This window comes from Carassius auratus, chromosome 47, assembly GCF_003368295.1.
Source record: "Carassius auratus strain Wakin chromosome 47, ASM336829v1, whole genome shotgun sequence".
Taxonomy (NCBI): Eukaryota; Metazoa; Chordata; class Actinopteri; order Cypriniformes; family Cyprinidae; genus Carassius; species Carassius auratus.
In genome coordinates this window covers 8,856,174-8,923,326 of record NC_039289.1, presented here as the reverse complement: position 1 = coordinate 8,923,326, position 67,153 = coordinate 8,856,174, and the positions used below count along the sequence as shown (strand labels likewise).

At 38.1% G+C, this 67,153-nt stretch overlaps 3 protein-coding genes across 5 annotated transcripts; 1 reads left to right on the top strand and 2 right to left on the bottom strand.

The window, feature by feature from the left end:
* Positions 1-8,103: 8,103 nt before the first annotated feature.
* LOC113064554 (extensin-like) lies at positions 8,104-8,840 on the bottom strand (the record flags this gene model as incomplete). The annotated part of the gene is made up of 1 exon (XM_026235407.1): positions 8,104-8,840. A coding segment is annotated over one exon (594 nt), but the record flags the coding sequence as incomplete, so codon positions are not given.
* Positions 8,841-31,733: 22,893 nt separating this feature from the next.
* LOC113065023 (apoptosis-stimulating of p53 protein 2-like) lies at positions 31,734-58,099 on the top strand. 3 transcript variants are annotated; one of them, XM_026236129.1, is made up of 18 exons: positions 31,734-32,314; positions 40,228-40,375; positions 40,846-40,959; positions 46,125-46,198; positions 48,440-48,541; positions 49,044-49,224; positions 49,978-50,162; positions 50,422-50,586; positions 50,685-50,859; positions 50,944-51,072; positions 52,137-52,216; positions 52,326-52,719; positions 53,827-54,587; positions 56,325-56,462; positions 56,575-56,708; positions 56,797-56,963; positions 57,081-57,280; positions 57,387-58,099. In XM_026236129.1, exons 1-18 carry the CDS (start codon positions 32,306-32,308, stop codon positions 57,426-57,428), a joined length of 3,198 nt encoding a protein of 1,065 aa, XP_026091914.1. In that variant the 5' UTR covers positions 31,734-32,305; the 3' UTR covers positions 57,429-58,099. The 3 variants fall into 3 exon arrangements, with proteins under 3 accessions (XP_026091914.1, XP_026091916.1, XP_026091913.1); XM_026236131.1 differs by having other exon boundaries at positions 31,735-32,314; positions 50,682-50,859; positions 51,001-51,072; XM_026236128.1 differs by having other exon boundaries at positions 31,735-32,314; positions 50,682-50,859.
* Positions 58,085-66,911, bottom strand: LOC113065024 (GTP-binding protein 2-like). The gene is made up of 12 exons (XM_026236132.1): positions 66,543-66,911; positions 65,579-65,605; positions 65,311-65,495; positions 65,098-65,203; positions 64,202-64,399; positions 63,883-64,057; positions 63,410-63,629; positions 63,063-63,198; positions 62,231-62,289; positions 61,170-61,341; positions 60,905-61,069; positions 58,085-60,667 (listed from the first exon to the last, which is right to left on the bottom strand). Exons 1-12 carry the CDS (start codon positions 66,726-66,728, stop codon positions 60,479-60,481), a joined length of 1,818 nt encoding a protein of 605 aa, XP_026091917.1. The 5' UTR covers positions 66,729-66,911; the 3' UTR covers positions 58,085-60,478.
* Between the last annotated feature and the right edge of the window lie 242 nt (positions 66,912-67,153).

Sequence of the window (67,153 nt, the reverse complement as noted above, 5' to 3'; positions counted from 1 at the left end):
CCCCTTTAAGCTCAAACTTACTAAGTGCACCTTAATTACCTAATAAGATAGTGGTTCCTGTTGAAATTAGTGATGCATCGATCCGATACTCAGGATCAGTGTCGGCTCCAGTACTAGCATTTTCTGCAGACTGGGTATCAGTCAGACAAGAACGATCCAAATCTGATATTGTGTGTATACTATTCTGTGTTATTGTTGAGCCCCACGAAAGGCACAACAACATTAAGAACCAAAAGAAATTTTTTTACAGTAGATTTCGAAAAAAAGAATGCTGATCAAGTCAACACAGGAAAATATAGAAATTCCACATTGTTTAAAAAAAAACTGCGCTAGTATCAGATTGGATCGGTATCAGCAGATACTCAGAATTTTCGGTATCGGAATGGTTCTAATAAAATGCTATCCCTAGTTGAAATAGTTAGATGTAAAAAGGATAACTGCTGGCTCTTTAGTTATCCAAAACCAAGGGCATCGTGGGAGCTCACATCAAGTGCAACCACCAATGCAGCATCATCCAAAAGGACACAACCACAGCTAGTGTAATCAAGTTCTTAGTTTACATCTGATATTAGGGTGACTGAGACTGCAGGGTTTGCAGATGATGCTTATTGAGTGTTCATGATCCAATAGCCACTGAGGAACAATGTCTAATCCAAACTGCTTTGTGTATCTCTAAAAGGCCAAGTGTTTGAATGTTTAGTCTGATAGCGGGTTTTAGTGCCTGGTATGTTACAATACCTTTTTCTGGAATAGCTGATAATAGCAAATAATCTGTAACACAACAAAATGAACCTCATGTATTTTCAAGCAGAGGATCTGAAGAATGCAGGTCTTGGAGTTCCTCAGCTGGACCAGTGACACCCCGTCGACCTCTTTCTTCTCTGAACAGAGTGTGTACTTAGACGCTGTCCAAATGTTTAGTCTCATGTGCTTTATTCTACTGCCTTCCCTACAAATTGTTGCCAGTGCTCATTCGAGACTTCGTTCACCACTCCTGTTTCCCCCCTTCCTCCTGAAACCACTTTCTTCCTGAAAGCATTCCTCAAGGAGTGGTAAAACAAATGACTTCAGGCCTTTCCTGCTGCCTTACCTTAAGGCCTTATGCAAGCCAATGCACAATCATAGATGAACATGATTTACTTACAATTTAAATTGATAATTCACTCAATAAGGCAGTGTTGTCATCGTTTACTCACCCTCAGGTTGTTCCAATTCTGCATTATTTTCTTTTCTTTGGTAAAACCCGCAATGAGACGTTTGGAGAAATGTTTGTGCTGCTCATTTCCAACGAGAAAGCACAGTAAATATGATCCATTTAAGTTTTCTAAAGCTATATGATAGCTGAGGGTCAACAGAAAGAAAGAGTTGAAAGGATACAAAGGAGCGTAAATGCTGACAAAAAGTGTAATTATGGGTGTACTTTAAGTTATATCACTTAAAGTGTTTTATCATTTATTTTTGCAAATAAAGGAAATATGATTTGATCTGGTGAGGAACATATAAGCATTATTTCACCTGTTCTCTATGGAGTATGTCATAACAAATGTGTTAGCAAGAATGTTAGCTTCATTATAAGTGTTTTCTTAAGGCATTATTATGAATGAATAATGCATTATTAAAGAAAAAAAAAACTTATAACAGGTTGTATTACTTCAAATAATCCTAAAAACAGTTTTAATGTATTACAATGTTTACTTATTTGTGGTTACATGATTTATAAACCACAATAAACATATTTCATCCACTTAAGATACAATTAATTATATTTCCCATACTTATGATGCATTATAATAGTCATATCTTGCCATTGTTTAAGGTCTGCTAAATCACTTAATTTGTGTTGTAAAATGACAAATACATAGTTTTCATGAAAACATCAAAAAGGCTTTATTTGTGGTCTTATTATTTATGAGTGGTTTTTGTCTGCTGAAAATAACTTCACTTTACTTAAAGCAGACAAATACCACTTATAAATAATGATAATATTAATAATAACAATAATATTTTTTTATCAAATCAGATATCACATCAGATGAATGTGTACGTATTTGCTCACATTTTTTTTGTTCTTTTTTTTTTTTTTTTTTGTAATATCAGTATGGGTATTTTGATGGTAAACCTTTAGGGTAGCACTTTATTTCACAGTCCTGTTCCCCATGTACATACTATGTAATCATTATAGTAAATACAATAACTATGTAATAACTAGGTACTAACCCTGAACCTACCCCTAAACCTAACCCTACCCCATGTAGTTACCTTGTATTACCAGAACTTTCTTAGATAAATACACTGTAAGTACATTATAAGTACATGTAAGTGAACGTACTGTATAATAAAGTGCTACCCCCTTTAGACAACTGTTGATAAGTAACTTTCCAACTACATGTCAGCTTGCATTCATTGGAGTATTAATATGTCTGCTAAAAATCTGCGAACACTTTATTTCGATGGTTCCCCAAAATCCCCAACAGTCATTCTACTGGCTATAAGAAGCCAACTTATTCTACCAAACCCCAACCTTAACCTAAGTGTACTACTAACTCTAAATGAGAGTTAGTAGACATGTAGTTGCAAAGTTACTTATAGTCAATATAAGGTGACCATCGAAATAAAATGTGATCTAATATAATATGCATATATATAGTACTGTGCAAAACTCTTAGGCTACTACTATTTTCACCAACAAAAATGGTTTTAAGTATTTATTTTTCTATCTTTTGCTGTATTGTGTCAGTAGTAAATATCAGTTTACATTTCCAAACATTATTTTTACCATTAAATGTTATAATCCAGTGAGATTTGTTCATGAAAGTGGATGGGGACTTGCTCCAAAACAACAAAAAAGCAGCATAAAGTACCATAAAGTAGCCCAACGACTATATATTTAAGTCTGATGAAAATACTTTTATGTGAAAATACAAACAGTTGACAGTAGTCATTGTCTTAGTTTGGAAAAGTAGGAAAATTATGAAAATTTCATGAAAATTTAATTTTTAGGTGAACTATTGCTCTAAGATTGCCTGGTCTCATTACCCCATTGATCCAGTCACAGCTGGAAGGGAATTGGTGAATCAGAACTTAAATTTTGCTCTGTTTCTCACTCAAATCTATTATAGGACTTCAGAAGTCTTTGAATATAGTGCTAAAGTTGTATGCACCACTTTCATGATACAGATTTTTAGCAAATTCAGTCTTTATTTTGGGGGGTGGCATACTCCTTAAATGTTTTCTCAATGCAAATCCAGCAGTGTTTGGTTCACTAAAATGATCAGAAGTCCATTGAGACTTTAGAAGATCATCAAATTATGCTGTCAGACAGCCTCTCAAAACCAGGGCTTTCATTTTTGGGATTGTATCACGGCTGGCAGGACCATCTGCGTGGCTGGTTTTACACTTTGCTTACTCATAGAACCAGCTATGCATGCTTCACGCCGCCAGGCCAAACTTCACACGACTGCCGCTAATACACTTCCATGAGATATTTCTTGACTTCGAGAGATGACCATAGATTGTCTCCAAACCAAACCAACAAACATTACATGAAGAGACTGGCAGTCTTTTGCAGTGGTATGACTGGGATAAAGTGACTGCCTCTGCTAGGGCATTGCAGAACAACAGGGTAAATGCACATTTGACATCTGTAATGATGCCGCTGATTTAAACAAATCTTTCAAGTGAACAAATCAAGGATATGCTGTAGAGAAAAGTGAACAAGCAAACTCAAAATAGGAGAGGGAAATTATAAATCTGTTTTGTTTTCATGCTTATAATACTTAAACTCTCTTTCTGGAGTTTTATTAGTAGACTTGTACAACTTTTAGACTTGGTTCAATCAATTTTGTATGAACCAGATGAGAATGATTCAGTGAATCACTCATAACAGACAAAAACAGTCAATGTTGTCGCCCCCTGTTGGTGTAACAATGTACTCTCCAGAAAAAATCTGAACAAATCGTTTTAGTGGACAGATTCAAAAGATTTAAACTGGATGATTTAAAACACAATGAATGCTCACTTCTGATGTTTTTTGTAGGCCGAACCAGAATCACTCTGGCTCCCTCAACAAATATTTTTTTCACGTTAATTTTAATTATTGAAGAAAATAAGCTCTATGACCAACAAGTTTATGATTAGACATTTTGTTTATTAAGATATGAGCTTATTAGGAAGCATAAATACAATCAGCAGAAGTTAATTCCCCCAAAAAATGTACTTACCCAGAATACATTTTGCTACCTGGTACTAACAGAGCAATGCTAGCTAGCTAAATCTTGGCTGAATTATCAGAAGTTTACCCATGTGCCTTCTGGAGCCACACTGACCTCTAGTGGTGGTAATGGGAAATGCACTAATAGCGTTCCAGTGAGGTTTGGATAACGAACATAAGAATGTGAAATCCTTGAGAGCAATGACTACAATTAAAGGATCAGTGTGTGAAAGAGATCAAAGCTGGGGTTGTTCTAATACAAGCACCTTTCTGTCTTGCTAGCCAAAACAAAGGAACATGCTTTATTTGGGCTGGAAGGAAATCACAGTCCATGGCTTATTATCAAGGACCAACACTGAGCTAGTCGCCTCCGTAATAAAGGAGTTAGTTTTAATGGCGCAATGGATTTTAAATGAGACTGGGTGGTATCCATTGGACAGGATGACACCTGGCTTTCTGTGCTGGCCTTGTCTGAGGACTCACCACTAATGCTACGAAAACAGGAGCTAATCTCTTAAACCAATATATGTGGCTTCCAGCTCAATGCATTTATCATCATTATAATAGGTTTTCATGAGGTCCTAGCATGCTAACAGCGCACTGTACTAGCTTGGCCAAAATTAAGTACTACTGCAGACCAAAACAGACCATTAAAGATATGAGAGTACGTGGTTGTTCGCAATCGCACGATTCCTCCGTTTATTTATCTTTGTCATTGAACTAAATAGTTTCAGGTTTAACTGACAAGTGAGCTAAAATTACACAAGTCGAAAAGGTCCATCAGCTCACTAAGTCCAACAATGACCAAGTTTCAAGAACGTATTTGTTTGGTCAGATATTTATCAGGTTCGGTAGAATGTAAATTAATATCCCGATGGACAAGGAGTACATTTTCATATGGTTGATTTATGTGAGCTTTCGCCCCAGACTGACCCTCAAGACCTGTCATAAACCCCGGTATACACTTGACAGGTGCAAAGATGGGAATTCACCTTTTAGCCGGCTCTGTCTCCATTTTCCATTGATGAAATCAGAGAGTGAACAGCAGATGGCTGCGCTCGTGAAAGCAAAGAGAACGAAATGTATCCATCTCAACCATGAGGTCACTCGTGTCACATTAGAGTTTGCTTTTGATTGAGACATTGGCCAGAGAGATAGCTTGCAAAGACTACACCATGTTGGTTATAGTAGTGTGTGATTTAATGCCAGTGTGTTCTCACTGTCCTGTCTCTCTATTAGGCCTTTGATGAGTCTGGACACAGGAAACTGCTTGTTGGTACAGCTGGGAAGCTTTAGCAGGCATCATTCACTTAAATGTGTAAAAGTCTTTTCTTGGTCTACCTTGCAAAGACTGCCCCAATGTCTGTCTGTAAAAAGCAGACAAACTATACATTCACATTCTATCCTCTTAAAGGTACAGTACATGCAAATATATTAAATTCTCTCATTGTTTACTGACCCTTATGTTATTCCAAACCTCTATGACTTTGTCTTCTGTGGAAAACAAAAGGACATATTTAGCAGAAAGTTCATGCTGCTCTTTACCTTTTAAAAAAGTGAATGGTGACCTTGTGGCACCAAGCCAAAAATGACTAAAAGCACCATTAAAGGAACAGTTTACCAAAAAAAAAAACTAAATTTGCTGAAAATTTACTCATCATCAGGCCATCCAAAATGTAGATCAGAACAGATTATCTAAAATGTTGCATTACATCACTTGCTCAAAAATGGGTTTACTGCAGTGAATTGGTGCATCAGTTGATGTCTTGTGAAGTGAAAAGCTGCTTGTTTGTGAGAAACAAATCCATCATGAAGGCATATTACTGTTGAGCTGTTACTTCCAGCCAAAATACAAGTCCATAATAAAATTCAAATCAAAAACCTCTCACATCAAAATTCACTTACATATTTGTTCAGAACTGTTTGGACCGTTTTCGCTTGTAAATGGTGCTTAATCTTTGTATATTTCTCTCCTAATTCAGGCAAGATTACATTTTCAATAGAGCAAGCAATATTATGGATCGTGGAATCAACTATTTAAAGCTAAAAACGTCATGATGGACGATTCTTTATCACAAAAATGCAGCTTTTCAAATCAGAAGACGTAAATTGATGGACTGGAGTGGTGTCTAATACTTTTGGATCCTTGTGTTTTTATCAGTTGTTTGTACTCTCATTCTGAGGCACCCATTCACTGCAGAGGATTTACTGATGAGCAAGTGATCTAATGCTAAATTTCTCCAAATCATATCGAATGAAGAAATAAAATCAGCTACATCTTGGATGGCCCGAGGGCGAGTCATTTTTAAACAAATTTTCATTTTTGTGTGAAACATATCTCTAAAGTAAATATTACCAGTGAACAATATTCAAAATCTTCTTAAGCACTATGATAGGTTTATGTAAGGTAAAAAAGAGACAGATTCAAATGTTTGATCCATCGAAAGTGTTATGAAAGTGGTTTGCAAAGTTTTATTTAGATAGAAACTAATGTAATACTAACTTGAAATACTGAAATACAGTCTGGGATGAGTTAGAGTCTGAAAGGCATTAGCATTGAGAAATCTTAAACCAAATTTCCAAAATCTTCTGTTTTGAAAGTTTAGCTGGCTTCAACACAGATTTAAACTGATCCAGCATAAATCTGTTGATGTAAGCCCAGGGGAAGTTGTACCCTGCTGTTTGATATGTTAACCACATTTACACTCTCTCACAGTCTCTCATCCACCGTTTCAAAGCCAACAAAAATGGGTGACTCTGGTTGAGTCAGCAAAGCGTTAATGTGTTTCCTCTACAGAACTATGTTCCAACCATTCCTGGGAATGCATGTATATATTATATTTGTGTAGAGTTAAAAAAAAATCACCACAAAATAAATAGTATTAAATAATCTCCAACAACATTCATTTTAAACTAACTTAAGAAAAGTGACTCAGAAACTAGAAACCACTGGGGCTCAAACAGATGAAAGCAGTCTCATAGCATGCTAATAAACAGACTTACAAATTTTACCACCCAAAACAGCTACCAAATAGCAATGTGCTAATAACCACCAGAATACATTTTTTTAATTCCATAAGAATGTACTGAAAACCACCCAGAACAGCCTAGCAACAACTTAAAAACTAGCCATGGAACCAATAAGAAATACACTAGCATCCATCTAGCAAAGTCCAAGAAACCACACAGAATACAGCAACCAAATAGAAATTTGTTAACAACCACCCAAAGCGTGTGAGTGGCGACCAGCCAGAACACACTAGCAACACCCTCAAAGCAACCTAGAACACCCTATCAGCAAACAGAAACATGCTGTCAACCAACTAAAATATTTTAGCAATTGCATAGCAATGTCCTAACATTTCTTATTTGGGCTAAAAAGGTATTCTGTCTGAAGTCCATATAGCTAAACTAAGAGTGTGTAGATGAATGCAGGGTTTAAGCATCTGTGCCCCAAAAACCAGCATGAACCCTCTGAACTGGTGTGACCAGTTGTTTTATGCCAGCTTGGACCAGCTAGAAATCAGCATGTTCCAAAACACAGCCATTACCCTAAGCTGGATTTTCCAGTAGGACCTTATTTGGCAATTAGACACTGATGAACAGAAAGTAAATGTATCCGTGAGAGTTGTAATATGTCAACTCTCAGATGTTTTAAATAAGCCAATACAAACATTTTTTTTTTATTATCTCCAAAGAAAAAACACTAAAAACATCTGGAATAAAAAAAATAAAAAAAACTTAATGGTTTTGGAGCAGAGGCAGGTTTGGAGGGTTTGGGGGCAGGAGGAGAGGCAGTAAGTTTGGAGGGTTTGGGGGCAGGAGGAGAGGCAGTAAGTTTGGAGGGTTTGGGGGCAGGAGGAGAGGCAGTAGGTTTGGAGGGTTTTGGGGCAGGAAGAGAAGCAGGAGGTTTGGAGGGTTTGGGGGCAGGAGGAGAAGAGGGTTTGGGGGAAGATGAAAGGCAGGTTTGGAGGGTTTGGGAGCAGGAGCAGCAGTAGGTTCGGAGCGTTTTAAAGCAGGAGGAGCAGCAGTAGGTTTAGGGGGTTTTGGAGCAGGAGGAGCAGCAGGTTTGGAGGGTTTGGGGACAAGAGGCAGGAGGAGAGGCAGGTTTGGAAGGTTTGGGGGCAGGAGGAGAGGCAGGTTTCGAGGGTTTGGGGGCAGGAGGAGAGGCAGTAGGTTTGGAGGGTTTGGGGGCAGGAGGAGAGGCAGTAGGTTTGGAGGGTTTGGGAGCAGGAGCAGCAGTTGGTTTGGAGCGATTTAGAGCACGAGGAGTGGCAAGCGGTTTGGAGGGTTTTGGAGCAGGAAGAAAGGCAGGAGGTAAGGAGGGTTTGGGGGCAGGAGTAGAGGCAGGTTTGGAGTGTTTGGGGGCAGAAAGAGAGGCATGTTTGGAGGGTTTGGGGGCAGGAGGAGAGGCAGGTTTGGAGGGTTTGGGGGCAGGAGCAGCAGTAGGTTTGGAGCGTTTTAGAGCAGGAGGAGCAGCAGTAGGTTTAGGGGATTTTGGAGCAGGAGGAGCGGCAGGTTTGGAGGGTTTAGGGACAGGAGGCAGGAGGAGAGGCAGGTTTGGAAGGTTTGGGAGCAGGAGGAGAGGCAGGTTTGGAGGGTTTGGGGGCAGGAGGAGCGGCAGGTTTGGAGGGTTTAGGGACAAGAGGCAGGAGGAGAGGCAGGTTTAGACGGTTTGGGGCCAGGAGGAGAGGCAGGTTTGGAGGGTTTAGGGACAAGAGGCAGGAGGAGAGGCAGGTTTAGACGGTTTGGGGCCAGGAGGAGAGGCAGGTTTGGAGGGTTTAGGGACAAGAGGCAGGAGGAGAGGCAGGTTTAGACGGTTTGGGGCCAGGAGGAGAGGCAGGTTTGGAGGGTTTGGGGGCAGGAGGAGAGGCAGTTTTGAGGGTTTTGGAGAAGGAGGTTTGGATGGTTTTGATGCAGGAGGAGCGGCAGTAGGTTGGGAGGGTTTTGGAGCAGGAGGAGAAATGGGAGGTTTGGAGGATTTTGGGGCAGGGGGCGAGGAAGGAGCTTTGGAGGGTTTTGGAGCAAGAGGAGTGGAGGGAGGTTTGGAGGGTTTGGGGGCAGGAGGAGAGGAAGGAGGTTTGGAGGGTTTTGGAGCAAGAGGAGAGGAGGGAGGTTTGGAGGGTTTGGGGGCAGGAGGTGAGGAAGGAGGTTTGGAGGGTTTTGGAGAAGGAGGAGCAGCAGTAGGTTTGCTGTGGTTTAGCTGACTGTGGTGCCTCCTACTTGAGTGAAAAGCAAATTTCATTGACAAAAAATGTGTTGGGTATAGATTAAAGGCCTGATCACAACATGAACGATAACTATTTAACTATATTAGCTATTTAAAGTCAGGTGGATTTTGATTGGCTGTTGAAGTTTTATTGTTTATTAGCTGGATGATAACACTATATACGTGTTTCCAATTTCAGTATTCCTTTGTATTGTTATTGTTACAGCTATGTGGAAAATCTCTCTCAATTAGAATTATTAAAACTATACTTGCAATCCAGAACAGATATTTCTGCTTTCAGAGTATCTTTGTTTACCTTCCCACAAAAAAAAAAAAAAAAAAAAAATTCATCTTAAGTTAAAAAAAATGTCTGAGGATGTGCTCTTGCTAGAAGTCACCTTAATTTGGTTGATGTTCTCTCTACAGCTGTCAGTGTTCTTCATGAGTCACTCCTCCTTTTCTCTGAAAGCAAAATGAATGTAGATGTATCAAAAGTCTAAACACTGCTAGTCTGAAGCAACAACTTTATATTGTTGAGAAGAGATGTAGAACTGATATATTAGCGATTGAGCTGACGGTTTTCTTCTGCTGGACAATAAAACTGGCAAAAACATTCCATAGCTGTACATTGATGTAAGGACACAGACGACTTGGAGGGAACCACTCAGAACACCCTACTAGCAACCACATGGAAAGATTTTAGCATCATGCGAGTAAGTTCTGCATTGGTAAGTACCACTAGAAAAGCCTTTTTTTTTTTTTCATTGCGTGCAAGCTGTCTGGTTAATACCTCAATACTTATGCTTTTTCCATCTCTTGTCTTGAGTTTGGTGACCTCTGCCTTCTCCTCAGCAGTAGTGCAGTGCACAAGGAGAGTGTTAAGATCAAGTCCTAGCTGACTAGAGCTCAGACCTCAGAATAATTTCCATGGAAATTAGCTGTAAACATTCACATGACACCACCTCAAACACCAGAGCCACAAATAATAAGATCCGACAGGTGTTTCACTAGCATCACATTATGATAAATGCATTATGCATATGTCATACATCACCTTAGAAAGCTCTGTTTGTATTTTGTCAAGTGCAGCAAGGCCCATGTCCCGCATTTGTTTCATGCTCTTCACAGACTTCTGCAAGTCGCTTAACTCTTGCTGTAAATCAAATTGTCATGAAAATGTCCTCTTGGTTTAATTTAATTCTCAAGATGAACAGAATTTTTTTTTTTTTTGACTATGATCAGTTTAAGCATAAATGGTTAAATAAGGGGAGGATGTGACATTGTGTATGTATAGTGTGTGCAATATGCAACATTTCAGTGTGCACAGAATACCAGGTGACTTACGTACTATATTTGCAAAACTCTCAATATGCAAATTAATAAGTTATGTAATATTAACAGCAGTTTTAAACAAAATGTGAAAAAATATTGGAATAAACATATGGTAAATAATCAGATATGTTTCTGAGAAGACAAGTGAAAATTTTTAGTATTGCATAACATGTCGTAGTTTTTAAAATCGCATTCAGTGTTTAGTGTATAATATGCAGTACACTAATATTCCATCTAAAAATATGCATGTGTTGACCTGCACCTGTTGAACTTGCTTTTTCCATTTGGTTTGATAGACAAACTCCAGGTCTGTGTCTGTCCATTTGTATCCCATTCACTGGATTAAGATTTCAGGATCGGTATTCCCGGCGGCTGCTAGACAGTAATGAACGTGAATATTAAAGAAATAAAATTATACTGAACAAGAATAAGTAGGTGCATTTACATGGAGCATTGTAATCAGTTTAAAAGTCCAATCGGAATAAAAATGCCCAAACGAATGAAATTGTCATAGGTTTGAGAGGGGTGGGATAAACCTTTCTATAAACCGAACAAAGTTAAAATCCTGCCATGTAAACACGCTGGCAATGCAGTACATATTTTTTTTTTTTTTTTACTGGTAGGCTATTGGCAATTGTCACTTTAATCAGTTATGTGCATTTAGTTTCTGAAGAACACTGTATAATTTGATTATTACACTTTTCTCATTCTTAATTGTAGCCTAACTATTCAACAAGACACACAAAATTATAATTTTCAATAATGTTAATAGTTTTCACTTATAATATTATATACATTTATTAAATAATTTTATTATTAACATTAAATATAATTGTAATACCTTTTTTATATTATGTTTTTATTGTTTAGTGTCAGGGTCATTCCATTATGCCATAAAGCAGAAAAAAAGTAATAATTTGAAATGTGTTCAGATCAGATCACATGAGTGTGACAAAATGAATACAATCCATTTCCAGTATGATGGAAACACAGAGGTGAGGACAAGACAAAGCATTCTTATGATTAAAAAAAAAGTATGTCTAAAGAAATGTATAGCCATCACGAAGCGGCATCTTATATGCTATCCATTATTAATGGTACACATTAGTATTTGTTCGTGAGAAAGACGAATGACCAACTTATACTATCGCTGTTTGTTTGTTTGTTTACCTGGCTGCATGGCTCATCTTTGACCACTTGTTTTGATGTTGGAGCATCTGGTTCGCTGAGCCTGTGTGTTGATATTCTTTCATTTTTAGATGGAGGTGTCCTCGAATGTTGCCCGGCAAGTATAATATTTATAATAATCATCGATTATCGACTGCGACTTAATGAAGGTGCATCATCCGAATCCAAATTACGCACATTTTTGGTGTTTAACTCTCCCTTCCTTCGAGCTCATATGAGCTGGTGGTGTTTTTAAAACTTAAGATGTACAGCTGAGGATGTTTGAAGGACAAAGCTATTGACGCTCTCAAACTGCAAACAATTTTAAAAGGAACTTCAATCACAGTGAAGCGATGTTACTCAATGTGGTGATTCGTGGTAATAGCATTTGGCGACCACTAGGGGCGATAATAAACAGCAGCACATACAGTACTTGTAGCGCCTAGCCGCCTACTGTTATTTTTCAGCAGTTTCCCGCGTTAATATGAAATATCTTTTTCTCTGTGTTATATACAACAACCAGGTTTCACTATATAAAAATTATGAATTTAAATGTTTACTCAACAGGCTCTACAGCTCAGACTATTGCAGTGAATTAAGTTAACCGGCAGAGGGTATCATTTATCAGGAAAACTGTGGCAGTCCACATAATACTGAGGAACCTTTTAACATGTCTGAATGTCATCTCCTTGCGAATATCGAACCATATTGCATTTAGTTATTAAAGAGTGAAAATATATATATTTATAGATATTTTATCCTCTAATCCATTTACATTCAGACATGTGTGTCTTACTGTAGAATACTTTTTTGGGTCTATTGTGTGTATAAAAATAAGCACACTGGATGTCTTTTCAAGTATATCGGTTAAAGGTTGGTGTCATATGAAGAGCAGAGAGCAATTATATTCAGAAAAAAATAATGCATCGTTATAACTTTATTGAAAACTGTGGAAAAATTTGTTATGAAAAATGCGTTGCATGATGTTTAACCAGTGTTATACAAGTTAGAAAAATAAACACAGCAATAATTCAACATTACTACAATCTGGCCACTCAAACAAACAGAGTATGTAGGCTATAATAGTATAAATTATATATAATTTCTGTAACATGATACATAAATTCCAGTAACATTTCTCTTATAGTTTAATACCATGTACTAGATTGTATGAGTTAAAGACTCACAGCTGTCTCTTTCGATGCTGAAGGGAGTGCATCAAGAACTGATGGCTCCTAGATATCATCCAATCAGTTCCTGATGCAGTATCACCAACATCAGAAAGTTCTCACAGATCTGAAGTTCCCATAGATGATGGATGGACTATAGTGAACAAGTCTGTGAGTTAATGTTATGAATGAATAACAAACACTTTAAACATTTGAATCTCAGGCTTGCCACAGATTTGAGCGTAATTCTATAATTCTTTGACTTCTTTTCCACAGGTTGCTCTCTTTTATCTGATGGAGACCAGTGTTATTTTGTCATGGTGTGCAGGTGCTGTGTGTGACAGAACCCCAGCAGCGCCTGTGAGAGGGGTAACACACTACTCACAGTTGCCAGCTGAGATTATGCCAAAAATCAGCCTCACAATACTAGAGTCCTCCAGCAGGGTGTGTGTAGATGTTCGCGTCCCAGAGATGGTAACACACTACTTTAGCTCCTTGATCCATTATAAGATGTAGGCTACATTTGATCATCCTGGTGTAAACTGAAGCGGTTATTGCAAAACAACAGATTAGCAATTTAGCATTGAGATTAGCACTTTATACACTTAAGTAAAAGTCAGATTCAGGTGCAGCTGAGCTAGTTCTGTCTCAGGTTTTGGGTGTAAACAGACTACTCAACCCCTACAGGTCAATGTGAGACTGTATTCACATCACAGTTGCCTGCAGAGATTACCCAGTCGGTCCATTATATCTTTAGCTGTTAGCTGTATTGCTAGTAAATAGCAAAGAAGTTGGGTTTAAACTGAGCATCAGTGGTTCTCAAATGGTGGGTTACGACCCAAAAATTTTGCGGCACAGAAAAACAATGCTAAATACATGTGCTAGGGAGTAAAAAAAAAAAAAAAAATCTTACATACACACACACACACATATATTAAAGTCACACTGAAACAGAATTAGCAACAGATCTTCAATATTGTGTTGTACAGTACAGTCAAGTCGAGACAAGAAAAAGTAGGACTTGGATTGGAGGAAGATCTGAATGTGAGCTTGCAGAAGGTTGTAAGAAAAGGGCCGTGTTTAAGCAGAAGGGAATATTTGAGAAGACATACATCACCATGGTTACACTGTGACATTCTAATTACCAGATCAAATAAAAATGGGGTAAAAATCCAATTTAAGATCCATAGCTTGTACATAGATAGGGTAAAAAAAAATGTCATGCTGTCTTCAAAATCAAACTGAGCAGTATTTTTGGTAGATATGCTAACATGGACAGTTTGCATAACATGCCATCATCTTCGAGCACCATGAATGACATTTTTAAAGGTAAAATAAACACATTGTAGACTATATTAAATATAGTTTACAGGATGAACATGGTTTGCACTGGCAATGTGTTTCATTAGCGTGAATTATTATATGCCGAGAGTGTGAAACTATTACATTTATCAAACATGGTTAACAATTTTCTTGTTCATCCTATGGCATTTAGAACATTGTTTTGTCTTACATTAATAAACGTCAATGTTTGATTTTAAATTCAGCATGAAATGTGAGTCGCAAGCTTCTTTTCTTTCTTTTTGTTATGTACATCCCAAAGAAATTAATTCACGAATGAAAAAAAAGAATTAGGGCGGGACTTGTTTTTACCCATTGGATACTGATTATATCATTGTCTTTTCTAATCTCATAAATTACAGGTTGCTGGGGATGGAATTATTGTTTCAAAAGTTCTTTGTTGGCATTGATGCTTCCATGAAGAACCTTTAGCATCCATTCATTCTTAAAAATTAAAGTTCTTTATTGGAATCTATAGTTCCATGAAGAAACTTTAACGTCCGTGGAAACTATCCATTCCACAAACCGTTAGTTATAGCGGCAAAAGGATCTTTGGATTTTTTAAATGTTCTTTATACGAAGTAAAAAAAAAATGGTTCTTCGTAGAAAATGTTGCCGTTTGCAGTTTCTTTAGGGAACAAAATAGTTATTCTATGGCATTGCTGTGAAAACCCTGTTTATTAATCTGTACTAAAGAGTGCAAGGGGAAGTACTTATAAATAATTCATTTAATTTCTAATAAACACTCCAATGTTCCATTAAAACAAATTGTCAGTTTTGATTTGATGGTTACTTTAAGAAAATGTTTTTATTTCTGTACCTAGTACTTTGTTGCCACATAATGTCCAATGTAAAACCAATTAACTGATCTTTTTTATGTGTGTTTGTGACTGTATGATAGCCGAAGTGTGCCATAAACAAACTACATATAACTATAATCCGTTAAAGTCCAAAAACAATTGCGTGAGGGGCAGTTTAGCCTCTCCCAGCTGGTGAGCTGAAGGGCGTCTCCCCACGGCATCTGGCGTGTGTCCCCCAATAACCCCAAACCCCCTCAACTACACACACACCCTTCCTCTGCAAGACCGTGATCCCCGCTGCTGTCAGGGCCCACTGGTCGCCATGGCAAACTCACAGGAACCTGAGCCGGCATTGTCAGAGCGTCCGATGTGTATGTCCCACTCGCCGGCTCTTCTTTAGAGTCACAGCTCGGGTCCTTTGACACCCCTGAACACTGCAACAAATTGAGAAGGACTGAAGAAAGGAGTGAGGGAAAGGGAAACAGGGAGGGAGGGAGGGAGGGAGGGAGAGAGAGAGAGAGAGTAGCCGTTATGTGTTTGCTAGACTAAGTCGTGTAGGCCAGATCAAAGGCCAGTTCTTTCCAAAACTAGCAGACCTTTTACAAAGCAAGAGGGGCTTAGCTTTTTGGGGGGGAGTTGTATACTGACCATTTCAACTATTGCTGAAAAAGTGGTTTACTACTAAACACCTGATATCCACCAAAGAAATGTAGTGAACACGAGCACTTCAGAATGCTGCAGTTTACGGTTTCATTATTTAATTAAACACACTCCAAAATGAATACAACTTAGGGTTGTAAATTAAAGATCAGTATAGCATTTTATTGTAGTTTTTCAAAAACCCTCGATGGACATTCATTGCTTGATTTGTGCTGTTCACTAATTTAAGTTTCACAGCACAAATACTTAATTACCAAAAAAAAAAAAAAAAAAAAAAAAAAAAAACTATAAGAAAATAAAGAAATATTAAATAAATCTTTTCAAATATTTGCAAAGCTAACTTAATCAGAAATGTTCGATAGTCAAAACTAGGTCAATGTCAGACACAGCCCATTTCAGAAGTAAAAGGGTTGAAGGGTGGAACAGCATTTCCCCTTGGCTCTATAAATATGCTTGCAAAAAGAGAGATTTTTTTTGTTTGCCATTTTTATGTTTAACTGAACACCCGATGTCGAGTTACAAATACAGTCTTGTTCAAAATAATAGCAGTACAATGTGACTAACCAGAATAATCAAGGTTTTTAGTATATTTTTTATTGCTACGTGGCAAACAAGTTACCAGTAGGTTCAGTAGATTGTCAGAAAACAAACAAGACCCAGCATTCATGATATGCACGCTCTTAAGGCTGTGCAATTGGGCAATTAGTTGAATTAGTTGAAAGGTGTGTGTTCAAAAAAATAGCAGTGTGGCATTCAATCACTGAGGTCATCAATTTTGTGAAGAAACAGGTGTGAATCAGGTGGCCCCTATTTAAGGATGAAGCCAACACTTGTTGAACATGCATTTGAAAGCTGAGGAAAATGGGTCGTTCAAGACATTGTTCAGAAGAACAGCGTACTTTGATTAAAAAGTTGATTAGAGAGGGGAAAACCTATAAAGAGGTGCAAAAAATGATAGGCTGTTCAGCTAAAATGATCTCCAATGCCTTAAAATGGAGAGCAAAACCAGAGAGACGTGGAAGAAAACGGAAGACAACCATCAAAATGGATAGAAGAATAACCAGAATGGCAAAGGCTCAGCCAATGATCACCTCCAGGATGATCAAAGACAGTCTGGAGTTACCTGTAAGTACTGTGACAGTTAGAAGACGTCTGTGTGAAGCTAATCTATTTTCAAGAATCCCCCGCAAAGTCCCTCTGTTAAAAAAAAGGCATGTGCAGAAGAGGTTACAATTTGCCAAAGAACACATCAACTGGCCTAAAGAGAAATGGAGGAACATTTTGTGGACTGATGAGAGTAAAATTGTTCTTTTTGGGTCCAAGGGCCACAGGCAGTTTGTGAGACGACCCCCAAACTCTGAATTCAAGCCCCAGTACACAGTGAAGACAGTGAAGCATGGAGGTGCAAGCATCATGATATGGGCATGTTTCTCCTACTATGGTGTTGGGCCTATTTATCGCATACCAGGGATCATGGATCAGTTTGCATATGTTAAAATACTTGAAGAGGTCATGTTGCCCTATGCTGAAGAGGACATGCCCTTGAAATGGTTGTTTCAACAAGACAATGACCCAAAACACACTAGTAAACGGGCAAAGTCTTGGTTCCAAACCAACAAAATTAATGTTATGGAGTGGCCAGCCCAATCTCCAGACCTTAATCCAATTGAGAACTTGTGGGGTGATATCAAAAATGCTGTTTCTGAAGCAAAACCAAGAAATGTGAATGAATTGTGGAATGTTGTTAAAGAATCATGGAGTGGAATAACAGCTGAGAGGTGCCACAAGTTGGTTGACTCCATGCCACACAGATGTCAAGCAGTTTTAAAAAACTGTGGTCATACAACTAAATATTAGTTTAGTGATTCACAGGATTGCTAAATCCCAGAAAAAAAAAATGTTTGTTCAAAATAGTTTTGAGTTTGTACAGTCAAAGGTAGACACTGCTATTTTTTTGAACACACCCCTTTCAACTAATTGCCCAATTGCACAGCCTTAAGAGCGTGCATATCATGAATGCTGGGTCTTGTTTGTTTTCTGACAATCTACTGAACCTACTGGTAACTTGTTTGCCACGTAGCAATAAAAAATATACTAAAAACCTTGATTATTCTGGTTAGTCACATTGTACTGCTATTATTTTGAACAATACTGTATTACCTAATGTGTTTTGCTCCGTGCTTTGTGCTCCGTAAATATTTTCCAAAAGAAAGATTTCTCACAGGTGTGAACATGGCTCTTTTTTTAAATACTAAAACAACGCCAGAAAACATTAACAATTTTAGCCTACTCCATTTGCCTATATTATGTCAGATTTTAAAATTGGTAATTTCAAAACAATAAATGTGCCCCTCCCAATAACTCTCTAGTGGCGCAGGCTTTACAGATATTGCCATTTTCCAAATGTGCAGTTGTTTTAGTTAAAATAATGGAATTAAATAGTAATTTGCTTTTGTTCATTTTTCCACTATTCCAAATCTACACATTTCGTTTTCATTGTTACTTGTTTCTGAGTCACTTTTCTCCAGACACTTTCCTCCTCCCTCAAATTGAGATGAGATGTGTCAGTTGGTGGTCGTATTCAAAAGGCTTTTACTGTACAATGGTGTTTCTATGTGAATTTGTTTGAGCTCTGGGTTCGAAGGCACCCCCTGTGTGGTATAGTTAAGAAAATGCCAGCGGTGTTCCAGAATTTGGGCTTGACCAAAGGTGGTGTGTGAAGAGGATGGAGCCATTCCCTGCTTCTCCTCTCACTGTAAGGCAACATCTCAAGACCTCCGAGCACCAGTTTGCCCACAAACAATCACGGCAGACTTCAGCAGGGATGACATTTTTATTCGTCACAGACCTAAAGTCCTAAATACTTTCCCACCAGGGGCAGAGGGCGAGAAGGAAGAAAACAATGGAAAAAGTAGAACAGCTTCTTTGGCAGTGGATGTGGCCTGGGACCCCCTTCTGTTATCATATTGTCTGGTTAAAAAAAAAAAAAAAAAAAAAAAGACAATATGACCAGTTCTTGACAGAAGGATCCATGGTGTTCCACTCGTCTCATTAATGAGGACTGTTATAGTGTGTTCTCTGAAGTTTTGCTACTCTGTTACCCTGGACGTCTTGGACGTTTTTGTAATTAGAGTAATAGTCATCTTTAATTAGTGATAGCTTACAGACAAAAGAAGCCTTTTGTCATCGACCCCCTGCCAAAATTGAATCATACTATAATCAACTAACTGTTCCAACATTTACAGCGTAACCTATGCTGTATTTTGAAAAAAAAATGTATGCATATTTAAACATTTACACACCATGTCTCAGTTATGTTTTTAAAGCCAAATCTGTGACAATTTTCAACAAATGGTACACATTTACAATTGGTACACAAGTACGGAGGATGGAATCAATGAATTATGTTTTTTACTTTAATGTTTTAAAATAAAATATTTAGTAAAATAATATTAACAAACATTATTAGTAGTTGTAGCATTGTGTCATATCAGTTAGCCTTCGTCTCGTTGTGAAATGAGCAGATGTGCTTGTACAGTAGTGGCTTCAGTGATCAATCAATGAATGCATTACTGCAATCAACTAAATTACTGGCGGTGCCATATGGGCCAGGGGCCCATGGTGACAAAGCACTTTTTTTTTTCTTTTTTCCTTTTTTTTAATTAATTAATCAAATTAACAAATCTGCAAAACATACAATTTACACTGAAGTAATGCTGTACACAGCATGCACTAAATACTTTTTGCATAACACTTTCGAAATTCGAGACCATTCAAGCCCTGTTCAAACATAAATGTGCAACAGCTGGATAAATTCAGTTTATTATCGTAAAGGCATCTTACCTTACGTTTCCTCAAAAGTGACAGTCCCAAGACACCCAGGCTTTCTACTGCAAACACACACGCATCCACACACGTGCACTATACGTCTTTCAGCTCTCAGAGTGGTGAGAGCATGTGCTGCTAGCCTGTGAAATCCCACCCTATCTCTCTGACTGTAGAGCAGCACATGGCCCCCCTCATTGATCTATCTACAGCCTGCCTCACTTCTTCCTGTTTAACCATTGCTTTGTTTTCTTGAGAGAGCTGTGATCATGAGGAGAATTTATTGAGATAGAGATAAAGATGGAAAAATGGGAAAAAAGCACGTCCCTTTTCCCTCTTTCCCCTTGTTCTGTTCGGCAGGACAGGAGGAATGTAGTATGTTCGTGTTAAAGGGCACTGAGTGTATTTAGCCTGGTTAAAGGGGTGACACTGTATAGTAGGGTTATGTTTACAGGAGTATATTCCACATACATAGTCCATATTATAACACAGTTATTGCAAAGTTTCCCTCAATGAGACATAAGGAGTTTTGACAGCATGATGTACGCTAACATAACGCGTGTGCTTAAATCAATACTTTACGTAGTAGAACTCTTAGGTTTTATTTTGAATCCATATTTATTTATTTATTTATTTAATTTTTTTGTTGAATGTTATTTGATGTACATTCATCAGCATGCTTTTAACGCTATAAGATGATCAAAGGATTCTTGTGCATCTGCTTACTAATTCTGTCTGAAAGTGGTTAGTCTGTGTTTTGGTTAGTTTTTGTCCTTTATGTAAAGTCTAGTGTTGTAAATTTTGTCAACCTTGTGGCTACAGCGCAACAAGATCAAAGGATACGTGTGCCTCTGCTTACCAGTATGTAAATAAACAAATTAGGAAAACTTTCTAGTCATAAAGGAATCTGAAACGGTCAATTTGGCGAGTACAAATAATTCTGACTATATTTATGGCAATACGTAAAATATCAGTTCAACACGGTCATTTACACTGTGCTCTCTCATCTCGAATATTGTCTTATTTGGTGCGTAAATCCTTTAAAAAATAATAATAATAAGTAAGAAAAAATAAAAAGTTTTTCTGAATTTTGTTAGCGAATCACAATTGATTTCTCGATACGCAGAATTCAGGCAAAAATTGGTAGAACTAATTTGTGGGAAGGGTGCATTTACCAGTGTAATGTTGTCATTATATTTACATTAAAAAAAAAAACATGATTTTTCAATGAGATTTACAGTTGCATTTATGATCACATTGCATGCACATGCCTTTCGGGTTTTCATACATAGCGACCAGTGTATTCGTAGATTATTGAAGATTGAGAATTTTATTAAAACTTAGCAAAATTGAGTAAAAATCCTTGTACATTTTGTAAAAAAATAAAAAATACCAGTGTTACTGTTAGCATGTTTAGGCCGGATGACCAGAAGATGATTAGTACTGTAGTAAAATGGCTGACTCAGTGAAGATGGACGCTCTTATCGTATGCGGTGGCCCAGCCGGTGGCCTTCCCACACTACCATTTCTTTGTACTTGGTTCATGTTCAAACATTTCGCTGGTCTTTATCGCAAGGTATAGTGCACAAATACCTGCTGTTTTTCTCTCAGGAATTGTGATGTAAAGTAAAAATCCATAGCAAACTGCAGTGCTTTTATATACTTTTATCGCCGTGTCTTTTTCAGATAAAACATTTTAACAGTGATATTGGACTTTGTGAAAGTATTATCAGTTTAAGAACGAGATGTGCAGGTGCAGAAGCGCAGAGTGAATAATTTCCAGAAGGTTCACAAATCTGTCGGGTGGGTGTTGCCCTGCGCTGCCTCCAACAATTGGCTCGCTGCACCTAAGACGACACGAACATCTTTGAATGGCTTTAAAATTAAACAAGCCGCAGAACATTTGACTTAAAACAAGTGGCGTGATACCAAAAATAAAACATTTACAAGGTATTTCAATGAACATTTGTAACACCTATGGTTCTGCACATGGTGATATGAGATGCTTGCTCATCAGTTTTGAGGAATAAGGAAAGAGTCCTGCTCAGAATATGAGAAAAAGGATGGTGTGAGGGGAGTATTGATTATGTTTTTCATTTGGAGTCATGCTATGAGTGACCTTGGCCCTATCAGGGTTAAACTTATTACCCCCTGACTCTTTATGACCCCCTCGACCTCTGGTGTGAAAGCAAATAACGCTGGAAGATGACCATTGGTCAGGCCTCAATGGCCTTCTATTGACCAATCACACACATACAAATACAGCAAGGGGGCCAAAAAGGGCTTATGTCCAGAGAGGCACACTCCACAAATAATGCCATTAACCAATCAATACAAGGGAAAGAAGAGTGGGTGGACACATTGTGCAGCCTGTAAATGTGTTCTCCATTTGAGATGCCATGCCCAAGTGTGCCATGCTGCTATAAACAAATATCTGAATATCAAAACTAAACTTTATTTTGGCATTTGAGATGGTAAAATCCCTTAAAAGCTCATCTATTTTTCTCTGTTGAAAAATAAGTGCAGAAAATGCGATTGTGAATAAATATCTGCATAATGCGGTTCTGCTTTTTTCATGCATGTTTCTACAGCTTTCAGAAAAGGCAGATACATGTTTGTTTGCTTGTTTTTGAATGCATGACAGGCGTGCTGCAGTCAAATGTTAAACATTTATACACATTGAAATAGAAAATTAAAAGTTGTGCAATTGCATTCCATCAAGTTTACAATCAAGTGTGAAGAGAGGGAGTATTTTGCACCACAGCACCTGCTGTTCATGGTGGGGTCAATACATAAACGGTTGTTTACTACTTTACAACCCAGAAAGCAATGCAGTGCATAAAATATGCAGGGCAGAACTTAACCCATGAGAGCAATATTTAGGATAATCAGGTGCATTAAAAGTGCAATTTTTTTTCAATTAATCACATAGTCCTTTCCAACATTAACAGGTCTTGTTTCGTTTGGACAAACAGAGTAGGAACACTGACAGAAAAAGTTGTTTTGAACAGTCTACGATAGCAACAAGCCAAATAGAATGTACGTGAGAGAGAGCCAAAGGAAGAGAGAAAGGATATTAAAAAGAGAGGGAGAGAGTACCTCGTGGATGCACTGCAGTGGTCAGCCAGGGTGGAGGAGAGAGGCGTGACGCCCAGGAGATGGAGGAATAATACTCCATGCCTAGAGTGTTAGGAAACGAGAAGGCAGAAGAGGAGAGGAGAAGAGAGGACCACTAGCTTTAGCCCTGCTACTGTTTTTGCCCCGCTGCCACTGGCTGAGAGTGAAGAGAGCGTCTGATTGGAGGGTGGGGGTTGAGGCCCCTCCTATTCATCCTCCTCCTCTCTGCAGTCTGTGTTCCCGCCTGTCAGGGTGAGTTAGCCGAGGGAAAGAGAGATGCAGCGCCCCACTCTACTCTTCTTTCACCCCCTCCATCATGGACGGATGGCAGGTGGGACAAGAGCTGCTGGAATGACCACAGCCACAAATCTCATCCCGACGCCCTTCTTTTCTCTCTTCTTTTCCTTCCCAGACTCTTTTAACTTGTGTAGAAAGTAATAAATTGTAACTATACAATATGACATGTAAGGACGTGGAACAGAAATATGGATGTGAAATCAAGAAGGGACGACTGTGGGAGAGGCAAGAAGAATTTCAGGGAGTTGGTTGATGAGTGTCAGCAGGTTGTCAGGCAATAACAATGCAAACTGAGGAACACGTTACAGTTCACAAGAAAAGAAAAAAGGGAAAACAAAGGGAAGAGGAAGGAGAGAGTGGGGGCCCAACTCATTCCCTGTATTTTTTTTTGTTTCGTTCTACTCTATCTCTCTCTACATTGGCCAACTGATCTTGGTGTCTTCTGTTGCTGCATTTGTCATCCGTATACACCACTGGACACGCAAAGTATTGATTTTTTTCTTTCCACCTTCTATCTGACTCATTACTCTGTTTCCTACACTGTGAAGACCAAATCATGTAAAGTAGCCCGAAACTGAAGGGAAAGGGGGCAAAGGTGTAGCCAAATTTAAAAGTCGAACTGATCACTGAAAAACCCATATTCATGAACCACTATAGTATGGAGTCATATGAGTCCTACTCACTGTGGAAGGTGGTTATGGCTCTGGAGAGGGGCAACTGTAACCCGTAGCAAATCTCTCCTAAAATCTCCATGGGTAGTAGAATGCAAAACAGGCAAAGACTCACCTACTTGGCAAGAGGACGATCATAGATTTATTAAAGAAAGAAACTAGCTAAACTGAGGGTGAAACAGGATTGTGAGTTAGGTTAGTTGTTTAGGCTGGATTAAACTGATGGCGTGTGCCATTCGCTCCAAGGGTCATCACGGTTTTGATGACCATAAAGGACTTTTTTGACCGCAACTAATGCTATGGATGCAAAGCTTTTTTTTTTAGGTGTCCCCAGCCCGTGTCACTATAACCCTCTCCCAATTCACTTTCAGTGTCCACGGTGTCCAGCGACCTTTAACCCACACATGTCCCTGCCCCCACACCCCAGGGGTCTTGCCCCACAGAAAGGGCACGCGTGCCAAAAGTCCCAAGAGACTTGAACCCTGTTGTCATGGAGATAACCTCAGGGAAACAGAAGTCCCTTAGCAGTTACATAATACTCATGACCAAGCAGAATCTTTGCCCATATTTTCTGTATTTATAAAGTATTTAGCTACAAAAAGGAACAAACCTTGGCATAGAAACAACAGTGGTAAAAGCCTTAATAACACTGGTCAAAGCCTCATGCGAGTATAATTTTTCAATTTCTGAACTTGCTCAAGGTTTTTTCATCTCAACACTGTTGACCAAGCAGAATCTTTGCCTGCTGCACTACCTACATCAGGCACAGTATGTAGCTGTGGTGAAGACCTATCATTGAACCCTGGCAAAGGAACCAAACCAAAGGAGCTTCAATAGAAGCACTGGCAAGTGGATTTTGGTAACTTAAGAATTTGTGCAGCCATCTCATAATGCTCCTGTACCTCAAGTGGTAGAGCATTGCGTTAGCAAGCGTAAAATGGCTGACTCAGTGATTGGGGGTTTGAATCCCAGGGAACACATGTTAGGAGAAAATTGTTAGCCTGAATGCAATGTTAGTTACTTTGGATAAAAGTGTCTACTAAATGCATTAATTTAATCTCTATACTAAACAATTATGCAAACAAGTCAGTAGTTACTGAAAACATTCAGTACTGCAACAAACTGAAAAAGGCCGTTAGATTGTTCCTTTGATTCCCCCAATTGTTGGGGATCAGGAAAGTACTATGAACTCCAGTGGCCCTGATGCACAACCACTGGGATTAAAACGATTTTTTTGGGCGCTGACAACCCTGTTAGGGCACCTGATCACCGCGCCATGCATGAAGCCTGAACCCTGCTTACAATAGGGCCAGGGCGGGTGGAAGCAGTGGGGAGGGCCGTTGTTGTCGCAGCCCCCTAACATTGCACGCACAGGGGCACAAAAGCTGCTGAGGGTGGGGGTGGAATGGAGGTTCACAGGGAGGGTGAACTACGCCATCTGCCATAATGCTGGAGCGTGTGGGTAGGGGTCGACAAGGAGGGGCCGTGCTGGTAGGGGTGTGTTAGCCCTAGATGTGTTTGTGCAAGATATGGACTGGGTCTTCCCTCAAATTAGACATGACCCCCCAAAGTGCAAGCCGCAGGAGACGGCCAATTCCTGCCTGCTTGCCTCTGTTTGCTTAGCAGCTTGATAATTAGAGAAATTATGGACTGTCTGGAGATTAAACAGCACAAGAAGCACGCTCCAACAGTATTATTTTTCGCTTCCCTTGCTCTGTTCATCTCCTCTGCTGCCCTATCCATGTGGCAACAGACAAAACCTGCATCAGGAAACATATATGATGTCAAGCGTTCAAGTCATTCAGTCACATCATTGATTGGACATTTTTCATGTGCACATCCTAAACTATAATGAGTTTTAGGGATTTATAAAAAGACACTCCATCCCTCAAACACACCAAGCACAATGGGCAGTGGTTCACGCTATGTGGAAATTGGGGTGGCACTTTTCCTTTAGAAAGGATAAATCTGCTTTGTACCCTAATAATACATTTGTGGTTATAGAATAAATGATTTATGTCTACAGAGTTTGTTGAAATTATGACATGTGTTATGTGTAAATGATGAAGAAAATATTCATAGTGTTTTAAAGCATGTACTTACAAAAGTATTGTAGCAAATTCCACGGGCTTCACATACTCGAGAAATCACAAGCAGTCTCAAACTTAGTAAATACAAATTTGCGTGGAAGATAATGGCACATTACAGTTTGGGAGAAGCAGTGAGCTACTGCACATGGCATTCAACCATGATCACAGGTTCACTGCATCACGGAAAGTGTTGTCCCATTCCACTGTATTAAATGCTTCTTCGTAGCGCCATCTAGTGAAAAAACAACACATTACAGCGTCGTGATCTAAACAACCACAAAAGAACATTTACAACACCAATTAGATATAAACAGTAACTCTAACAAATGAAGACTCACCTCATAAACGCACTTTAAATGTAGTGGACTGTGATTTTGTAATTTCTTAGAGTAAGAGTTCTATTCACACCTAAGAAAATATTATTTTAGTATTTAGGTTGACAGTAATGTATATTATAAATTAAGCTGATGCTGAAAAAAAATATACAAATATAATATATAGAGAGAGAGAGTAAATCAAAACTTAACTTAAGAGTATTAAAGACGATGTTGCAGGACAATCACTATCTGCCTGACTAATCAACTCATAAAAAAATATATTATATATATAAATATATATAAATATATATATATATATATTACATTTATATATTAATATTTTGTTTTATCTATTTAGTAATTTCTTAAAACACATATTTTCATATTTACTAGCTGACCTTAGATGTAGATACAATTTGCATGTCTGAAAAACTGAAGCAGTTGATTATTAAAAGGTTTTGTTTGTTTGTTTGCTTTTTAAGATGAGGAAAAACAGTCAAGTACAATCAATCTAATTTCCTTTTGTAATTAAAGTATAAATGCATTCTGATCCTGTGAAAACTATGTAAAAAAAAATAAATAAAAATAAAATAATAATAATCTGTGATAAAAAAAAAAAAAAAAAACGTTTGCAAATGTTAGTTTGAGTAATGTTACTGGCAGTGAAATGTGCACTGAATATAAACAAATATATACACATTATTATATTATTCTTGTAAAATTACTTAGAGCCTTCAGAGGTTGTTTGTGTGTTTTTGGGACATTCAGGGACAAGTGTAATCTGGCAGTAGTCAAAAACATCCCTCCACCTGCCTCACCCCCAGACCAGACCATCCGTCACAACATCCACCGCCCTGTCTGAAACACGCACTAAATAAGGTCTGATGCCATGCCCCCTGGCGATTGTCAAACTAGAACTGCAGTTTCTGGCTCAGTTTTGTATTTTAAGGTGAAGTAACAAAGGAAAGATCCAACCTGATCCTAGATCAGCAATGTCCGTCAGAGACCACAGGACCTTACTTCGGGGAGTGGTTAGGCATCTTTCATAACTGCTCTTGTCCAGTAGAGGACAGAATGAACACACTCACAAAAATTAGCACCAGAAAAAAAAATGATAATAATAATAAAAAAAGTGTATTGAAAGGAAACAGATTCAACATGTCCCACATCCTGAACAACCTTTTGACAGCTTTTACTTTGGAAATTGCACTGAAATCTATGATGATCATTCAACAGAGGCTGTAAATCTGAACCAAACATCATTAATCTAGAATGTACGGAACCTGCCATAACATTGTCCCCAACCTATCAATCATGGATGGGTGCTCTGCAAAGTCAAGAAAAACACTGAGAGACAGAGAGAGAGAGATGGGAAAAGACAAAAGGAACAGGAAAGAAACTGATATGAAGGGGTCTCTGCAAGCACTAAAATAGGACCCTTATATATATATATATATATATATATATATATATATATATATATATATATACAACATGTAGCCTAAATGGTTGTAGATTTTTAATTAGGTTCTTCCAAAGAAAATGTGGTGCTTGTTCACCCAGAAGTTGTAATTGAAGTATAATTCATGTTTGTAGCACAAATGGTGCAAAATGAATTGTGTTGAAGTAGGGTTAGTGGTTTATTTGAATCCCTAAATGCTATGAAACCCACAATAATGGATCAATGCCTATTAAAGGTATATTTGATTATTGCTGTTTTTCTATGGCAACGATTATAGCAGCTTTTGCTCAAGGTGCTTCTTGTCTTTATGGCAATGGTTAGCACGATGTAACACCGCTCAACAGCATTCTCAGACCATGCTTTCGTGCAGACCACCACCTGGCTATCATCTAAACCGCAGTGCTGAAAGGACATTCCGCTTATAGTTAAGAGAACAGATCTGTCAGAGGTATTTACATCATACTTGAGTTATCCCCAGTTTTGCCATTAAAGACTAGCCACTGATGTACAACGGCAGCCCTAACCCAAGTAGGTCAGGTCAGGAAGGTCTGGTCAACACAGTATATACTTGTCAAAAGTCTGACATCCCTGCTGAAAAGAAATATACAAAAAAACAGCTAAAACGGTCCGTGTATCTTTTGGTCATTCGATTTTCTATTTAAAAATAAATAAAGATAAATGAGAAACGGTTTGATTTTCGTTTTTTCGTTTTGTTTAAGAAACGGAAAACGAACATTTAGCTGGATTTTTCGTATTTTTGTTTGTGGGTAAAAAATGAGATTATGCTTTAATATTTGTTTGAATGTGTGGGCGGCGCTGAAACGCCCCTTTCATCCCTTCTGTACTGCACCGACAAGCGGCAACCACGAGCTCAGTTCATTTTCACCAGGAGAGAAGCGGCAGACAGCAGAGTTTATTAATCCTGCCAATTCTTTGCTAGTGGTGCTTGCAGGCTTTATATATATATATATATATATATATATATATATATATATATATATATATATATATATATATATATATATATATATATATATATATATATATATATATATATGATTTTTTTTTTTTTTGACCAAACAGAAATTAATTTATTCAATGACATTTGAATTTTACTGTAAGATCTACAATGACAAGAAATGTGCAGATTTTTGCCTACTAATTTTATTCTATGCCTATTTAAGAAAAACCTCACAGCCTAGTATGTGTTCATTTGCTATACAAACAACAGAAACTGAAGCTTTATCTTGTAGAGTGTAGTCTGCTGCACTTCTCCGATCGGCGGATCCCGATCCACAGCTTCCATCCCGATAACAAGAGGAAAGAGCTTATGCTCCGTCAGTTTGGGTCGTAAGACACCCTGAATAACATGAAAACTCAACAGGATTTGCTTTCTGCCATCTCGGTCTACATTAACTTCTTTCTGAAACGTCAGAAATGAACCAGGCTCATGCATCAGACAAACCATGTCTAGCTGGACATGTCTACTTTTAAAATAAGCCATTTAAATAGTATAATAATAACAATAATTTTATATTTAGGCCTATGTAATTCAAATGAAACCAACCAGAGGTGCAGTGTTTCCCGTCTGAACTCATTATCTGTAATGATGTCACACCATCACTATATTCATACAGTCATCTACAGAATTCGTGAATTCAGTTCATAATTCTAAGTAGCCTATAGCCTATAATTAAAACATTTAAAGTAGACTAATTATGGGGAAAACTTAACTTGTATTAATATAAATTTTATTATAAATGTGGGGTTGGATTTTTCCCATGTAATTTTTTTTTTTATGAATGGCCTAGAATAAAATAAGTAGTCAAAAAATTTGTAGTAGGCCTATATTTTATTCCATGTCGTTGTAGATCACAGGCTAAAGTAAAATGCAAATGGTGTTTTATGAATAAAGTTGTCAAGTCTGCTTTGTCAATAACTGCAGCAGCAGGAAAAATATATATATATTTTTTATTTTATTATGAATTAAATTTATTATTATTATTATTATTATTATTATTATTATTATTATTTTATCTTGCAAGCACCACTAGCAAAGAATTGGCAGGATTAATAAACTCTGCTGTCTGCCGCTTCTCTCCTGGTGAAAATGAACTGAGCTCGTGGTTGCCGCTTGTCGGTGCAGTACAGAAGGGATGAAAGGGGCGTTTCAGCGCCGCCCACACATTCAAACAAATATTAAAGCATAATCTCATTTTTTACCCACAAACAAAAATACGAAAAATCCAGCTAAATTTTCGTTTTCCGTTTCTTAAACAAAACGAAAAAATGAAAATCAAACCGTTTCTCATTTATCTTTATTTATTTTTAAATAGAAAATCGAATGACCAAAAGATACACGGACCTAAAACCATCCTAAGCTGGTAAGGCTGGTCGTAGCTGATCCGGCTGGAAGAGCTGGCCAACCAGATAAACCAACTTGGCCAGGCAGACCAGATAAAACCAGCTAAGACCAGCCAACCACTTTAGGCTCGTTTTAGGTGTTTTTGTTTTTTTTTTTCAGCAGGGATATTCCATCTTTATTCTAGGTTTGACATGATAAAAATAAATAAAAAATAAAAACAGGGATGGTGTCATATGGTAATACCAGGCCGTGGGCCTCCAATCAGAAACAAGCTAGAGTAAAGACACTTAATCTGCACATGCTCAGTAGGATTCTCTCTCTGCCTGTGGAAAAAGAGCATGATTATTTCACCTCAGCAGAACAAAATAATGATTTTGAGGTATAAAAGTTACTTTTTGGATGTGCAGTATATTTTAAGTTGACTGTGAATTTAAACTTACATACATTGTATCTCTAGGTTATTGAAAATAAATGAACATGAACAACATATGCTAATATAGGTGATTCTACCTAGCATACAAGATTGTATCATAGCTGCAAAATGGCCAGTGTAAACACCTTGTTTGTCTGTGTAGACATATTTTTCTATTATAAAATTAACACACACACACACATATGTGTGTTTGTGTGTGTGTGTGTGTGTGTGTAAAACTAAATTGAAAAATTACAAATTAATATTTCCATATGTTCTTTTTCTGTTAATATATTCATTAAAGTTTAGTTAAAGACTGCTCATGCATCATCAGCTGACATATATGAGTAAAATATATATTTAAATAATAATAATGAATGAAAAAATCTAGTTTACACTTGTCTTCTGCAAAAAAAAAAAAAAAATATATATATATATATATATATATATATATATATATATATATATATATATATATATATATATTTTTTTTTTTTTTTTTTTTTTTTTTTTACTTTTTGATGTATATGATGCCTGAAACAAATAAATAAATGATGCCACAGCAGTAAAGTGATTACTTTGAGGTTGGCTTTTATTTGAGATACTGTGGGTTAATATGACTTAATTTTCAGTGTTATAAATTCCCACAAAGGGGGCAATTGTAACACTCTGACTTCTTGCATTTAAATTAATATTATAGTTTTGCTCTAATTAGTGAAAATCTCAGAAGTATCTCAATTGTATTATTAATTAGTGCACCTCTATTGTTTCATGTATTTCAAGTAACCCTCCCCCCTGTTCTGGCCCTACTTTGAATGACTGAATGATTGTCATATCCACGCATAAAATATCCAAATATTGACATGACATGTCCAAAATACAAAGTAGGCTACCTACCATGTCCAGTAACACACGATTATTTCTGGGACTTTTTACATTTTACCTCAGCCTTAACCAGAGCGTTCACTTGACAAGAAAAACTTGGTCATTTCTACTATATTATGGGCATTTCTTAACGTATTTCGATTGCATTTTATACGTTTTTTTGTCAGTTATAGTTTGTGTATAATTGTACTGAAACTGAAAGAAATTTAAACGAGTATTGTACGGACAGCATGGTTTTCCATTTATCGCGCGCGTTCAATATTACTTCCAGGTCCTTCATATTCCTCAATATTCACCTCAAAAGCGTCTAAAGTGTGTGGGGCACGTTAAATAAAGCAAATCCATATAAAGTCTCCAAACCGTTTCTTGAACGCTGTACAGCTCCTCAGAGATAATGATGGTAAAGTGGGCGGGAAGCGCGCGGGCGGCGCGAGGCGGAGTTCGTCAAGCACGCGCCGGGGAGATATTCGGAATCACGCGCAGCGTCATCATTGGGTTGGGTTGCGTCTGTTGATCCAGCGAAAAACCTCGCTCGCACGGATATGATGTGGACCTTCAATCAGCTTAGCGGGCAGTAGATGATACAAGACGTTCTTGGACGACCGTTATCTCTATGTCGCTTATTGTATGGCGGAGGCGAATCGCTGCGTACACAAATGGTTCAGGGCTGTCCGAGGTCTGTGGTTCTCTACGTCTGAGCGATTCGGATAAGAAACTTACTTGACTGTATTTACCGGGTTCATCTCGGGTTCATTCTGCAACAGGTTTCAATAATAAACCAGCGCTTCAAAGCTGACGGACAGCATCAGAGGAGACTAATCTAAAATAATGATAGGCTACGTAAATGAAGAGGACAATACGTGCACAATTCACCTGCATATGAAACGACTATAAGAAATACTTCTTGGGAGACCAGGGAAAAGTCTTTATATTTTTCAGTATAAGGAATATCAAATATCTTGAGGTTCTTTTCAATATGATGCCGGTAAGTTCATTGGAGATGCGCTGATATACAACATCTCCAAACATCAACATTGCTTCTTTTTCATTGATGAATTCAGCAATGCATTGGTTATGTTATTTATTTTATACAACCGAGCAGCTTTGATTGTATCAGATGGATTATAACAGATAAACCCATATATTTCTAGGAAGCAGCGTTATAATGGTGATCAAGGGTATTCTGGGGAATAAATAGAAGGTTTATCCTGTTTAGATTTCATATCCTGTTTTCTGATAAGAATCACAGAATGATGCAGAGCACTGTTTATCTTTTAATTAATTACAGGTAGGACTTGTACATCTGCAAGACGTCTGTTTAAGATCTCTTCATCTGGAAAGCATCTGCTGTGTACAAACATCTTTTAAGATGTCAGTTTTGCATGCGCTCTAAATCCTAAACATCTTAAAGATATTTTCTAAACGTCTATCTGACATCTGATTGGAAACATCTTGCAGATCAGCAAACGCTCTATTGCAGATGTAAATGCAGGCGTCTCCGTGATGTATTTGTTTGCTATCAGGGTAAATGATTCCTTAGAGATGTCTGAAATAATTAAAAACGGATGAAATATAGATAAATAAGGGTGCAATGCAAGAATGATTTTATCTTCATTTCAAGTGAAGTCATTCTGCAGCTCTGGTTAAACAAGGTGCCATACTCATAATTGGTTGGCATAAAAGGTCAGTCTTAAGAATCAGTCAATTGATCCATAATGGTACACAATATTGTTTACCTGACAGACTATTTATGGTTAGAATATAAAGATTAGAAACTGTGTAATTTGATGGCATGGTCTACATGTCTGCTATCTCTTTTCAGACACTCATGGTGTTGGAGAGTCACACATTCATTCACCCACCATCCACAGTAAAAACATATGACAATGTCACCTCTGTCCACATTGATGACAATGTCTTGACCTTTTCATAGTACATTTCTAATAAACATTAAGTCTTGGGTAAAACTCATTGCTTTCTCTGAGTTCATTTCAAGCAAGTCCTCAACCTCCACGGGCTTTGCCTCTGGATGCCCACCTTCAATCTGAATAAATCATCAGTAGCATCCATGGATTTATAGCTTTTCAGCATTGATGTAAATTATAATCCCTGTGTATAAACTCGAACGAGACATCCTGAGTATTAATATTTTATGGATTTTCAAATGTCTATGTTGAAACGAATGGCCTGTGAGGACAAAAGCTTTAGGCATCTTGCTTTCTAAGTATTGTTTCAATGGAAATGTGCTATTTTGAAACCCTTTAGTGTTTAGCTCCTTTAGTGTTCTTATATTCAGTACAGAGCACTGATGTGTATCTGAGGCGGATACAAAAGCACTGTATATTTAGCTTTGCAGATAAATATTTGTCTTAATGGATCATCATTTTCAGTTTGAGTCATGGTCAGTTTTAGATCCTAGATAATCTTAAGTGAAGGAAAGCAGCTGTTTGAGGTCATACACTGTGTTTGAGAGAAAATCATTGTTTTTGAGCTTTGTGATAAAGCATATTCTTTTAGCAATGCGAATTGTCTGAATACTGACTGCGTTCTTTGTTCCATAAATCATTCTTTACCTCAGACGCTGAGTTCATTGTTTTTGCTTTGAATCACTAGCTCCCTTAATTCTCAAAGGAACAACAATTGTGTTTGAAAAAAAAGTCGAAATGGGATATTCCTCTCAGTGTGACTTTTAAAGAACCAGCCTGCATTGTCCTTGTTGTGATTTGAACTAAAACTGCATTCAGAATACCAAGGCATTGTCTATAGCTCCTAGAGGAAGTTTATTATGGCTGCATAGCTTCCCTCTGTTGAAAGCTATTGTACAGTCCTCGTGTGGTCATGTACTTTGTACAATTCCCATAGTGTAAGTCCCCAGAGCAGCTATTTTCATGACACTAAATTGAATTGAAAGGTGAATAGATGACTTGAACTTGTGGAATAAGATTAGCTTGTAGTAATTTAATTCCATATCCCACTTCAGTTCAAAGGCTGTGCATTAGGAGTTATAAATATCATTGATTGTTGTCGGACCCTTTCAGACACCTGAGGCCTCAGCGGGAAACAATGACCAGGATTGCGGCGGCCAGTTGCCACGGCAACCGTTGCCAAGATCACATTCCACACCACAACATTGTTGCTATGCAGAGGAGTCTCTATTTGGAAAGCCCGGCTCCCAAGGACCAGCCGGTAACCAGGCACTTGAGATGTTTTAACTTTGACCTTTAAGATACTTCTAGCTACAATAAACGGGGTCTGTACTGCTGAACAGAGGACATAGGATGTCGGCTTGCCTGTTCTTTAGTTTAAATTAAACCATCAAGGACCTTGACCGCGTAGACACAATATTTTTGAAGCTTCAGCATTTTTATTCAATCAACTTTATTCCCCCGGTAGCCGAAGGGAGGGTCAGTGTGTGAGCAGGAGGATAGAGTATGAACTCAAGACTAATACTCACATGAGTCGTGCTTTGTGTCAGCCCACTGCAGGGGCCATATGGCTGATTCTGTGCCCGTATATGCACACACACACACACACACACACTGCGGGGCTAACAGCCGGCTGAATCTGCCGGTTCTGTTCTGTGACTTAAAGAACCACCGAGCAGCTACTTCTTAACAAAGCATGAAAGCCTAAATAAACCCACATTATAGAGTAGCTAAACCATAATCCCAGTGTTGTTTGATCAGAGCATGTATTGACAGGTGCTCTTGTGGTGATCAGACTTAATTATTGATGCTCTCAGCATGCGTTGGATTATCTCTTTGTTTTGGCATAGTTGATTTTCTTACGACTTTGTGGCTAACTGCTTTCCATTCATCCAGTCGAATGTGATTTCTCCCCACCTTGTCCAAGCTCCAATAGTCAAGGCGATGAATGTTTAAGGTTAATGAAAAACTCGCAGTACAGGCACTGAATGTGCATTATATGTTGCAGAACAGACAATGTCATTGGTTATTCATCTAAGTTGAACAATGCATCTACTGTTTTCAGCATTCAACAACAAGAAAAGTAATTAAGAATGCTTCCTATGATGGAAATATGTAGCAAATGCCAGACAATTTATGAGGTTTTGTGACTTGGTTAGTTTTAAGACTTTCTAGGGTTAATGAGTGTAGGCGTTAACCTAAATATCATTACGTCAAAGCTGTGTACTCCGTTGCAGATTGACTTTAGACAAAGGCATGGTTTAGTCATCAAACCTTTTGTTTAATGTTTATTCTTTTGATGCTTGAAATACAAAGTTGCCCCCAGCTTACGCCGTTGACTTTGAATAGTAGAATGGTGTCCTTTTTCCCCGTCCACTCAAAATGACCCAATGAACTGGCCTGCATACTGTTTGCTTTCCAGATGGAAATGTGTAGGGAACACACAAAAAGCAAAGTGTAAATCAGGTCAGCTAGAGAAATTACGTCAGTATTAACTGGAGATAAGAAACTCTAGATGCTGCGAAGACCAGCATAGTTGGTTGACAACATATGTTGTGTTTGGCTTCTTAACTAGCTTAACCAACAACCAGCTTAACCTCTCTTCAGAGCAGACCAAGACCAACATTAACTAATACACAAATTCCTTTTGAAACTTTAAGTGTTTTATATCCACACAAAGAAAGTTAGTTGGATCCCATGTTGTTTTGGACACGTTTACTTTCGTTGTATGGACAAAAACAGTTGAAAATCCTGTTTGTGTGTTAATGACTCTGTTTTTTTAACTTAAACTTAACTTCTCTTTAAACCCAAAGACAAATGAGGTCTCCTGGAAATTCAGTGAGAATTGAATGCTTCACCTATGGTTACCTGTGGTAACATAAAGAGTGTCCTGTTGCAAATAGTGCTTTATTACTGTAATCCTAAAGCTCTTTCCCATGCCTTAGGAAAACATCGTGTCATTTAAGATTTCTCAGAAATAATACTCTGGGGATCAAGTGAGGGATCACAGCCACAAGTTGGTCTTTGGCACAAGGGCTTTTCAGTTTGTGATCTCTCTAGGACTTAATGTGCTATAGACACAAACGCGAATTCAAAAGGCAGACTTGAAGACACATGTCCTACTTAAAATCGTTGACACCGGGACCAAATTACAAAGCACTGTATCTAAAATTTGGAAAATAGCCACATTAGCTATTTGGAATGTCTTGGAAATATGATGATTGCAATGATTTGTGTGTTTAATGAGAACTTTTTTTATTTTTGGTAATGGCTTCCAAGACACTATTAAATCATCGTAGAAAGAATTTATAACCATATGCGTTCAATAAAGAATTACACTAAATTAACATCTCAGAAAAGGAAAATACTATGTAAGAGGTCTGCGGTTTGTAAGTAGACATGAGGCAATATGCTCCATCCATAATTCAATTGGGATCTTTTAAGAGCTCATCTTATAAACCATAACCCAGAGACAAATGAGGTTCGCGTTTAGCTTGATTTTAGACATATGCAATTTACAACACAAGGACATTAGAGGAAGACATACATTAAAAAAGATTTCCAGCAAGGGTCATTCATCTAATAAAGGCTTTCATTGTCCAGCCCAAGAGATTCAGACAGAACTGTCTGAGATAAATAAAATCATCCATCTATCTTAAACAGTAGGACTGAGCTCTACACTCTTAAGAATAAAGGTTCCAAAAAGAGTTTTTTCACAGAAATGCTATAAATCAGGGGTGTCAAACTCAGTTCCTGGAGGGCTGGAGCCCTGCAGAGTTTACCTCAGCTTCACTTGGCAAAGCATGAAAACACACACACATTAACAGAAGAACAGTGTTTTTGCACTCTTATCAGCAGTGATAATAACTCTGCTGCCGATTGTTTGAAAATAAACTTACTAACTTAAAAATATGCTTACTCTTTATTAGTTCAAATGTTGAGTTTAATAATAAAAATCTCATTCATATACATTGATTTAACCCACATTGACAATAACCTTGTCTTTTTCCTCCAAAACTGCTGTTCACTTCTGAATTACAAATCAATTACCTCCTTGCTTTCTGACTAATTACCCTGTGCTTGTGTTTTATTTCTGGATAAGAACCCTATTGATGTGACAGCCATCTGTGTTGACTGCAATTAAAGTGCCAAGACAGAAGTACAGCATCTTTTTTGCTGTCAACCATTCATCTTGGCAGTTTCACCCACATGTGCAGCTGTATTATAAGATCACGTGGGCATCTGGCATGTAGTCACAAATCTAGAAACAGTCTGGATGGTTGAGAGCATTCATAATTTGAATTGTCTGTATGGATCTTGAGAGATGGAAAGTCATTGTTTGTAACATATTAAGTTCAGTGTTGTTGTTAACTAAAAAATAACAATACAAATGTTTAATTGAAATATAGCTGGAAAGAAAATGTATTAGAAAAAATTGTTGTATAATAGTACACGTTTAAGTTGATTTTCTAAAATTACTAAAATAAAAATGAAATTAAAATAAATTAAAGCGAAATTGAAATAATAAAAAACTAATACAAATTATGAAAGCACATAACAAGATTACTAAAACTTAAGCTGAAATCAAATATAAATATTAGATGAAAACCCTAAAACATAAACTTTTCCCTGAAGCTAACCGAAATACACTTGGATGAATTAAAAAGTTGATATAGTAAAATTACTAAAACTAATATGAAAATTAGAAATGTTGCATTTGTAGATGAAATAAAATAAGATTAAGTTATAAAATAAATAAAATAATTAAGTTATATAAATAAAATAAATGAATGTTAAAAAATATACAGTCTTGTTCAAAATAATAGCAGTACAATGTGACTAACCAGAATAGTCAAGGTTTTTAGTATATTTTTTATTGCTACGTGGCAAACAAGTTACCAGTAGGTTCAGTAGATTCTCAGAAAACAAATGAGACCCAGCATTCATGATATGCACGCTCTTAAGGCTGTGCAATTGGGCAATTAGTTGAAAGGGGTGTGTTCAAAAAAATAGCAGTGTCTACCTTTGACTGTACAAACTCAAAACTATTTTGTACAAACATTTTTTTTTTCTGGGATTTAGCAATCCTGTGAATCACTAAACTAATATTTAGTTGTATGACCACAGTTTTTTAAAACTGCTTGACATCTGTGTGGCATGGAGTCAACCAACTTGTGGCACCTCTCAGCTGTTATTCCACTCCATGATTCTTTAACAACATTCCACAATTCATTCACATTTCTTGGTTTTGCTTCAGAAACAGCATTTTTGATATCACCCCACAAGTTCTCAATTGGATTAAGGTCTGGAGATTGGGCTGGCCACTCCATAACATTAATTTTGTTGGTTTGGAACCAAGACTTTGCCCGTTTACTAGTGTGTTTTGGGTCATTGTCTTGTTGAAACAACCATTTCAAGGGCATGTCCTCTTCAGCATAGGGCAACATGACCTCTTCAAGTATTTTAACATATGCAAACTGATCCATGATCCCTGGTATGCGATAAATAGGCCCAACACCATAGTAGGAGAAACATGCCCATATCATGATGCTTGCACCTCCATGCTTCACTGTCTTCACTGTGTACTGTGGCTTGAATTCAGAGTTTGGGGGTCGTCTCACAAACTGCCTGTGGCCCTTGGACCCAAAAAGAACAATTTTACACTCATCAGTCCACAAAATGTTCCTCCATTTCTCTTTAGGCCAGTTGATGTGTTCTTTGGCAAATTGTAACCTCTTCTGCACATGCCTTTTTTTTAACAGAGGGACTTTGCGGGGGATTCTTGAAAATAGATTAGCTTCACACAGACGTCTTCTAACTGTCACAGTACTTACAGGTAACTCCAGACTGTCTTTGATCATCCTGGAGGTGATCATTGGCTGAGCCTTTGCCATTCTGGTTATTCTTCTATCCATTTTGATGGTTGTCTTCCGTTTTCTTCCACGTCTCTCTGGTTTTGCTCTCCATTTTAAGGCATTGGAGATCATTTTAGCTGAACAGCCTATCATTTTTTGCACCTCTTTATAGGTTTTCCCCTCTCTAATCAACTTTTTAATCAAAGTACGCTGTTCTTCTGAACAATGTCTTGAACGACCCATTTTCCTCAGCTTTCAAATGCATGTTCAACAAGTGTTGGCTTCATCCTTAAATAGGGGCCACCTGATTCACACCTGTTTCTTCACAAAATTGATGACCTCAGTGATTGAATGCCACACTGCTATTTTTTTGAACACACCCCTTTCAACTAATTCAACTAATTGCCCAATTGCACAGCCTTAAGAGCGTGCATATCATGAATGCTGGGTCTCATTTGTTTTCTGAGAATCTACTGAACCTACTGGTAACTTGTTTGCCACGTAGCAATAAAAAATATACGAAAAACCTTGATTATTCTGGTTAGTCACATTGTACTGCTATTATTTTGAACAAGACTGTATATATATATATATATATATATATATATTCAGTATATATGTATATGTGTGTGTGTGTAATCAAAACTATTAAACTATATAAAAAATTAATTACCCAATATATATATATATATATATATATATATATATATATATATATATATATATGTATATATATATTGGGTAATTAATGTATATACATAATGTATATGTATAAATAGTAGGGGGTTCGATTCCCCGGGAACACATGATATGTAAAAATTGATAGCCTGAATGCACTGTAAGTCGCTTTGGATAAAAGCGTCTGCTAAATGCATAAATTTTATTTAAATTTAATATAAAATATTAGTAAATACTTTCATAGTGTATAAATAATACTAAAATAACATTGCTTTTGTATAATAATTGTATAAATAATTTCTGGTATGGATTTATAGATGGGTTTTTTAAAGAACTAAAGAATCCAAAAATCATCAATGTTCTTTTCTAGAGTGTTTTTTTCTTCTGTCTTTTGTTATAACCTCCCATGTTTTTTTTGTTTGTTTTTTTTTTGGACCCAGATGTTCTTAACCGTGTACCTCAGCAATAATGACAAGCACTTCACCGAGCTTCCCTTCACGCCGGAGACGCTGTGTCGAGATGTGGTGGACATGTGTAAAGAGCCGGGGGAGGTGGACTGCTATCTGGCCGAGATGTGGAGAGGATCTGGTATGTGCTGACCTGCACTTTTCTATTTCTCTTATGGAGTAAAGTTATTCCAAAATGTTATTTTGATATGGCTTCACTTTTAAAGCAACCAACAATTTAATCTTGACATTTAAACATGACTGAATTCAAAATTTTGGGTAAACTACCCATACATTAAAGTTCTCTCCTGATTTTTCAATTTTGAAGTTTAAAGTTTATAAGAGCAGCATGAACCTTTGTGAAAGTATCTCCTTTTGTGAAAGTCATCAATCTTTGGAATGAATTGAAGGTGAATGATTAATGAGATAATTTTCTGTTTGGGGTAACTATCCCTTTAATAAAGTTGTTACAAAAGTGAAAATCATAGAAATCATCTTTCTGCACATGTCCATGTGACTGTGGGGTAAAGGTGCAGTGATGCATCACTCTAGAATGGATCTCTGCCACCTGATTTGCATTCCTTGTTTCCTATTGGTTGCTTCCTTTTTCAGAGCGTGTGGTTGGTGACAGCGAGCGAATTATTGAAGTACTGCAGCGCTGGGGTCAGCAAAGGACAGAGGTGCGATTCTTCCTGCGCCATGACCGAGCACCTGGCCACGATACAGGTGAGAGAGAGAGAGAGAGAGAGAGAGAGAGAGAGAGAGAGAGAGAGAGAGAGAGAGAGAGAGAGAGAGAGAGAGAGAGAGAGAGAGAGAGAGTAGTGCTTTCAAAAGTCACTGAATTTTTACAGAAGGTGTTTGGGTCATTTTACAAAACTGGTTGTGCTTTTGACCCTCATGAATATGTGTGGAAAAAAAATGCATTCACTGTGTGTTAATATACAAATTTCGTTTCATTATGTGGAAGAATTCTTGGCCTGTCCCCACACAGGTCCTGCTTCTTGCCTTAAGCCTTCTTTTGTTCCGGAGTTGTTTTCCTATTTTGTTTTTTATCCGCCATCTCTATCTTTCTGTGGCTAGGCTCGGCTAATGTCCGTCCTGTGCACTGAACGCTCTCTCCTCCACATCATGAGTAGACACACCCCTTACTGCTGATTGGCTGAGTTTGTTTTGCTACTCCGTCCGAATCAGTTTCGTCGCCTTAAAAAAGTACAGTTTACAGTAAAATGCAGGAGTGCTGCGCATCCATTCAGATGAACTGAAAAATATCACAGATCGCCTGACGGAGATTGAAACTCTGAGCGTTTACTCAGCGAGTGTTCGGCAAGTTAAAATATATCTGTGCTAAACTTATGCTTATCCTCTAACTAACACACTGGCAAGTAAAATCTGAGAATTCATTAGACATTGGCTAATATTAGACATCATTTAGTTGCCCAGAGTGAAGATTTAGTTACGTAGGTGAGTGATTTTACATCCTAAGTTTAATTATGGTTGTTAGTTAGGAACTGTTTTAAAATATCAACCCTGTTACCATAATTTTTTTTATGGTAAACAACTAATAATTGAAAAGGATATATTCCTAGACATTTCAAGATTTAATTCTTTTTGTCAGAAGAATATTGTAGATTTGCTACGTCAAATGAATCTGTATGACTGTCAACCCTGTTACTAATATATATATATATATATATATATATATATATATATATATATATATATATATATATATATATATATATATATATTATTTCTTATTTAAAGTAATGAAACCACATAAATAAATGAATAAATAAAAATGACATCATCCATGCAAGAAATTAGCTTTAAAAGGCCAACTTAAAGTCTTTTTTTAATTAAACTTATATTAAGTTTAATTATGGTTGTTAGTTGGGAACTGTCTAAAAATGTCAGTCCTGTTAGCATGGTTTTGTATACGATATAACTAATAATCAAAAAGGATATATATATATAGGATTTTTTTTCTTTTTAAAGTATAAACCATTTAAAAAAATACTGTGCAACCCTGTTACCATGATTATTTATAGTAAACAACTATTAATTGAAAATATATATTCTTAAACATTTCTGGATTAAATTCTCTTTGTATGAAGCATAGTCTATTTTCAAATAAAGTAATGCAATTCCCCTTCCATAAATAATGGAAGTATAGTTTTACTGTCAAATTAAACTGTCAAACCTGTTACCATCAGTCCTGTTACCTTTCATAAACCATTATCATATTGCAAATTATATTTAAACTTTGTAAGAATTTTAAAAGATGCAGTGCAAAGGTGTTGGTGAATGTTTGGTGTTGTTTATTATTTACTCTCTGCTGTATGATTGAATGGCAGTTTGAATATAGACTGGCTCTTTTTTTTCCTTGCCAAATAACAGACGCATTCGATTACATCCTCTCCCCCTCGGCGGTCTGCTGTCAGTGTGGACGTGCCATTGTTGCGGATAGGCGTGAATGTCATTTCCTTTTATGGGCGACTGTGAATAGAGGGGTTATAAATTTGACATGGTTATGGCTGTGTTGAGGCATGAATAATTTGCCGCAGAACAGCTTGAGGCCTAAGGGTAGGGGGCTTTGGAATAGATAAGAATGGATCTTTATCTTGTGTCCTAAAAGCATGCACACGCAATGGAAAACTGTATTGCTTGAATAGGAGATAATTTTTAGCTATTATCTATAAGGTATTTAGTTATGTTTCACCTAAAAGAAGAAATTGAAAGTGTCACAAATATGACAGTATTTGACATATAATTGCACACTTTGGTATCTCGGTAAAATCTGAGCACAGTTTGAGACATTCTGAAAATCCAGAGGAAACACATGTGAGATAACTTGGTCCTTTTTCTTAAAATACATTTCTAAGAATCAAATCTGGTATCAGATTAATCTCAATGCTGTATAAGAAAAACAATTAAGATAATACTGAAATCTATATCTCATACTGCAGAGTTCAGATGGTGCAGGAACACCTGTGTCAGAGTAATGAAGGAGTAATGTGTGTGTGTGTGTGTATGTGTGTGTGTCATCACTTTCCATCTGAATGCATCCAAGCATTCAGTCTCCAATACATATGCCCACACACTCTTGCACACACACATATTCAATACACACATTTTTTTCTCTTATTCTTATGATTTTTTGCCACTCCCATATAATCAAACACCTAAATAGCACATAATTTATTTGACAAAAGTGCCCCCCTATTAATAAATTAACTATTAATTTGGTATTTTGTGTAAGTTGTGTTATTACAGATTTGTTCTTTGTATATAATATTACATTATATATGTAAAAACTCAAACAACTTCAATTAATTTGAGTTAATTCAAGTAATTTTTGGTCAGTTGTTTTGCATGCAGTTTTTTAACTCATAAATACCCCTTTTTGTTTCTGTATTCATATATTTTATTATTTGTTTATTTGTTATTGTTGTGTAAGTTATGGCACCACATAAATTTTAGTTATTTTTCTATTCTGTTCTATTATGTTTTTTTTTTACACTTATAAATATGTATTAAAAATATGTATTAATTTTATTTGCTATTATTCTGTTGGTTATCATACCACAGAATTTTCATTTGGTTATTTATTAATCTATTTGTAACTGGAAATATATATCAAAATATATAATACAAATATAATATCCCACACAGTTTTGATTCACCTGAGAAGTTTAAACATCCCAGTTGTGTGAAACCATGTGTGAGGTTTCAGATTTCTCAGTGACTTTGGCCCTCTTCACTGGACAAAGACTGGCTGTTACACAACAATGCGTGTGACATCGGCCCTGTACGCCTGGCTTTACTTCACAAAGAGTTCCTTATTTCTCTGTCGACAATAATTATGTCAATTACACGCAATTATGTGTGTGGTTTTTTTTCACACAGAATTGAGGTACATTGGGGAAAATATTTATATGATCCCCTGCTGATTTTGTAAGTTGGCCCGCTTAGAAAGGAATTAAGAGTCTGTAATTTTTTATGGTAGGTTTACTTTGACAGATAGAGACAGAAAATCAACCAAGAAATCTAGAGAGAGAAAAAAACACATTATATAAAGGTTAGAAAATTGATTTGCATTTGAGTGAGTGAAATAAATATTTGATCCCCAACCATCCAGCAAGAATTCTGTCTCCCACAGATTGGTTATGAGCTCATGTGGAACACAGATTAGTCCTGCCACGTTAAGAAGTTACTTCTAATGTCAGCTCGTTAGATGTATAAGACTCCTGTCCACACAATCTGTATCTTCCATTCCAACCTCTCCTATCACCATGGGCAAGACCAAAGAGCTGTCAAAGCATGTCAGAGACAAGATTGGAGATATGCACAAGACTTGAATGGGCTACAAGACCATCAGCAAGAAGCTTGGTGAGAAGAAGACAACTGTTGGTGCAATTACTCGGAAATGGAAGAAATAAAAATTAATCAGCCTTGGTCTGGAGCTCTTGCCTTATGGGGTAAGGATGATCATGAGAAAGTGAGAGATCAGCCCCGAACTACACGGGAGGTACTTGTTAATGATCTTAAGGTAGTTGGGACCACAAGTCGCCAAGAAAAACATTGGTATTACACTACCCGCAAGGTCCCACTGCTCAAGAAGCCACATGTACAGACCTGTTTAAAGTTTGCCCAAAATTGAGCTCTTTGGCATTATCGTGTTTGGAGGGAGAGAAAAGCTGACTATGACCCCAAGAACACCATCGCTACAGTCAAGCACAGAGGTGGAAACATTATGTATTGGGGCTGTTTTTCTGTTAAGGGTACAGGATGATTTCACCACATTGAGGGGCAAATGGACGGGGCCATGTACTGTAAAATTTTAGACGAGAACCTCCTTCCCTTAGCCAGAACACTGAAGATGGGTCATGAATGGGTCTTCCAGCATGACAGTGAACCAAAACATACCACCAAGGCAATTAAAGAGTGGATCAAGAAGAAGCACATTAAGGTCATGAAGTGGCCTAGCCAGTCTCCAGACCTCAATCCTATAGATAATCTGTGGAGGGAGCTGTAAAGAATAGTGGGTCAAAAACCCTCCTGCGATGTGTGAAAACCTGGTGAGCAACTACAAAAAAACCTCTTACCTCTGTGCTTCCCAAAAAGGATTTCTGCACCAAGTACAAAATCTTGTTTTACTTTGGGATCAAATACTTATTTCATTAACTGAAATGCAAATTAACTTTGTAACCTTTATATGATGTGTTTTTTCTGGATTTGTTGGTTGGTATTCTGTCTCTATACAATCAAATAAACCTACCCAAAAAATTGCAGACCCTTCATTTCTTTGTAAGTGGGCAAACTTACAAAATCAGCAGGGGATCAAATAAATGTTTCCCCCACTGTAAAACCCATATGATTGTGTAATCAGTAAACCCTTATTATGACCTTTTTCATTTACCCTTATGGAGTGTGAGCAAGAACATTATTTGGGCTTTGTTTTGCTCTTAGACTCGTTCATCCGGTAACCCACATAAGCGGCGCTAGCGGCGCCAGTGTTTATGTTATGTAAGTGGGACCCTGGCAGTCATATGCTGGATAACTGTGCGCTAGTTGTTTTTCCAGCCAAAGAGTGATTATATAATGCGGTTCACCCCAGCACAGCTAGGCTTTTCAGGCTAAAGGTTCCTGACCTTCTTTGTTAGTGTGTTCAAATGCTAGTTTGCTAAATGCTAACTGTTGAGCTTTGAGTCAAAGTCTAAATATACAATTCTCCACAAAAAGCGACATGATTTTAGGTATCATTTGTGTTTTAACTTCAAATGGTGCTTGACTAATTACCCGTCAAAGTTTAATACAAATCACTAACCCTAAGTGTGAGCGAAAATGTGCTTAGCTTAGCCAACATTGCTAATTCTGTCTCCTAACTACAGGTTACAGAGCTCCAGAGTCTCTTGCCAGGAGAAACGTGGTGAAGGGGAGCCTGGAGAAACACATGGAAAATGGAGTGAGTATGAATTCCCTCAGAGATTTGTTAACCCCCCCTTGGTTACTGTTGCTAACTCAGGTTTGAGTTGGAAATTTTCAGTAAACCGTGCACATAAAGTGGCTAAATTGTGTTCTTACGTGGACAGGAATGAATTTTGACATTGAAAAACATTTCTATATGATTTAAATAAATTTTTACATTATGTCTTAACATGAAAATCAGACTTTGGGAAGAGGATTGACTCAGTTTCGCTTTGAAAACCTAACAAAAGAACTGCATATAAATTACTCCGCATCATTTATATTATTTTTTATAATTAGAAATAAGTATTGTATGTAATAAATGTATGTAATTAAGCAGTGGTGGCCCATGCATTTCACACCTCCCTGCTGAAAAATAAAACGGCATATGCTGGTTAGGTATGTTTTGATGCTGGGATGCTGGTTTATGCTGGTCCTTTGCTGGTATAAAACAAATAAGACAAATGCATGTGTTTTAAAGTTGACCTAACAATTTAACATACCGTACAGCTTTTCTTCCTCATGAGTCTCACCGCAAGTCTGCCAGCGCCGCTGTGGGAGAAAAATACTAGTTAACACAGATTTACTGGGAAAGTGAGCAAGTAACATTGAAATAATTCATAAAAGATGATGAAGAAAAGTGTACACGTGTGTTTTATACATGCCAATTTAACATACTCTTAAGACTTGCATCTTCCCAACGAGTCTACCCATTGGTCTGCATCTGCCCAACTTGACTCAGAAACTGAGTCCTTGGATATTCTTACGGGATCTTAAACCTAGCTTTATATCTTGCAAATAACATCCGAATAAAACAATAGAAAAATATATAATATAAAGCAATTAAAAAGTTGAAAATGCCGTCTAGGGGTCTTTCAGAGCCATTGCCGAGGAGGTGTGTGGTTGTTTTTCGCGGCCATTAGTACTACTGTAAATATTAGATTTACAGTAGGCTAATATTTTCCCAGAATGCATTGAAAATCTACAATAGCAAACTGTATAGAGTGTATACAGTAAGAAACCGGAGTATACAATAGTGAAAACTGTATTGTTTGCTCGCTCTGACTACTAGTACACTCTCTGACCATCCAATCAAGGGACGTGAAAATATCGGCGTTAAAAGTCGAAATTTAATCAGTTAAAGCAACGGTTTCATTCCCATTTATTTGAAGCTACAGGTGCCCACACTGTTGACTCTGAAGACATCAAGGCAGATTTCTTTGACCCTGGCAACACATGATTGCTGAAATATGATTGGACAGAGGCTCAAATATAAACATACACTACTGGAAGCAGAGCAGCCAAGATAAAAGCTATTAAATGAATAGAATAGACTATTTGGAATAATTTAATACACATTGATGGAAGAAATATATTAAAACCAAGTCAGTGATTCTGTGTGTAAGCCAGCAGAGAAGGCCTGGCTGACCCTGACAGCCCACCATAGTAACTAATGTTGCTTTCCCGCTGCATGGTATGGCAACCATACCATTACCAAACCGTGATGTGTAAACTCTGCTGATCACTGATTGGCCAGAGAGAATCGTTACTACCTGGGTCACTGAACTTGCGACACAAACTCAACAGAACTGCTAGATTTCAATCAACATAGCCAGCGAAGGATCGGATGCAACTGTTTTGAATGAGCGCACCTTTTTTTAACAACCCAAAAATGGCTGTTTCGTTGTCTGCTGAGGAAATGCAAACGTTCCTCTCGTTGATAGCAGAGGAGTGGATCCAGCGAGAGCTTGATGGGGCGTGGAATTAAAACGTTTTTCACAAGTTGCAGGGGTAGAGGCAGCGCAAATATCCCGCCCACTCTGAAGCGGTATTAAAATGCAGTGGAAACGCAAACCGAGCTGAGTCAAGTCGAGCCGTGCCATACCATACTGAGCCGTAACTAACTGATTTGTATCACACAATGGAAAAGCGCCATAAGTGTATATATTAAACCTCACAAAACTTAAAGTAAGAGGGGCTGGAATTAATTGTGACATTGCAAAGCACTATTCATCTTAGAAAAAACAACAACTGTTAAATAATGCCTTAACGTGATTTAAAACTGAGGAGACTGGAACAGAATGAGGGTCAACACATAATTTGATCCACAGCAAACAGAGTTACATGTACATCTGCATATAATTGAATCAAAAACTAAGTTTTACCATATTTTTACCATCCTGTAAAACCTTTTAAAATGTTCCCCATAGCCATTCATTATAATTATATATATTTTTAGATGGCAGCTCTTCATATGGACATCACCCTCAGCGAGTTGCAAGAGATGGCATCACGGCAACAACAACAGATCGACGCACAACAACAACTTTTGGCAACAAAGGTAGCTGCGCCAATGACGAAAAGGACCATTTCATGTTTATTTACAACTTAAAGGCACATTTCACACACAAAAAATAAGTTATATACTCATTGGAAATGTGTGTTTTAACTTTCTGTCTTCCGTTTAACACAAAAGGAGATATTCAGCAGATTGTCCAAGCTGCTCTTTTTCCATACAATGGAAATGAAAGGTGACCAAGGCTGTCCTTGGTCCCCATCCACTTTGATTAAAGACCAGCATTTCATGTTTGTTAGTTTAAAACAACATTTCCTTTAAATATGAGGTCTGAAGTCATCCATGAAATGGTGTTATTGGTTTCACACTAGGGTTTGCGTTACGGTCATTTGAATAAAACAACTCCACTCTACCGTCTCCATATCAAAAGCATTACCATTTTGTCCATTATCAGTGGGAATGAAAACAATAGGTTTATATTGTTCTGAGACTCAGTGATGTCTGAAAATGAGTACTGGGGAGATTGTAACGTGACGCCTCCACACAGGAACAGAGACTGCGATTCCTGAAGCTGCAGGACCAGCGGCAGCAGCAGCAGCAGCAGCTATCTGAGCAGGAGAAACTGAGACTGCTGCGGGACAACGCAGAGAACCAGGAGGCCAAACTGCACAGGGTTCGAGCTCTCAAAGGACAAGTGGAACAGAAACGGATCAGCAATAGCAAACTAGGTCAGGACCTGTGAATCCATGAGCGGAAGTAGGTTAGAAAACTGAAAATGCCTTAAAGTTGACCTTCAAGATGAAGTTTGTCATTTTTGCTCTACTGGTGGTTGTGTTGTGACTCGTTTGTTTGGTTGATTATGGGAAGTGTTTTGAATATATATATATATATATATATATATATATATATATATATATATATATGTATAATAAACAGTATTTTGCTATTTTGTTTAATGTAATGGTGTAAAACAATTTCATTAAAACCATTTAAATAGACAGAAAATTATTATAATTTTACATTATTATTGTCTACATTATTGTTATCATTAATATATTGGTTTTATTGTATTACAGACTAGTTGTATTTTATTATTAAAAATAAGTCTTGTTAGAATAAAATAAGAAAAGAGTTATTTAATTTGTAAAAAAAAAAAAAAAAAAAAAAAAAAGTTCCTAGGTTTTCTACTGAATAATTTAGATTTACTTTAATTATGATGTTTATTGAGGTGTAAGTTAGACATTTATCCATATTTTATTAAAAAAGATGTTTAAGAACTTTTTCCAGATTAATTTACGAAGATGTCATTTGTCGTGGATCATTTGCCCACTAATGGAAAAGTTCACTCTAGTGTTTCTGTTGTATAAAAATGCCATTAGCGACTACATTAATCAACAGAGGCAACAACAAACGATCATGCTTATGGGAACGAGAAGTTAATTAACAAGGGAATGATCTGCCTAATTTTTCTCTGTCTTTAGTGGAAGAGATCGAGCAGATGAATGGTCTGTTTCAGCAGAAGCAGCGGGAGCTGGTGGTGGCCGTCAGCAGGGTGGAGGAGTTGAGTCGACAACTCGACATGTTACGTGGCGGCAAAATGGACGTCCCACACGAGGCTGGACCGAGTTCAAGCGGAGAACTCGAGCGACTGTACAAAGAGCTTCAGGTAGCTTTTTTCCTGTTGTTCTACAGCTTTCTGCAACACAATCCTGTTATACACACATACAGTGATATTTGGACACACATAAAAATGTATAAACATGAAAAATGTAAACCAGTTGGTTTTTATTTGAGAAAAAAATATAGCAGGAATACACTCTATTTTTAAAACTGAGAAGAAAAAAACGAAAGAATTGAAAGGCCGTAGTCCCACACACAAAATTAAACAGTCCTACTTTTGTTCTGACATTTTCTCTTTTCTGCAGCTGAGGAATAAATTGAACCAGGAGCAGAGTGCCAAGCTCCAGCAGCAGAGAGAGAATCTAAACAAGAGGAACTCAGAAATGGCCACCATGGACAAAAGAGTGGCTGAACTGAGAGAGAGGCTCTGGAAGAAAAAAGCTGCTCTCCAACAGAAGGAGAACTTGCCTGTTAGCAACTTTATAATGTTCACATTTCTTGTTCTTTTTGGACAAAAATATAGTTTGTGATGCACAGAAACGATTGTGTTCTCTTCCACTTCCAGCAGCCATCTGAAGGGCAGAGCTCTCAGCCCACCGGCTCTTCTAGGGTTGCCGCTGTTGGGCCGTACATCCAGACCACCCTGGCTCCTCCGGTTCCTCCCAGACAGGAGATTCTGGTGAAACCTGCATATCCCGACGGCACGGCCACCCTTCCCAAACCTCTCCCTAAACCGACCACAGGTATGTGTATATATCTAAAATATTTTCCACCAATCGCACCAGTAACCCCTAATATCACATCCTAATTCTTTTTCCATGTGCCAGGGATTGGATTCTTGACAAGTAAGATCTCCAAGGTGACAGATTTCTTTTCCAACACAGAAACTACCAGCAACACCCATGGCCACTCCTCCACCCTTCCCCGCATGACCAGCCACGGATCCCAGGAGAAAGGTACGGTACACCGTCTCCAACGTTTAACGAACCACATTCAAACTCATGCAATTATTTGGGCAAAAAGTTGACATGTCAGACCGCTTAAACAAACAAAGCAATGTTTTGATGGAGACAGTGTTTACACTCTTCTCTTAAAGTTGTGTCTCCATTAAACTGGGATGAGCGAAAGTATTGTAACATCCACAACACGTCACCTTTTAAACAAAATACAAATCCATATACTGGGATGCCAAGTCATGTTTCCTGAGATCTACCTACTCTGCAAAGTTCAGTTCCAACTCTACTCCAACACCTGTCTGTAATTATCAGATGTTCCTGAGGATCTAAATTAGCTGGTCCAGGTGTGAACCAGGCATGAGACCCTTTCCAGGAAGGTAGATCTCCAAGAACAGGATTGGGCACCTCTGCCATGTCTCGATCCAATCAGAAGATGCTTTCACAAGAGCTACGTCCACACGAAGCCAGAGCTTTCCCTATCCAATCTTTTTGTTTTCCTCATCTCAAGAAATATCTGTGTCCACACAAAACCAAAAAACGATGTAGTATACATGCCAGACCAACATGTGGCGCTGTAATTCTGCCACAGAGCCACACTAAAAACGGAGAAGAAGACTTGGACTATGCACATAAACCTTACGCCCGATATAGAAATGAACATGAACAATACATTTATTAATCTGTGTCAGTGTTAATTAAATGCAATCGTTCAGTGTTTTGTTCATGTTTTTGTTGCTGTTATGTGACGTAGAGGTGTCTGACTAGGGGCGAGACGTGGGCTGATGATGTCATTGTTTCAGAAAATATACAGATTCGCTGTCCAGGTGAAAACGCAAGGGCAGCATTTTCAAATGTATCCATTCTGGGACAACAGTTTAAAAAAATATCGGTTTCACTCTCCCAAAACGTCAGAATCCGTGTGGACGAATAGCCTGTAAAATGTATGCTTATACAGTGAAACGCGTCTTCGTGTGGATGGGGTCTAAGACATCGTAGTGTTTAAACTTCAAGAGCGTTGATTAATCTATCATAAACTGATTTTTTTTTTTAAATATCTGTTTCAGATTCTGAGGCAGATTTTAAACCTCCGCCATTGCCCTTCCGCAAGAACCAGAGTACTGAGGATCTATTGAGGGACACCCAGGTACTGCACTGAGTGCCTGATGTTAACAGTTTTCAGGAATTAGCAATAAATCAGTGCTAATGTAGAGATATTTTATAGTAAATAAACACTAATGAGTCTTTAATTGTAGTCTGCAGGTAGACTCTTCGGGAAGGTTCCACCTCCTGTTCCCAGCAAGCCCAAACCTGCTCTAACAGGGCAGTCCACCAGCAGTAAACCTCCTTACAGCACGGGCACCTTTAGTGGCAAAGCTAAACCAGCCAATCAGAAACCATCAATGCCCCTTCCATCCCACAACAATACCTTACCCCTACCTCTGCCTCCTAAACCAGACACCTTACCTGCCGCGACAGTACGTCCTTTCACGTCAGATACTATGGCAGGGAAAGAGACCTCCACCCCCACTACCCTTCACAAACCCCAGACGGTGGCAGCCAGCTCCATCTACTCCATGTACACCCAACACAGCACTCTTGGGAAGGGTTATCAAGGGCAAAGTACGCTGACCCGTTCTCAGCCTCGATGTGAGTACCGCTACCTCAACAGACACCCAAACTAATTTAGAGGTACCTTGTGATGGAATTTGATAAGTATCTATTTCACAAGATGCAATGTTACACTAGACATGCTGCCAAATCAACTTTAAAGAAGATATTGACTAATATAATCTAATATTAAAGGAATGGTTCACCCCAAAACAACAATTTCTTCTTCAGTTCCCCTTGTTTTGTTGTCAAATTGTTGTCTGAGATTTGAGAACTGTTGCAGCACAGGAGTGGAAAACATTTGGAAAACATTTCTTTGTAAATGTTTATGCGTTCCATATACTGTAGTTATGTAAATTACTCAAAGTCTAATAACAGGATTTTTGAGCTTAAAATAAGCATGTTTTAATCTGAACTTTGCGTCTGAACAATCAAAAGTTCAAAAACGTGCTTTAGTTAATTAAAAAGTTCTTTAGGGCAGAGACAAATTAAGAGCAAAGGATTTATTACAGCCTTTGGGTTGGATGCAGTATTTAAATCGTGCTTAATTATTACAACAGAAAGTCTGTCTGGCTTGTTTCTGAATAGATTTCATTTAGATATTGGGAAAATTCCAAATGGCTTTTTTGTGCCCTTAAACGATTTTGTAGCAAGTCGACACTACATTGCTCTGCTAGTATTGATGTTTATTCACCCTTTTATAAAGACATAAAGGAAACCATATTTGGGATGAAAGTTTTATTTGCCATAAAAATCAGCTGTACACATTTATTTTCAAAGCAAACTTTCAATATAAAATGTCTGTGCCATATTTGAGTTCATAGTGTTTACCAAAATTGTGCATATGGCAATACAAGTAGTGCTCTACCCTCCAGATTGAATAGGGTTCATAGTGATGCTCACTTATCACAAAGAGATAAGAAAAGGCGCATTCCTTTCTTACATAACTTTAAAGTAATTTGGTCACAGCTTTGATTTGCATATCTTTAAAATTTAAGCACATAGGCAAATTGCTCTTCTTGCAAAAGTACACATGAAGATGTAATGTTCTTTTTTTAGTGGTTGCATAATATAAATGGAAATTAACACCCAACTTATTTTATAGATTTTACTGGATGTTTTATCCTCACTCCTTTCCTCTCACAGTATATGGGAAACCTGTCATTCCATCCAATGGAGGCCAGCAGTTTCTTATGCAGGACAGCAGTTATCTTGAGAAAACTGGAGTTCTAGATGGTGACCAAGTGGACCAGAGCAACAATATGGCCCCTGCATCCTCCTCTGTTGATGGCCAGGAGGTAGAACGTGTTCCCCGGCCCCTCAGCCCAACCAAACTTCTCCCATTCCTCTCAACTTCCCATCGGCTGCAGAGCGATGCTGATTTGGAGGCCCTGAGGAAGAGACTGCACCACGCACCCAGGCCTCTTAAAAAGCGTGGCTCTATAACTGAATCTGAAGGGCCTGGTGGCCCCAACATCCAGAAGCTCCTCTACCAAAAAACCACGTTGGCAGCCATGGAGACCACTATAACCCCAGCTACCTTCTTTCAGACAGAAGGCGAAGATGGATGCAGGTCGGTAGCTGATGAGAGCACTAGACCCCCAGAGGGACACTGTGATACTACAATACCTGAATCTGAGAAAGAGGAGGACGAGCTGACGCCTCCACCACTTCCACCTCGATCGCCTATCCTGGATGACAGCACCATTTCTAGAACTGTGCCGAAGGATTCACCACTGAAGGAAGAACAGGAAGTCTATGGCCCAGCAGCTCCAGAGCCTTATGTTGAGGAATACCCACCTTACCCTCCACCTCCATATCCCAGCATGAAAGAGCAGGAGGGACATGAGGAGGACAGTGTCAATATGAAGGCTCCAGAGGTCACGGGACAGGTCATGCTACCACCGGTAGGTACTACTACATTCCCAGAAGGAAAAACCATATCTATAGAGGGACCTTAGGGACATTCATAATGACAGCAAATTGTAGCGACCCAAAGTCATTTACTTTCAGAACAAGTTGCCTGAAACTGGATTCAAGTTGGTGAAGTTGTCCTTCTATTAACCAGCCTAACAGCACAGTTGCGATCTTTAGCTTTCTTTCTAATCTAACACACTTGGTTCAACTCTTCTATTCGATCGTTGAGACTCCAAGGCACCTGAAATGAGTGAGTCATATAAGGTGGACATCTAAAATGTGTACCGATGGGAGTACCCCAGCAGCAGGGTTCTTGGTGAATTGGTTGAATTTAAAAAAGTATTTTTTGCTTTGCTAAGGTGTGCAAACACTTAAGCATAGTCAGATATTGACTCATCATTGAGCAGTACATTACAGTCAAACTCCCTCCACAAAAAAAAAACAGACAATATTATGTATGGAGTCATGGATGCCGTTCGAAATGGTGTACCTGGATAACACAGGCGGGAAGGAAGTCGACCGGAAGTTGAAGTCTTGTAGCAGAACTTCAGTTGCGTTAGCATCCCATTGACTCCCATTCATTTTGGCGTCATAACTTTACGTTAGAGCATAACTTTACATCTGAGGCGTTTAAAGACTCCGTTTGTCCATTATTTATTTCTAAAGATACACAACAATGTATAAAGGGCTCCATTACCTTTTATGTTACATTATGGCCCCGTAGAAACAGTTTTTGTAAAAATAGGCTAACGATTGCATCATAACCACTCGACTCTCTGTCGCACAGTAGAGAAATTACCATACAGACAGGAGGAGAAGCTCGCAGGCAATTAACTTAATATGGCGTACTGGTGTTACATTTTAAAATACTATACAAAATAATTAATCAGAATACTTACTCCTGCTCACTCACGCCAAAGAACTCCCCGCTCAAGCTCGGCACCTCTGCAAGATTAACGATGGCAGTTTGCAAGCACAGCCACTAGAAGATCTGTCAGACAGGTTGCTGACGTCGTCACGCTTCGTTTGAGTCAGCGCGTCAGAAACGGAAGTGCTAAAAATCGCTAAAAATGGGCTTCACTTGTCTCAATTGAGTTCCAATGGGGTCGCTGTGTCCATTTCTTTTACCGTCTATGGGATAACAGGATGCATAGAGGGTGTATCATGGCCACAAAAGGTTATGCCTGTTGAGTCATAAATTGACAATTAAGACACTCTAAGGTCTCTTGGCCTTAAAGTCCAAGAGACCATAAAGTGTACCATTTGTCATTTTATGAATCAGCATGCTATGCAGCATTACGTATCCGAAGTGTAGACTTAGAAGAAAAGTCCAAGGGATGGGGCAACATTTGGGACAGGTTCCTTGTCTTTATAGAATACTGAAGGACTCTTGCCATTTAGCCTACATAAGTATGGCCACAGACAGAGAAGAGAGAGAGACCGAGAACGAGGGTGAAGTCAAGTCAGGTCAGTAGAGATTCCGATCAGACCATCCATTCTAGGCAGTCGCTTAGCAACTAGCCACACTCAGATTCTGAGCACTCCACGCAGATCTCATTAAACATTTAAATGGAGCAGAAGTAGCACCCAGTGGCCCTCAATGGGCAAGATGAACAAGTCATGTCAGGCTAACACCTAGTATTAGTACTTCACATCCAAGAACTTAAGCAAATAAGCAGCATTACGTTCTTGTATATAACCAAATATATATTCATCCATCCTTTCAGGGCAAAAGAACAAACCTTCGTAAGATGGAGTCGGATCGAATCAACCACGGCATGCGTGTGCGCTTTAACCCTCTGGCTCTTCTGTTGGACTCCTCTTTAGAGGGTGAATATGACCTCGTCCAGAGGATCATATATGAGGTAAGGAACAGGTTAAGATCAGTTACATAATTGGTCCACTAATAATATAACAACTTGACGTATATTTATAGCTAGTTAGCATTTCAAGTATATGTCTCTATGTCATTTCCAGGTTGACGACCCCAGTTTACCCAATGATGAGGGCATCACTGCTCTGCACAATGCTGTGTGTGCTGGACACACGGAAATCGTAAAGTTCCTGGTGCAGTTTGGAGTGAATTCGAATGCCGCAGACAGCGATGGATGGTGAGCAAAAAACACGTATATAAACCACGTAAAATTCTGTCCGTAATCTGAATACAACAAAATGAAATGTCTCTTTCTCTCTTGTTAGGACTCCCCTGCACTGCGCCGCTTCTTGTAATAACGTGCAAGTATGCAAGTTCCTGGTGGAATCGGGAGCTGCTGTATACGCCACAACCTACAGCGATATGCAGACGGCGGCAGACAAGTGCGAGGAGATGGAAGAGGGTTACGCCCAATGCTCACAGTTTCTCTATGGTGAGAAACCTGTTCTCCCATTATGAAACTTTACGAAAGAGGACTTCTTGTAGCTCAACTGGTAATTTATCGCAATAAATCTGTAGCATTGAGGTGTTTTTTGTTTTTTTTCCACAGGTGTGCAGGAGAAGATGGGCATCATGAACAGGGGCATTGTTTATGCCCTGTGGGACTATGATGCTGAGAGCCCAGATGAGTTGTCCTTTAAGGAAGGAGACTGCTTGACCGTCTTACGAAGAGAGGACACTGAAGAAACAGAATGGTGGTGGGCAAGATGTGCCGACAATGAGGGCTATATACCTCGCAACCTCCTCGGGGTGAGGAGTTTTTATTATTTATTTTTTTATAAAGCTTTCTCCATGTAATTTATTCTTGGGCATCCTTTTTTGTTAAAGATTGCTGATATTTGTTTTTCTTCTGTAGTTATACCCCAGAATCAAGCCCAGACAGAGGAGCCTTGCTTAAGCAACTCTCCAAATCAGCGCTTATGTGCCTGGAGTTTTGTCTACCATTTCAACAGTCGCTTAGTTCTGCAGAGCTAAAGGAAGTTTTGAGGATGAACATTTACATGGTGAACAAATAAGAAAAGTTTCATGTTGGTATGTTATACATGTTTTTAAGGTTAAAAGCTATGGAAGACAACATAGACTTAGATGCACCATTCAGAAGCAGGTTCAAGCATGTATTGTTAAGTAAAAGAGAAATTAAGAATGTGTGAATGGTACAGATGCATTAATAGTCATCTGAGTATTATCTCTCATATGAAGGGTGTCAGATTTAGTGATGTACTTTTTTTTATCTTTTTGAACAAAGTTTATGTATTCACAAATGCTGATTTGTTTCACAATGTGCAAAACAAAAAGCATTCATCTTTTGAAAATGAAAATTGAAAATAAAGAGTTTTATATAATATTTGTTTTTCTTTTTTATTTTATTCATAATGCCATGTTATGTTAACCTATTCTTATGGTGCTTGCTGCTATGCTACAACAGTGTGTTCTGTGAACAATTAACAATTTATTGCGCAAAGACAGTTTTCATTTATCATAATAAAACTTGTCAAAACTCTTGACTCGCTGTTTTTGTCTTTTTCCCATTTGGTTTCTGTGAGACTGTTTCTGGTAAAAAAAAAAAAAAAAAACATTTATGGTAATACTTTTGCGATCGAAGTCTACGCAGCAAGGCATTGCACTGGAATAAGCTTAACATTTAAAATATACCGTTTCAAAAGTATAGAACCGAGACCAAACCAGGTAACCTACAGGCAAAATGCTTTATACAAAAAATACTTAACATTTCTGCTGATACTTGCCCTATAGACTTCCATCACAAGTGCAATGTAAACCCATATTGTGTTCTTTTATAACTCCAAATATGGGGCAATTCAAAATAATCTAAATATAGTGTGACTACAAGAGCCTTCCTTGTTTTAACCTGTAATTTCCATGACAAAGAATTGTATTTCTTGTCTTTAATTAATTACAAAGGGTTTGCACAATAAAACATAAATTCTTTATTACATAGGAACTAATAGCAAAGTAATAGATCCTAGGTTCCTAGGCTTTTGAGGACTTTTTTCAGAAGTACATGAAATGAAGATAGATCTCAAATGTAGTAAAGCCGACCAGATGCACTGCAGACAATATTAATTATTATTTGTGTAAGCACCACATGCACTGTTGACCAACAAATGAAGTTTTGAAAGCGATTGGGCCTCATTGCCTAAACAAAAGCAGAACAAATTTCTTCGTTAAAAATTCTGTAAAAACAAGGTTTTACAAGTTATTTACACTTGTAAATGCGTTCTGCTCATGTTTAAAGACTTAACGCCCAGGGTTAAATACTGTTAATCGAAATAAGCTTTTATGCATTAGCGATCACATTATTCGTTTCGTAACTTCAAATGGTACAATTATATCTATGATCAGTACATTCAGTGTTTATATAATTGCACAATATCTAAAATAGGAGTTCATGGGTGAACAGGGCACACGACACAATGGTTAGCTGGGTTCCTGTGCATGCTCAAGACAAATGCCCATCACACAAAGCTGCCAAAATATTAACCCAGTTAAACCTGTAAGCCATTGGAAATGACCTAAACCTTGTTTATATTTGCTTACAAACAATCGTGCAATATGCACAACATTTTTTGGAGTCATCTGTGAATGCATCTATAACTAGGCACAATGTAATCAAGCTACTGGAAAACCAATCATGCCTGACTGTTCGTACAACCCTAGAGCTCCAAAAATTCCCTTTCTGTTCCTTTCCTGTCCTGAAGATAGGGGGCGATGTTCCAACGCACCAACTAACGCATCAAAATGATGCCACATTACGTGAACAAAAACAAGCCTGTGGTTGTTTATTCATGAAATTCAAACATAATAAAAGTGTCAAGTGTTTGTAAAATTATTTGTGAATTATCCGATTCATTAATATTCAAATCTGCGCGTTTTAGGTTCCATTAACATTTTTGTTTCTTGTTCACTAAAATTTGTGTAAGGACATTTTTCAACATTTTTTTCGATCATAATGGAACAACTATAAAATGACAACATCCAATGCAATAACTGTTGTCCGTTACAACTGTTTTCATTTGTGTCTGCAGCCAGCTTTGCGCTGTATTTTGCAGACAATAGACAATATCGCTTAATGTATCATGTTCACATACGCCTTTGTGACAAATATTAACCACCTACGAAGTTCAGGTAGTACAGCTGACCTGGCAACAGGACCAAACTATTCGCAACAATATGTATATTTTACACACTGACAAACAACCATCATAAAGAACAGTAAAATCGCAAAATGGGAGCTCAATGGGAGTATACTTTATGTGTTTTTCAACCTGTCTCCAGGATAACACTGCGACCAGAGTTTTTGAAAATCTTCACTCTGCCAGGAGTTTTCAAACATTTTGGTTTCAGTGACCTACTGCGGCGTTTGGCCAAACCGCATAGAACAAGCTGCAGTTTTGAAATTCCCGCGTTTCTGTGGACAGGGCCTTAGATTCTTGCTTCTGACCTGCCTGTGTAAATCACTGTCATCAGATCTACTGGGGTAACATCACATATTTAAAACTACCTAGGATCTGAACTTGAATGCTACTATTATGTTCTCATATCTAAAATGCAGGCTGCAGGCAAGGAGTTGTTCCTGCAGAAATCTGCTCCAGATACCTAACTTAGTGACTTGAAATCCCACATGCTTCACTAAAGGTCAGCCAGCTTTAACTTAAGATGTGAAACACGCACTAGTGCAAAAATAGGAGAGGTTTTCATGCTCCATTACACCTGGAAAACATACACTCTAATCAGTAAATCACTGTACCAAAACCGTCCAAATGTCACAGGAGTCGAGAGCATTTACACACAAACAAATCTGCAATTATTGGCAAATCTATAGAGTGGAAATGAAAGGTGCACAATGGAACTAGAGGATGCAAACTCAAGGCAAGTGACTGCAGCTGCAGTCAAATGTCCTCTTGATTCATGGTATCACTCCCAATGTGTCTAACTGTGGTTCTGGTTGCGGTTCTGATCAGGCACGTAGTTTTGGGTGGAGGGTAGGAGGTGCGTCACGTGTCCGATGCCTTTGGTCACCCCCTCTCTGAAGAGCAGCTTGGCTCCCACACGCAAATACTCAGGGTGCTTTAAGAATCTGAAACACACTACAGCTCTCTCTCCTGTCCGCAGCTCCTCCTAGAGGACAAATACACACAGTTTTAGAAAATAAAGGTTACAAAAGAGAATTTTTTATGGCTCCCCAAAGAACATTTTATTGAATATTTTTCCACAATGAAGAACCATTAGTGCGACAGCAAGATTTCATTGATATTTAAGGTTCTTCATAGAACCAAAGATAACAAGAAAGAACTTTATTTTAAAAACTGTATGCTAACAGAGCTAAAATAATAAAAAATAATAATAAAAAAGCACCTTTCCAAGGAGACACTCCACAGTGGCGGTCTGCCTCACATTCCCCACGTGCACCGTGACCTGGAAACCACGGCGGAAAGTCTTGGCATGGAACAGGAGGACTATTGCAGCCTCAAACTGCCAGCAAATAGTAGGGTTCATTTTGGGGCTCACCATGACCATGCCCTAAAACACAAACACTCAAGATCAAAAAGACGTCATGAAGATATGGCTACACAAAGACTTAATTTAGTCTTTTTCCTCTTGCTCCAGTTTGAAATCAGACCTTTCGTAGTAACGAGCGATCGAAGTTCCCGAGTGCAAGAGTGGCGGCCTGTCCGGCTCTCAGCACGCGGCAGCCGGAGCGATTCCTGTGAATACTGCACACCTTCAACCTCAGGAACCGGCCATCATCAGTGGGACCCACGACCAGCCGGTCTCCTTCACGACACACACCACTGCGTGTGAATGGAAAGTCAATTACGAACTAAAACACTGCTAGGCAGTAGGTAAGTTGTTCTGACTGGTTGCTGGAGCTTTGCTACGAAGGTGATCTAAGATGGGCATTTAGATGTTGGTGTAAATCAGATGCTACAATGTCAATACATTGCTAGGCAGTAAATAGGTTTCTCTGAGTTGCTATGGTTTGATAAGACGCTCTAAGTGGTTACCAAGGCATTGCTAAGCAGACACTAGGGCGTTTTGGGTGGTTATGATACAATTATCCACCTTTTTCCTGAACACGGACGTCTCATCCATCTCATAATGGAAAGACGCTTAACATTTCCAGTCTCTGATGTCTCTAGCCAAATGAACTCCGAGATTAACCCTGCACACATTTTTATATTTAGATATATTTAGAAAGTTTCGGTTTAATTAACTCAATCGTACTTTTTACCCCATTAAAACACTGAGACCAGAACACGAGCATCCAAACGGAAGTTAGAATCCATCATGGCGGCGCTCATCGGCTTCTCAGGAAAAAGCCGGATAAGACAGTTGGAAGAGTTTTCTGGGTGGTTTCTCAGGTGTTGCTAGTGAAATGTTTAGTTGTTCTGAGCATGTGAAAGTGCATTGCTATGTGTTTTCTAAGCGGTTGCTTACAAAGCTAGGGCATTGTGTTATAACTAGTGTTATAAGTAGTTGTAAGTATGTTACTTTGTTGTTGCTAGAGTGTTCTGGGTGGATGCTAAGATGTTGCTAGTAATGCTAAGGCATTAGGAGTTGTCTTTCAGAGGTTTTGCTATATGATTTGATAAAGTGTTTAGAGTGGTTGCTAATACATTGCTAGGTGGACGACAGGCAGTTATTAGACAGATAAGATTGAAACAACAGATGTGGACTGACCTGTACAGTGTACCTCCGACTACCGTCCCTACATCAGGAACACTGTAAATCTCATCCACCTGCAAGAACACATCAATCTGACATTAAAAGTACAATTTGTAAAATTTTAGCAGTAAAATATCCAAAATCCACTAGGCCAGTGTTATAGATTTTGTCCAGCTGTTTACTAACAATATCTCTAATGTTTTCAACTACTTGTAAATCATGAGAAAATTCCCATTTTAAACTGTGACACGGGGCAGTGCAGTCGCCTGTCAGTGACGTTATCCCTTTGTTACCGCCTTTACTGACGTAGAAACCACATTACAACAGTTTCGTGGACAAATGCGGAAGTAGCTTCGCAACAAACTTCATCTAGAAAGAGATGCCGATCTCGCTTGTGTTTTACTAGACAGGTGAGTTGTTTTGATTCGTATCTTTACAGAAAACATATGCTATTATAACGATCAACAAGATTAGTATTATGTGGCATACACGCCAAACGCGGGGCATCGCATCTCTAGACCCAAGCGAGGATGCGTCTGATCCATCGTCTGATCGCGTCTTTGCATTGACTTTGTATGTAATCTACTCGCGCAAATCGTTGAACTCGCGTTAAATCCAAGATTTATCTTTCCGTCTGATTGATGGCCGTCAGCGGTTGGGTAAAAGACAACACATCCCATCATCCCACGCTCCTTCCTAGCGTCATCAAACCACGCGATTGTTATTGTTTTGATAGTGCGCCCTCTAGTGGGAGGTCCTACAACCTTAACCTTTAAATATCTTGGAATATCTTTGAATATCTTAGAATTAAGACATGATATGTCCTTTGGTAAGAGTGTGTTTGTACCTGGAATTCTGTGAGCTGCTGCATGAGCTCCTCTTGCTCCTTGCTGTTGCTCAGAGGCGGAAGAATGTTGAAAAAGACCTTCAGAAGGTCCAGATTGTCCCCAGACACACTGGAGAGGGTGAAGATGGGCGTCACACTGTGGGGAGAAAAACACATCATTACACACATAAGTACTGCACAAACTATAGAGTTGAACAGCTATCAGCTGTAAGGTACTTTGTATTGTATTCAAGTAATTTACATACTTAAGTTTTAAAGGCACAGTACCAAAAAGAGGCTGTTTACCTGTTATGGTCAGGAAACAATCAAGTATGTCTGTTTATGTAACAAGAAATATTGACTTGTACCTGGAGGATTGTGCGAACTGCTGTGCAGCCGTGACGGCATCATCAGGGTTGGACACCACCATGGGGACCTTGTTGCATCCGGGCAGTTTGAGCACTCTCTCCAACTGGCGGACCGTTTTCTCCACCGTGCTTTTACCGCAGAGGTCCACCTTACTCACCACAATGAATATGGGCACCTTCAGCGCCATCGCCAAACCCAGGTGCTCCCTTGTTGTGCCAGCTGGGAGAGTTTTACAATGCCAGAATAAGGTATAATATGTTATAATATGGGTTGGTTAATGATTTATAATGTGATTTAATCACATTGAAATACACACTATAGTTTAAAGGTTTGGGGCTAAATAAGCTCATCATGATTTTTTAAGAAAAAAATTAGAAAATTACTAATAATTACTTGTATTAAGCAAGGATGCATTAAATTGCCCTTAAATCAACTTTTAAAGCAATATAAATATACATGCATAAATACTAACCAATGCCAGTATTGGCTGCCACCACCAGCATGGCAAAGTCTGGGCAGTAGCTTGTCAGGCCAAATATTGTGGTCTTCAAGTACTTATAATGACCAGCCAGGTCAATAAAAGTGATCATCTTAGAAGAGCTCTCACAGATCTCCTCTGCTGTGCGAGAGTCACTGTAGTTTACGACCTAAAACCATAAGAGAAAGAAAAAAAATCTAAGCAACATGCTTATATGCGAGCAAGTAGAAGGTTTAAATCCCAGTTAATGCACTACTGAAAAAAAAGTAGTAGAAATAAAAGTGTACTAAAGGGTTTTAAATATCTGCCTCACTTCTCCTTTGCTGTTAAAGCCCAGGATCTCAAAACTGATGCTGGATGTCCGTCCCGTTTGAATCTCATGCAGGTGTCTGAAGAGGTTGAGTCTGGCCCTGCCCCGTCCGTTATCCAGCTCGCCCTGAGTCAGCACACCCAGAAGAGTTGATTTGCCTGAATCCACGTTACCCAGAACAGCCACACGGAGATCCAGGAACTACTCACACAAACACAGAAATCACAATGACCTGACAATACATAATGCATCATTAGTTTGTTGGGTCAATCACAAATAAGAATGACTATAATGATGAAAACAAATAACCTTAAAAAAAGTTAAAACAACTAAACAGCTTCATGTGTGTTATTTATACCCAATGGATTGTAGTTTGTAGACAAAAGTGTTTTCCATAAAAAAATAAAAATATAAATTGTTCAAAAGTAGGCAAACTCCTAAAAGCTTTTTATTGTATTATTTTTTAAAATTTAATTATTATTTATTTTTATTTTTTTGTACATTTTTATTTTGTATTTTTTAAGAAACAGTAACAAAAAAAATGGTTCCGAGTGATTCCAAGTTTATATATTCCAATAATTTTATTCCAAGAAGAATAAAATATAATTTTGGAATTTTCAAGTATATATCCTTTTTACAAAACCTTTTTATTATTCTAAAAATGTTTTAAGAAATAATAATAAAAGATTATTTTATTCCGATAAAAAAGTTATTTTCAAAAATGTAAAAAATTTTATGAATTTTAAATATTATCATAAAAAAAGTTGGCAAATTACAAAATAATAGGGAAACTTTGTACTGTTATATATGCAATATTCTAAAAATGTAAACTAAAACCACATCAACCAAAATTTACAACAGAAATTAAATGGAAACTGATTAAAGCGTCACAAGCTCACCTGCTGGTCATCTGGAACTTTCCGCACAAGAACTTCAGCGATTTTCCGTCGAGCTCTATCGCAGTCCACTTCTCTATCTCTCAGGAGCGTGATATCGGCTCCAACCCTGCGCAGAGTCACAGAGTCTTACCAAGACAACACAACACGCCTGTAAGCCACTTCCTACACATTGACATCAAAGAAAACTAATTGGTTGATGAATTCAATACATACTTCTCAGCCATTCTGCGAAGTGTCTTGAGTGAGGCTTTCATATCTTCTTCTGTAAGTCCAACCAGCAGACCATTATCCTCCACCCCAATCTGATACACGGCCTCCCCCCGGCCCTCCTGCAGTCGCCACTTCAACTGCGTGGCCAAGTGTTCGAACCGATACTGCGTGGGGTTCACCAGCTTCAACTGAGTGAACAGAGAATGAATATGCTATTAAATACATATAAAATCCTATCAAATGTATTACTATCAATTTGGTGATAATATACCTTGTATTCAATGTTTCCCTCTTCAGCCTAAAAAATAAGGATATGTGGGCAAAAAAACAATCAATTAAATAAAAATCTAAATGCAGTCTTGCAAAAATCAGTCCTTGCACATAATTCATTTACTGGACAAAATACTACCTTGGAAAGAACTAGAAAATTAATAATAACCACACTTTGGCACTATGGATCTAACTTTTGTTGTTGTTTATTTATTAACTTATTTTAATTTACATTTTATTTCCCTACTAAAAAAAAACAGCATATGCTGGCAAGGTATGATTGACGCTGGGATGCTGGTTTATGCTGGACTTTCCCTGGTCCTTTGCCAGCACATGACCAGCATAAGCCAGGAAAGGACCATTTTAAACCAGCAAAGGACCAGCATAAACCAAAAAAGGACCAGCATAAACCAGCAAAGGACCAGCATTAACCAACAAAATCTTATACCAGTAAAGGATCCAGCATAAACCAGCATTAAAACTTATCTATAATGCATGTATTTTTTTATTATTATTTTTTAAACATGGTTTAAGTTATTTTTTTCTGTTTTCACCTAAAAAGGGCACATTCTGGTCTTACAAATAATACAATCATTAGTAGCCTACTGCATTACTGTATTAAATTAATATTAGCTACCTGTCACCCAAATGAAAACAAAAGACGCACCAGCTAGTATTAGCCTAATGTATTATAATTTTTACAGTAGTAAATAACTGTACAGTATTTTGGCAGCAGCTCTTACCAGTTTTGGTGTATTTAAATATAAGTCGCCAGCAGCTTGTAACACTGTTACTGTGTTAATATTACTATATTAAGATATAATATAATGTATCTTAATATTGTTAATAGCCTTTTTAATCGTTAGGCTATATCTTAATATCGAATGGCAGTATGGTTATTGATATGCAGTACACATAATCTCCGCTGGCTAATGGTTAGCATCCGCCAACACATCTATATTTACCTCCGGTGGCAGAAACGGCGGGGGCTCGTTGGCCTTCTTGCCCCTCCGTCGCTTTCCTCTTCTGCCTCTTCTCGTGCGGGATTTCTTCTTCGGTGCGTTTTCGATGCGGCTTTCAGCTGCATTCTGCGGGCTGCTCGCTTTCGCTGCAGACTTGATGCTGCAATGGTTTGTAACCTGCGCATCCATAGCTCGCTCGCGTTTAAGGGAGAGAAAAATAAAGCTACGGTTTTAATCTGAAACTGTAAATATGGATCCTAAAATCGCACTTCTCGGTTTTAAACATGAACAATGCATTTCTTTTCAAGTTTTTTTTAGTATTGCACTGGTATACGCGGTCTGGGAGCCATGACTGCAGCAGCTACACCCTCCGCTCTAAAGACCGCCTCCAATAATCGTCAACCATTCGTCATCCCTCTGTGCAATGTGTCAAACACTATCTATCTATCTATCTGAGAGGAGGTCCAAGATGGCGCTCTGATTAGAGGCATGTTGATGAGCTCCGCAAACTCAGCTGTTTGTTTTATCTTGTAATGCAGTAAGAAGAGCATAATTAAGTACTACCAGTTCTCCAAGTACACCAGCATTTTGTAGTATCTGTCAAAATGGGAAAA

What these genes read in the sequence shown, in the direction of transcription:
- LOC113065023 (XM_026236128.1), top strand. An exon ending in GACCCGTTCTCAGCCTCGAT is followed by an intron (nt 52,720 to 53,826) that starts GTGAGTACCGCT and finishes TTCCTCTCACAG; the next exon opens with TATATGGGAAACCTGTCATT. An exon ending in GACAGGTCATGCTACCACCG is followed by an intron (nt 54,588 to 56,324) that starts GTAGGTACTACT and finishes CCATCCTTTCAG; the next exon opens with GGCAAAAGAACAAACCTTCG.
- LOC113065024 (XM_026236132.1), bottom strand. Translation starts at nt 66,728, where the DNA reads ATGGATGCGCAGGTTACAAACCATTGCAGCATCAAGTCTGCAGCGAAA. An exon ending in CTTCGCAGAATGGCTGAGAA is followed by an intron (nt 65,204 to 65,310) that starts GTATGTATTGAA and finishes GACTCTGCGCAG; the next exon opens with GGTTGGAGCCGATATCACGC. An exon ending in GCTTTAACAGCAAAGGAGAA is followed by an intron (nt 64,058 to 64,201) that starts GTGAGGCAGATA and finishes TTATGGTTTTAG; the next exon opens with GTCGTAAACTACAGTGACTC.